The sequence below is a fragment of the Silene latifolia genome, chromosome 2, assembly GCF_048544455.1.
Source record: "Silene latifolia isolate original U9 population chromosome 2, ASM4854445v1, whole genome shotgun sequence".
NCBI lineage: Eukaryota > Viridiplantae > Streptophyta > Magnoliopsida > Caryophyllales > Caryophyllaceae > Silene > Silene latifolia.
The window spans coordinates 24,521,975-24,586,595 of NC_133527.1; the positions used below are offsets into that span (position 1 = coordinate 24,521,975).

Here is a 64,621-nt window from a genome sequence, read left to right on the forward strand (position 1 = left end):
GGAGTTGAGTCGATACTACTAGTGTCCTATTATGAGCCCGGGAGGGAGTTAATAGGCGAATTAGAGGCGTTTTCCCCTTGACTATTACCCTAACGATTAATTAACGGGATTTATGATGGTAGATGAGCATGTTAGTGGATAAATCGGACCCTAGGCTTTCCTTATTGCTTAAATATTTATTTCATTACTTGTTTATTTAGTTTAGTAGTCTTAATTAGTTTAATTTAGTTAATTAGTTTAATATTAATCAATTTCATGATTCACGTAACTAACTTATAGTCTAAGACAAAACTAATATTCAAACTTGATTTCCTTGTGGTTCGACCTCGACTACCCTTACTAGTTGAGTTAAATTGTTTGATCGGGTACGACGACCTCTACCCCGTTACCAAAATGGCGCCGTTGCCGAGGAGATCAACGGATTGATATTTGTTGAGTCTTAGATTTGTTAGACTACGTTTTTTGTTGTCATTTTCAAAATGTTGTTTTATCTTGGTTTTCCTCAATATGAAAATGAAGAATTTTGGGCTTATCTTGATAGACTTGTGCAATTTCTTGACTCACTAGATGAACATGATTTTAGTGAGGAAGAATTGCGTCTTACAATTGAAAAGGGCATGAATAGTCAAGTTAAATCTTTTCTTGATTCCTTATGTGATGGTGATTTATCTTCCAAATCGGATGATGAAGCATATAATCTTTTTGATTGGTTGAACCGTGAAAGCCGAAAGCCTAATTTTTCTTTGTCGAGTATTGAGGAGAATGCTATTGTGGATGTTGGTGAGGAGATTGTGGGTGTTAGTGAGGATGTTGTGGAGGTTGAGGAAAGTGAGGATGTCTTTGAGGAGAGACTTGAGATTGAGGAGGAGAGACCATTTGAGCAAGTTGAGGTTGAGACCCCCTTTTTTGAGGATGAGCCTCATACCCTTTTCGAGGATGTGCACACTACCTCCACCACTTTCTTAGCCACACCCACTGATGATGAGGATGCTCTCTTTGAGGATTATGATAACAAGAGTGATGAAGAGAGCATCATAGGTGAAGAGTTGGAGGTCAAATGGGATGATGAGCCTCTTGGTGAAGAAGTATTATTGGAAGAATGGGATTTTGAGGTTGATTTGATTGAGGATCCTATCTTTAAGAGATTTGATGCTCCCGTTCTTGTTATTGATGAACACCTTAAACCCGTTGATTTCATAGACCTCATTTCTCTTGACCCCTTGTTGGAGGTGATGTATGTTGAGGAGGAGAGTGTAAGCTTTGATAGTGAAGGGTATTGTGAGGTGTATCCTTTTGGTGAGCCTATTTATGAGAAATTTGAGGCACCTTTTTGCGGTGGGGATGAGTTCATTATGCCCTCCGATGACCTTGACCTCATTTCTTATGCCCCCTTACTTGAAATCGTGTATGTTGATGAGGAGTATGATGCTCCTTTATTTGATTATGCTTGCATGGGTGAGTCGGTTGAAACCCCCCTCCTTGATAAATTTGATGATTGTGATGTCTTCCTTCCTTCCATTTTTGAGAAATTCGTGTTTGAAATAGAAGGGTGGAAAGATGAAGTGGAGTGCAAGGAGGCTCATCAAGTCTCCTATATTGTTAATTTTCTCATGATTGTCCCTTTTGATCATCCTCCTCCTATAAAGGATGAAATGTTTTATATTGTTGAATTTGAGCTTGATGAGGAGAATGATCAAATTGGAGAAAAATGGAAGATTCTTAAAGATTTAAACTCTTTTGATAAAGTGAAGGTAATGAGTGGCCTTGGCCATAGATTGTGGGATCCCGGCTAGTTAATGGATCCACTTGAAGGTTTGGCGGTTTCCTTAAAACCGCGCTTCTTGGGAGGCAACCCAAGCTTTTTATGCATTCTTTTTCTTTTTGATATATTTTTCTAAAAATCCAAAAATATGTTCTTTTCTTTGAAAAAAAAAAAATTTGAAAAAAAAAACAAAAACATGTATTTTATTTCCGAATTTCCTCCACACATTTATTTCCATTGGAAATTACGTAAATAAATAAGTGTGGGGAGGAAATTCTATTATTTAAAAATACAAAAACATGTCTTCTATTTTTCCTATTTCTTCCCTACATTTCGTTCCATCGAGGACGATGTAAATTTTAAGTGTGGGGAGGAAAATATCCACCTTGTGTATATTTGTTTATATTTGTATATATTTACTTGTTAATTTGAGAAAATTACAAAAAAATGCCTAAAAATTGATAGATTTCAAAAATTTTAAATTTTTTGCATTGTTTATATTATATATATTGCATTTGTCCTAACCATTTTGATAGGCAACACATGAATCATCGGAGAAGACGCTTGGTAAAATTCTTCCAATTCTTTCTCCTTTATCCTTCATTTTCCTTTTGTATATATTTGCATGGAGGAGGACGGGATATGTGATGTGGATGTTCCCTTTGGGAACCGTTTTGGATATGCATGTGTTGTTGGTGTGTTGTTAGGACTAGAACTTGTATGCATTTAGATTAGACATGAATATATGTGTTCACTCTTGCATTCACGTAGTTTGTTCATATGTTTAGTTGCATTTCATACACTTTACATCGAGTTTGTAAATAGTTCCATAGAGGGTCTAAATGTGGAGGGTATATGTCGTCAATGATGATAACTGTTTTGCCCGTGTCATTCCCCTCTTGATAGCTTGTGCCTTTTGATGACACATGTTAGGGTTATTGCTTGCAAAAACCCGGAAGTCTAGCTTAACAACCAAGTTGCGACCACCTTGTGAGACCGTATTAGGCCCGAGACTTGACCTAGGCTCGACATAGCTACTAAAATGTGAGGATAGAGCCTCCATATGGCCGGTCCATCAAACCGGTCCCGTTAGGTATTTGTGAGTAGTTCTCCTTACGTGGTATGTTATGTCTAAACGCATAAGTATGGTGCTCGTTCCTTGATTCCGTAGAAGTGTCGATGTGCATGTTGAGACAATTTTGTTCAAATAAAGTAGCCTCTCATAGCCAAATAAGCTTATTTTTCACCCATTTGATCATCTTTCCCTTTTGTTTACCCAATTTGTGCCTAAGCCTTGTCATTTTATTTGCCAATAAAATAACTACATTCCATAAACATCCCACCTTTGTTGAGTAGTTCGTCTTTGTAGTTGTTTTGAGGAGTATAATTGGGAAGGAAATATGATTTTTGTTGAGGTGAACGGTCCGAAATATCACAAAAGTGAAATGAAGCTTGATGGTTGGCCAATTTTGCAATTGTTTAAGAGGCTTACAAAAAAAAAAAGAAGAAAAAAAAATGAAAATGAAGAAAAAAATCAAATAGAAAAAAAAAAGGTGAAAAACAAAAAGAAAAGAATGTCGTGTTTGTATCTAATAAAGGGTTGATGGGTTTGTAAATTGAGTTTGTTTTGAAGAGAATTGAATGATTTTTGGAAATGGCAATCTTGCCATATTTTGTGGAAGAATTCATTTGCATGGGTAGAGTTTAGTGGATTGGTTGGACGTGACGACTACTTAACCGATAGCCTCACATGTCTTAAAACGGTGCTTGCACCAACCCCTTTTCACCTAACCCAAGCCCCATTACAACCCGGTTGTCTCTCTTGCATGTGCATCAATTTGACATTTCTCTTGCGGATATTGGATGGAGTACCATATTAGAATGCGGGCATGCTTCGCAAGTCGAGTTAGGGGAGTGATTTTGGTTACTTTTTGTCACAAAAATCACCCGGTTCTTCATTTGAGTGACTAGTGAAACCCGTGAGAGTCGGACTTGGGTCTCCTTTGGTCAAGGGTTTGATATGGAGTCGAATCTTGTGTGTGTCGTGTCATTCTTGGGAGTATAGCGAAGTACTTCCCCTTTCCCGCCTAGAATTTGTTTTTTAGGCACTCTGTGTCGTCAATGTTGGCTACTTGAGCTAGAGCTAGGGGATAGACACCTTGGTAAGACTTTGAGACGACATCCTCCATTAAAGACTCTCTTTGTTCGGTTTTTGAAAGCAAAACGGCCGCTTGGATGAGGAAAGCGGTTTGACTTTTTGTGATGCATCTTACATGTTGATTTATGCTTAAATGTTAGATGTGTCAAAAAATTTCCGCAAGCCCCCACTTGCCTTGCAAGGGAGCACATACCTCATTGTGTTTCGTTGTGAGTTGAAGGGACGGAGGAGGCCCGTTAATTGCCTTTTATCGGATATTAATAGCCTAGATAGTCGTTTATATTAAGGGTCTTAGTTTATTTAATGAGCTTACTCGAGGACGAGTAAGAGATAAGTGTGGGGAGATTTGATAAGACGATATTTTACGTGTTTTTGACCCATATTTTATCTCTTATTCTATTAATTAATAACTTGAGTTAGCTTTATCGACTCATTTTTGTGGTAAATCATACATTAGTCGATTAGTTTTAAATAAAGTTATTTCATGTTATTTCTTGAGATCTTGGTACTACTCCTACTTATTTTGTCGTATAGGTACGGAGATACTTAATAACAAGTGATAAAGTGAATTAAGACGGGTCAACTAGCCAAAGAAACGAGAAGTGAAACTAAAGTCAACCATTTGTCAACTAATGGGAAGATATCATTTGGGCCGCCTATTTCCAGCACTTCCTTTGATGTTTACGTGTATTGGGCTGCGTCATTAGGCCTTACCTTGTTCTCATTATCTAATTTGTTGAGTCTACATTTTCTAAGAAGGTGCTGGAAACGGATGGGACCAAAGGACAAAACAAAAAGATGACTCACTTTTGTTGGGTTGGACAACTTTGGGACAACAGGCAGTAGGGTGAAAAACAAAAAGCAAAAGCCTTGGAATTAAGGGTTCTCAATTGGGGGATTCCGGGCAGAGAAGACGAGAAAGACGGGAGAGCACAAGCGATAGAATCTTAATAACACTCCATGGTATCGACATCTCCAACTGGAGACTCGACGGGTCTTTCTCGATTTAATTAAACGTGACGTTCATCATTGGACTTTCCTGTACCATCACCCCCATAAAGGGAACGGGCATCTCCGACTTGACCGACATCGTGCAAGACCGAGATGTGGGAATCATCTCAAGCTTGAGGGGTTTTGGTAGGCACCGAAGTTGGGGTAATTGGGGGTAGTAGATTGATATATGTGGATTCATGATTGGGAACATTCTCACTAATGGAGGTATTAGTCGTAAGAACCAGAGGCTCGATTTGATTGATTTTTTTTGGAATATTACTGAAAGTTGAATTCTTCTTAAGATATTTTATAGAATTTTTAGGAAGCTTATTATTGGCTCGATTTTGAATTCTATTTTGCATATTGTTATGGGTAGGATTAGGAAGGATATTTTTTATTATTGGTAAGGAAATTATTTGGAATAATAGGTTGATTGTTATTAGGAGTAGGAAAAATTTTTGAATGATTTTGTGTTACCGAATCAATTGTTGGAGTATCTTTATAAAGTGAAGAGAATCTCGAACCCAAAATATTAGTTTGATTCTTTCTAAAGTTGAAAATGCTCTTGTTAGAACCCGTCTGGACCATATTCGGACTTGGATTGTCCATTCTCGTGGCTGACTTCCTTCTCGGAGGTTTCTTATCAAGCATCCATTTTCCGCATGTAGCCTCTGCCTCTTTAAGAGAACTTGTATATAGGGCTAGGCACCGGTCCAAATCCGGACCGGAACCGGAAACAACAAAAATCATGGAGCAGAACCGGACCGGATTATAAGAATTCAGGTCCAGGATGGGACCTGAAAAATTCCGGTCCAAGACCGGACCAATTTGTCATTACATCCCTACTTTTTCAAATTTCGATCCATTGGACCGAATTGGGCCGGATTCAAAATATAAGTTTAAGAAAAAAAATGCAAATAACAATAATTTTTGGCATTCCGGTTCGAACCGGACCGAAAACCGGAATGTTAGAAAATAGTCGACCGGAAACCAGACCGAAATTTTTAATACCGGTTCCGGTCCACTAGATTTCTGTCTAGACCGATCCATTTTTCCGATCCGGACCGGATTATGCTCACCCCTACTTGTATCCCTCTAAATCTGATTTACATCATCTAAAGACTCCTTTTTCGAACTTTGTTCCTGTGAAATGGCCTCTTCTATAGGGTTATTAGCATTGTTACCTGGAAAATTTTCCTTCAGATGACCAAGTCGTCCGCACTCAAAGCATATCATTCTTAAACCCTCATATTGAATCTGATAAACCTTCTTCTTCAGCCGAAATTTTGAGAGTAACGGTTTGTCTATATTAACTTTGATGTTCATTCGAGTGAACTGACCACGCTCTGCCATCTCTGTATTTTTATCAATACGAATACCATTCCCTATTCTCTCCCCTATTTTCATAAGGAAATCTTTGTTGAAGTATACAACATGAAGGTTGGGAATACGTACGAACCCACGCCATTAATCGACTTGTTTTGTCTTCCGAAGGAACGAAATTTGGGACCCATTTTCTGATTGTAAGGTAGTGGTCTTTTATCATCCAAGGACCTTGAATTAATACATGCTCCAGATCCTCTCTAGCAGAAAAACAAGCCACATAATAGGAGTTCCCTAAATCGGTCAAAGTAGGTTTACTTCAAATTGAGCATTTCGCTTGAAGCTTTCTCATGAGTGATAAGTATGAACTAACTAACATAGTTAAGTTAGTTAGTTATAGTTGTTAGAAATTAGTTATACAGGTTGTTAGAGTTTGTTACAACAACCTTATGTATTTCTATATAAGTATCAAACTTTACAATGTAATGATCAGAATTTCAGAATATACAAAACTAATTCAATCATATTCTCTCTAAAATCTCTCTTCTTCTCTCTTCATTTTCGTCTTCTCTCATTTTGTTTGTACAACTTCATATCATCATGATGAAGTTTCATATGGTATCAATCGTCATGGATTAATCGATCTTGATTGATCTTCTTTTCGCTTCCGCACATAAACTTCTTCTTTTCTTCCTTTTCTTTTACATCAAATCTTTCTCAAATTTCTTGTCTTTCTCATCATTACAACATGCTTGATTCATCTGATACTTCTGATCAATACTCACCTTTTGATGATCCATTATTTCTTACATACCCAAAATGATCAGCCAAATCTCAAGCTTACAGATGTTTTGTTTGATGGTACGAACTTCTTACAATGGCAACGAGATGTTGTTCAAGTTATCCTATCCAAGAACAAGTCTGGTTTCATCACAGGAGAATGTTCAATGCCTGATAAAGCTGATAAAACTTATAATCAGTGGATTAGATGCGATCTTCTTGTTCTCAGATGGATTCTTCACTCTATTTCTCAACCTCTTCGTGAAAATCTACAATATGCTGCTTCTGCTAAAAATCTTTGGTCAGAGTTCGTTGAAAGATATGGTCAGTTGAATGTCTTGGAGCTATATGAGTTGAAGAAAGATCTCATTAATGCTAAACAAGATAATCAACCTCTAATTGATTACTATAGCAGAATGAAGAATCTCTGGGAGAGTATTGATCAAATAGATCCGGTTCCAGTTTGTGTTTGTGGGGCTATGTCAGCTTGTACTTGTCAGTTGTTGAAGAAGATCTTGGACAGAGAGACGCATTCAAAACTTATTCAGTTACTCATGGGTTTAAACTCCAGTTATAAGCAAGTTCAGACCACTGTATTGTCCATGGATCCTCTTCCTTCCATCAACAGAACTCTTGGATTACTTCAGAAGATTGAGAAGCAAAAGGTGTTGAATGATTCTGCTAATGAAGCTTCTGTTGCAACTGCTTCTTATGCTTCCAAGAAACGACCCAGTAATACCTCATTTTAAGGTCAAGATTCAAAGAAGTCAAAGGATTCTGATGGTACTGTTGAAGTATGTGATCACTGCAACAAACCAGGGCATGTTATTGTTGATTGCCACAGGCTCAAGACTTGCACTTATTGTAACATCAAAGGTCATATTGTTGAGAGATGTTACAAGTACAGAGCTTTTCTGGCTAAGAAAGGCAAGACTAAAGTTGCTGATTCTATTCAAACTGCTAACAATGTTGTCACTGCTAATCATGATCAAGATGAAGAATATATGTTGATGTCTCACCTTTGGACACTATTGTGCCTTTCAACCAGCATATTCATTATCCTGGTATGCCTGCTAATGTGTCTTCTGATATGGTTCAAGGAATCATTAATTCAGTCATGCAGCAAGTCTCCAAAGCATATTCTGATTCTTCTCCTTTGAGCTCCTCTGTTAACTTTGCAGGTATGATGCTTAATCCAATATCTTTTAACATTAATTCTGATTCCAATAATATAAATGATGCATCATGGATTGTGGATACTGGAGCATCTGAGCATATTATCTGTCATGAGCATTTATTACATAACATCAGAGATCTGAATAAACCAGTCTATGTTGCATTGCCTGATGGTACTCTGAAGAAAGTAAATAAAACTGGTCATGCTTATTTCACTAATCATATTATTCTCAAAAATGTTCTATATATTCCAGATTTTAGACAGAATTTATTATCTGTTGGTAAGTTAGTGACAGCTACTGGTTTAACTGTTTGTTTCTTGGAATCAAAATGCTTGTTTCAGGAACCTTCAAATAAATCAGTGGTTGTTGTTGCACAAAGATCTGGCAATTTATATAGAATTGCATTGAATAATGTAGCTTCTTTTTCTATACAACCTAGTTTAGTTCTTACTAGCAATGTATCTACTATTTTCCTTTCATCTAAATCAAGTTCAGCTGATACACATTGTAATTTGTCTTTAATTCATGCAAGGTTTAGGCATTCATCTTCAGAGAAACTACAACATGTACCTTGTATTGATCTTAAAGGAATAAAAACATTTTTTTGTGAGACTTGTTTACTTGCAAAGCATCATATCTTGCCTTTTAATAGAAGTTTGTCACATGCTCAGCAATGCTTTGACCTGATTCATGTTGATGTTTGGGGTCCCTACAGAATTCCATCTCATACAGGGGATAGATCATTTTTTACTATCCTAGATGATTTTTCTAGGAATACATGGGTTTTATTACTTCACAACAAAACTCAAGTACCTGGTCTTATAAAAGGCTTTGTTTCTTATGTTGAGACACAGTTTAAAGCTAACATTAAAGTGGTTAGATTAGATAATTGCACTGAAATTTTTCAAAATCAATGTAAAGATTTCTTCTCTTCTAAAGGCATTGTCCATCAGAGGAGTATAGCAGGTAGACCACAGCAGAATGGCCGTGTAGAAAGAAAGCATAGACACCTTCTTGATACAGCTAGGGCTTTAAAATTTCAGTCTCATTTACCAATAAAATTTTCGGGAGAATGCTTATTAACTGCTGTTTACTTGATAAATAATATGCCATCAAAAATACTCAACTGGAAGTCTCCATATGAGGTCTTATTTAATGAGCTTCCTAAATATGATGAATTAAGGGTGTTTGGCTCATTGTGTTTTACTGCAAACTCAACTTCTGATAAATTTCAACCAAGGCCAACTAAATGTGTTTTCCTTGGGTATCCATTTGATCAAAAAGGTTACAAGCTTTATGATCTAAATAAAAAGGTTTTGTTTACCAGTAGAGATGTTATCTTCAAAGAGGACTATTTTCCTTTTAAAGATGACCTAACTTTACCGAAAAATGATGAACTATCATTGCTAGATCAGCATTCTGATAGTTTAACAGATCCTTTTGTAACAAGGAACAACACAACTATCAGAATGACTACTGATCCAAATCAGCCTAATACTCAGATTCCTGACAATGATAGGAATATTTCAACAGATGTCAATATCAGTTCGAATACAGATTCTGTTATTGCACCTAGTACCACTAATGATAATACAGCGGAACAATCAAATCTTAATAGAGAGAACAATGCTGTCAAGAAGTCACGCAGATCTAGAATGATGTCTACAAGACTAAGAGGTTTTCACTATGTTCAGGTTCTTAATGACATCAATGGATATGACAAAGAGTATGTTCAATTCTTATGTAATGTCTTGGCTGAGTCTGAACCTACTTCTTATAAGCAAACCACAGCTGATCCTAGGTGGGTCTTGGCTATGGAGCAGGAGTTAAAAGCATTAGAGGATAATAAAACTTGGGAATTGGCTACTTTGCCACCTGATAAACAAGCTATAGGGAGTAAGTGGGTTTACAGAATTAAGTATAAACCTGATGGTACAGTTGAGAGATTCAAAGCTAGATTGGTTGTTAAAGGCTATAATCAGATAAAAGATAAAGATTATGAGCACACTTTTTCTCCTGTTGCTAAATTCACTACTGTTAGACATCTTCATGCAGTTGCATCTCACGGAACCTGGCCTCTACATCAATTAGACATTAATAATGCCTTTTTACATGGGTTTATTGATGAGGAGGTTTATATGAAACCACCTCAGGGATATAAAGCAAAAAAGGGTCAGGTTTGCAAGCTTATTAGATCTTTGTATGGCCTTAAACAAGCATCAAGACAGTGGAACCTAGAGCTTTGCAAATTTTTAATCAGCTTAGGTTTTATACAGTCTAAGTATGTGTAATACTACGTATTTATGAGTCTCTGGGTACTCTATCGAGTAGGCCTTACTCTGTCGAGTAAGGGCGAGTTGCAGATTAAAATAGTTTCTGACCTGTTGGGTACTCGATCGAGTAACGTGGGTACTCGATCGAGTAAGGGGGCACTCGATCGAGTACCTTAGCTACTCGATCGAGTAGCCGGTTTACGGGGAGTTATTTCTCGGGTTTTGTTAATGATGCGATTAGAGTATAAAATACTTCTGTCATTGTTCTTAAAACACTTTTCAAAACCTAATCACTGTCAAGAGAGAAAACAAAGTACGTTCTTCGCTTTAATCGCATTGTTGGCAAATCCCGGAGCTTGGAAGGTCGGATTTCACCGTTCTTTATACCGTTGTGATCCTTGCGTCGAGGGTAAGACCTATATACCGTTTTTATAATGTTTCTTTAAAGTTTTTTAAACCCTAATTTGGGGAATTGGGGGTTTTGTAGTATGTTATGCTTGGTAGTGATTATATGTTTGTATGTTAGGAGGAGGATTCGTAGAGGAAGCTTTTTGATATCAGCTGTGAGATCGTCTGATTGTTGTGCTTTCCAGGTAGGGTTTCCCTACTCAATATTAGTTACATAATGTGTGGTGATTATGATGTAATTAGAGATTGTTGATTGATTCAGACGGTTGTTGATGTTGTATTGTGATTGTGATTGCTTGTCTGTGGTTCTCGAGATGCGTTCTCGACTGAGTGGAGTCACTTGCGGGAGTGGCTTCACGCCCTAGTTTTGCCCTTCGTGGAACCCGCCACAGAAGGGGATGTGCACATTAATGGGACAGGGTTATCGCTCGGTATGATGAGCGGGGATTTGGTGGGTACGGCTGCGGTCCCCCACTGGCAGGGCTGGTCCAGTGGACAGTCGGAGACAGAGATTGATTGGAGTAGGTGATTGTGTGTGACTGTTTGAGCTATGTTGTTTACTGTATTGTTGATTATATAAATTGTGTAATTAGTACTGACCCCGGTTTATTGCTTTAAAACCTGCGGTGATCCATTCGGGGATGGTGAGCATGATGTATCACTTTCATATATACTTTTATAGCTCCTTTTATACCATTTTACGTACCGTTTTGTGCCTATTATACCTTTTATATGCTTTATTTCAATGAATTGTCGATACTGCCGCTATTTTGTGTTTTGATGCAGGAATGATGCATTTGAGGAGCAAAGGAATGAAATGAGCATCGCGGAGTGAGCATGAAGGGATACACGAAGCATGGCATGAGAATCCATAAGAATGAAGGAAGAGAAGTTAAGAAGAAAACACGAAGAAAAGAGCTTCTTATTACAAGTGCCTACTTTGAAGAGCCATATCTCTAGTTATACAACAGATTTTCAAGTGATTCCAATTGGAGGTGAAAGCTTATCCTCTTAGCTTTCCAACGCCGTGAAAATCGCTTGTTTCTGACAAGTAACAAAGAAATGGCGGCCGTTTGAAGTTCAGTGCGCGAAGCAGGAAATTGGTGCCTCGATCGAGTCAACCTTGGCTCGATCGAGGAACTTCATGCTCGATCAAGTCACTCTCGTCTCGATCGAGGAACCAACCAAATCAACTAAATTTCGCAATGTCGAGAGTTGGGTGTTCTTGAACTTTGGTGCCTCGATCGAGTCACTCTCGACTCGATCGAGGAACCTTCCAGTTTTATAATTCCCGCAACTTTCCTTAAGTCGGTTATGTATTGCTATAAATACCAAAACTCGTACCCTAAGTTATTTTATGCTTTATTTTACATAGGTTTAGTATAGCTACCTTAGAAAACTCTCTCAAATACTTAGTTTAGTTTATTTATTGTTCTTCCTTCCGGATCTAAGTATTCCTTTATTACGGTATCAATCTTTCTTTAATAATTATTCTATCATTATTGTTCATCTTTTATGTTCTTAATTATGATTTCTTATATCGTTATTATTGTTATTATAATTACTATGAGTAGCTAAATCTTCATCTAGGATGAAGGGGATCTAGGTTAATTAGAAAGGGGAAATTGATTAATTGCTAGTGAAATCGTTTAAGTTGCCGTTTGATTATTATTCTTATTCTAGTTAATTAACTTAGGCCTGAGTTGTTAATTAGTGTAGCGAATTAGTCCTTTCACCGACCGGGTTAGAATTAATATAGGCTGCAATAATCAAATAGATTGTATCTAATTATAGCGACCGCATGTTAGAATAGATCTTATGACCTTAGACAACTTGGTAGATTTAGCAATTGATTGATAATCCCCGACTGATTGACCTAGTGAACCGTAAATCCTAGACTTCTAATAATATCGTTAAAACCTCCATTTAATCACTTGCAATTAGTTTATTAGAATCAACACAAAACAAAACCCCCGAAATTGGTTACTTTAGACAGCTTAAATATTTACAGACTTAGCTTACACCGCCTCCCTGTGGATTCGATACCTGTCTTGCTGCTAGCTATTCTTGTTAGTCCTGAGATAGATTTACTTTGCTTTGGTGATACGACTTTAGCCACATCAAATTTGGCGCCGTTGTCGGGGAGGCAACAATTATTTAGTCTGTTTTTGTTTATTTTGTCTTTTTGTCTCAGGGAACCCAGTTCCTTGAGACCGTTCTCACACTTTTCTTGTTAGTTCCGTTTTTGCCCAGGTCTAACAGGTCTGAGATTATTCCTTTTGATCCTGAGCCGGGGAAGCACGCGAGGTACCGGTGTTGATAGTGCCCTGGCGGCACAGCTGGAGACTATTTCTGCCCAGATTGCTGAGATAAAGACTACCTAATCACTGGGTAGCAAAGAGAGAGTTCATGCTATGAGTCAGCAAGTAGAGGAGACTTGTGCTAGATGCGGTTTGGATGGTCACAGTGCAGCTGATTGTATGAGCACATTGGAGCAGGTTAATGCCTTTCAGGCTTACAGACAAGGTGCACAAGGTACACCTTTCTCCAACTTTTACAATGAAAGAACGAAGGAACATCCGTTCCTTCAATGGTCCAGCCAAAATGTGCAAAACCCGCAGCAGTCACAACCGCAAAAGAATACTTATATCCCTCCCAACAATCGCGGTAATCAACAACAAGGGGGATATCAAAGGCAAAATCAAGGAGGCCAGCAGTTTAACAATCAATATTAGCAGCCTCCTCAACAAATTCCTCAACAAGCTCCCAACAATGAGATGGCAGAGTTGCGCAATCTTTTGCAACAAACTTTGTCAATGCAGCAGAAGCAGACGGCTCAAATTTCTAAGCTGATTGCCCATAACAAGATGCTAGATAATCAAGTGGCTCAGATGGCACTTCAAAATCAATCAAAACAGGCCGTAGGTCTTCCTCCTCAAGGTAAACAAGCTCATGAGCAAGCTAATGTTATTCAGCTGAGGAGCGGTACTTCTTATACGAATCCCGACCTGCAAAGTCTTGAGAATGAAGTGCCCGTTACTGTTGATGTAGTCCCTTATATGCATCCCAAAGGATTGGGTAATTTGGAGCTTAGTGATGACGAGAAAGAACCTGACGAAGTTGAAACACGAGCTGACGATAAAAGTAAAAAAGACGAAGGAGCTGAACCTGCAAAGGTTCCTCGATCGAGTCATAGGCGACTCGATCGAGGATCCACCCAGCTCGATCGAGTCACCCCTGACTCGATCGAGGAACCAAAATCGACAGCTGACGGTGTTTCAAAAGTTGTTTCTAAGGATAAGCAAGCCGAGCCCATAACTATTTCACTACCTTTTCCTCATCGACAACAAAAATCCAAGCTTGATAAGCAGTTCGGTAAGTTTATGGAGGTCGTGAAGAATCTACAGGTAAGTGTCCCTTTTACTGAATTAATTACTCAAGTGTCGGCTTATGCGAAATTCATGAAGGAGATTTTGACAAGGAAGAGATCCTTTGACGCGGTGGAAACTATTGCTTACACTCAGAAGTGCAGTGCCATGTTGCCAATTAACTCACCACCGAAATTAAAGGATCCAGGAAGTTTTTCTATCCCTTGTCAAATTGGTCATCTTTCTATTAGTAAAGCTCTTTGTGAATTAGGAGCTAGTGTTAGCGTCATGCCGTATTCTATTTGTAAGAAATTAAATATGGGTCCGTTGACAGTTACTAATATGACACTGCAGATGGACGATAGAACTGTTAAACACCCATTGGGGGTGTTAGAGGACGTTCCCATTCGAATTGGGAAGTTTTTCATCCCCGTTGATTTTGTTGTCATGGACATGGCTGAAGACAACCAAATCCCTATCATCTTGGGCAGACCGTTCTTACATCTCATGGGGCGATTATAGATGTTAGGCAAGGGAGATTAACCTTAGTTGTGGGGGATGATATGATTGTTTTTAACTTGGAAAAAGCATTGAAAAACCCCATGATAGAAGAAACTTGTCATAGTATAGATGTTGTTGATTTTACTATTGATGAGTGTCTTCCTATGTGTTTGGACAGGGATCCTCTGGAGATTGCCCTTGTCACAGATCCACTGATCGACGAGTTCATGGAGTCCGAAGTTCATCGATTGAGAGGCTTCTAATCGGAGAGGAATGCCCACATCAGAAGGTATACAGTTTGGGTGTCACACCTAAGGTAACTGAGGTAAAGAAACCTGAATTAAAACCTCTTCCCTCTCATCTCAAATATGAATTTCTTGATGAATGTGAAATGAACCCCGTGATCGTCAATGCTAGCCTAATTGAAGGTCAACTATCTGCTTTGTTGACTGTTTTGAGAACTCGTAAAAAGGCAATTGGGTATAGCATTGACGATCTCAAAGGTATTAGTCCTGATTTTTGTATGCACCGAGTTCATTTGGAAGAAGGCCACAAGCCTAGTGCGCAGGGTCAGAGACGACTAAATCCTCCAATGCAGGAGGTGGTAAGAAAAGAGGTACAGAAATTACTTGATGCTGGTATTATTTTCTCTATTTCTGATTCTAAATGGGTCAGTCCTGTCCAAGTTGTGCCTAAGAAGGGAGGTACTACAGTAGTGAAAAATGATAAGAATGAATTGATTGCTACTAGACTTCTCACAGGATAGAGGATGTGCATTGACTATAGGAAGTTGAACACGGCCACTAAAAAGGACCATTTCCCACTTCCTTACATTGACCAAATGTTAGAGAGATTAGCGTGTCATAGTTATTTCTGTTACCTAGATGGCTACTCCGGTTTATTTCAAATACCCATTCATCCTGACGATCAGGAAAAGACCACTTTCACTTGTCCATATGGTGTATTTGCTTATAGGAGGATGCCCTTTGGTTTATGTAACGCTCCTGCTACCTTTCAGCGCTGATGATGGCCATATTTTCTGATTACATAGAGTCTATCATGGAAGTCTTTATGGATGATTTCAGTGTATATGGTACTGATTTTGATATTTGCTTGAGAAACTTGACTAAGGTTTTGCAGCGCTGTGAGGAGAGCAACCTTGTTCTCAACTGGGAGAAGTGCCACTTCATGGTTACTGAAGGGGTGGTACTCGGTCATTTGCTGTCAGGTAAGGGTATTCAAGTGGACAAGGCTAAGGTTGAGGTAATTGAGCAACTCCCGTACCCGGTTAATGTTAAAAGTGTGCGTAGTTTTCTTGGTCATGCAGGGTTCTATCGCCGCTTTATTAAGGATTTTTCTAAAATTGCTCAACCTCTAACTCAACTTCTTCATAAAGATACTCCTTTTGTGTTTACTGACAAGTGTATTCAAGCCTTTGACAGGATCAAACAAGCACTTATCTCAGCTCCCATAATCCGATCGCCGGATTGGAGCCTTCCTTTTGAGATTATGTGCGATGCCAGTGACTATGCAGTGGGAGCTGTTTTGGGGCAGCGAAAGGACAAGGTGTTACATGCCATTTACTATGCAAGCAAGACTCTCGATGATGCCCAAATCAACTATGCTACTACAGAGAAGGAGCTTCTTGCAGTTGTCTATTCTTTAGACAAATTTAGAGCTTATCTTGTTGGTTCTAAAGTTATTATTCACACTGACCATGCAGCTTTAAAGTATCTTTTAACCAAACAAGAGGCTAAACCTAGACTTATTAGGTGGATTTTATTGTTACAAGAATTTGATTTAGAAATCCGTGATAAGTCTGGTGCTGAAAATGTTGTTGCAGATCATTTGTCCAGATTGCGATTTTCAAGAAGAGAGATTTTGCCCGTTGATGACTCTTTTCCAGATGACCAGCTGTTAGCTGTAGCTGCAAATACTCCATGGTTTGCAGATTATGCCAATTATTTGGTAGGAGGTATGCTTCCTCCTGATCTTTCCTATCGAGAAGAAGAGGTTTTTGCATGACGTGAAGCAATATTTCCGGGACGACCCATATCTGTTCCGGAGTGCGCAGACGGTATCTACAGACGATGTATTCCAGAGGGTGAGGTACATGCCATCCTTTCTCATTGTCACTCTTCTTCTTATGGAGGTCATCATGGTCCTTCTAGGACATTTGCTAAGGTAATGCAATCGGGTTTTTATTGGCCTACTATCTTGAAGGATGCTACTACTTTTGTCCGTTCTTGTGATGCATGTCAAAGGACGGGCAATATCTCGCAAAGGAATGAGATGCCTCAAACTGGAATCTCCGAAGTAGAGATTTTTGACGTTTGGGGCATTGATTACCAAGGGTCGTTCCCTACATCTTTTGGGAACCAATACATATTAGTAGTTGTAGATTATGTTTCTAAATCGGTGGAGGCAATTGCCACCCCCACTTGTGATGCTAAATCTGTTGTTAAGCTGTTTCAGAAGACTATATTTCCACGGTTTGGAGTGCCTCGCGCAGTGATCAGTGATGGAGGCAAGCATTTCAATGAGCGTCATCTTAATTCTCTCTTGAAGAAATATGGCGTTACACACCGCAGAGGATTGGCTTATCATCCTCAAACCAGTGGACAAGTAGAGATTTCCAACAGAGAGCTGAAACAGATCTTGGAAAAGGTAGTAAGCAAGAACAAAAAGGATTGGAGTCGGAAGCTCGATGATACTTTTTGGGTTTACCGTACTGCATTCAAGACCCCGATTGGAACCTCACCTTACCGTCTCGTCTATGGCAAGTCCTGCCATTTACCTGTGGAGCTTGAGTACAAGGCTATGTGGGCCATAAAAGAGCTGAATATGGATCCCTCACTGGCGGGTGAGAAACGACTGATGCAGTTGAATGAGCTTGATGAATTCCGACTGCATGCCTATGATAGTGCTCAAGTTTACAAGGAGCGAACGAAGAAGTGGCATGACAAGCATATCTTGCAAAGAGAATTTCATGTTGGTGAGAAAGTTCTCTTATTTAACTCTCGTTTGCGCTTGTTTCCAGGTAAATTGAAGAGTAGATGGTCTGGACCGTTCATCATTCATCGATGTGAACAAATTTGGGTCAGTTACACTGCATTCTGACACAGGAAAGACCTTCAAAGTGAATGGACAACGCTTGAAAACATACTATGAAGGTGCTTTTGTGGGGGTAATAGAGACTCTTGACCTCTTCCCCATTGATTCTTCTTGCTGATGAAGAATTACGGTCGTGCGGGACCGCATAAACCAGCGCTACCGAGAGGCAGCTCGGATTTTGTAAATTATTAGTTTGTAATTAGGATTTCAGATTCAACTTTTTGTTATTGTTTTTATGTTTCCTTGCACTTTGAGAGATGAGGAGAGGGTACTTGATATGCTTTCTAGTATCTTTTGCAGGAATTTGGACGGGATTTGAAGCTATGAGTAACAAATGACGAAAAAAGAAGCCCATGCCTACTTCCTCGATCGAGCCAGGCGCGACTCGATCGAGGATCCAACTTGGACCGGGTTCCGCGTTTTTTCTTTCATCGGTTTTATACTTTAATTACTCTAATTTCTTTCACTTCCCTTCTTCTATTCGTGACTCATTCCTGCATTCTTCCTCCTCTATCACTCTTTCTCTCTATATTCATCATAAATCATCATCAAATCTCACTTACTACTTGTGCTTAATTGCTTATTACTTGTTTACATCACTTTCTTGTGCTTATTTTCGCGATTCCTTGCTCTTATTGCTCAGGTAAGTCACGAATTCGTCTCATTTGTCTCGCAAAATTCTGAAATTTCTTGCTTATAACTTGAGTTTATTGTATTAAATCTTCCATTGCTAGTATACAATTGCTATTTCCTTGCTTTCTAGCCCCTTAATTGTTGAAATTCATGCCTAATTTGCTAATTTGGGAATTAGGGTTCTTCAAAATCCGGGTAGAAATTATGCATTAAATTGGTTAGAATTGTGTTCTATTGCTTGGAATCTTTCATATTTGATACATACTCATGTTCCCCTAAGTTTTTGGATACTTTCATTGTGATTTGGAGTCTTAAAAATTGATTTTTTGACCCATTTATGCCAAAAACAGGGATTGCCATATGCTATGGTTGAAGTTTAATTTTCTACTTGCTTTTATGTAGATAATGTCGACTTCTAGGCAAGGAAATAAGAGGACTAGAGAAAGGAGAGCCCCGGTTCAGCAACCCGAGGTGATTCCCGAAGAGGTTGTGTCTTCGGAGGACGACTTGTCTCCTTTGGACGATTATCCATTTATCGAATTCCGTGACAAAGCACAAAAGGACAGGTTTGAGTATCTGTTAACTAAGTCTATGAGTGCCACTCGATGCGTTGATAGGAAAATTTTGCGAATATTGAAGATAGAACGACATTATGTTTGGCATGTTTAATGAGATCGGGTTGCAGGGTCTTTTCACACTACATGAATTATCTTACCCCGCTTTAACCCTTGAGTTTCTGAGCTCATTTACTTACTTTCCCAGTGATCATCTTATCAAATTTCGTTTGCTTAATGTTGAACGGTCCTTAGACTTTGACCGTCTGTCCCACATTCTGGGAATAGATAAGCATACAGACGGAGACTTGTATGGTGTTGGTGGGCTGTCCGCTATTCGATATTTTCCATTGTTTACCGGTTATGCGGATGCGGATGTCAGTGCTATGGCTTTGTTGGACGTCCAACACGTTTGTCTTCGTTTATTTTTGAGGTATTTGAGCTTTTTTGTTGTATGGTCGGCACGACAAGAGCAAGACCTCCACTATTGAGGTCTTAATCCTTGCTAGTTACTTGAATCCTTATCGGGACGAGACTTTCCAATTCTCTCCCTCTGCTCTTGTGTGCTCGGCTTTTGATAGGATGATTGGGAGGTATGGGAACCTTGACTGTGGTGCTCTTGTCACCAAGATTGCTAGGGCTGTTTGTGACTTTCAGGGTGATGACCCATATGAGCCCATGGCTGACTATGAGCCACTTGTTGATGATGATTACCTTCGTTATGACATTTCTTATCTCGACATCAAGAATGGGAAGGACCATTACTGGAGGGTCCGGGGTGAGTCTTATATGCTTCTACCTTGTGACCGTTTACCTGCTGTAGACCCCCTTGAGGAGAGTACGGCTGTGGTGCGACCCCCGCCCGTTACTTATCTGATTCCTGAGGACCTTCTTGTCACTTTTCCTGGGTCTAGTACTACTACCACCACCGGCGGGCGCCGGCGACGTCGTCCATCCACTACCCATCTGCCTGGCTCATTTCAGCCTGCTCCTCCTCCACCTCCTTCAGCCTATCCTACTTCAGGCTATGCTTCAGGTTACCATTTTGATCCAGTTGTTGAGCGAGAGGTGCGGATGCATACGGGCATCAACACTGCTTTAACAGAGAGGAGGATGTGGGAGCAGATGGAGGCCATGTCTCTTGCTTCAGGGAGCCAGTATCGGGGTGTGACACCTACCTACTACACCACCCCGGGTGATGACAGCCGTGTGTTCCATCTATATGGAGTGACCCCTACAGAGTTTGGACAGTTTAGTACTGCTTATGGTGCCTTGGGCCGTCCCTTTTACACTCCAGTGCGCCCCCCTCAGCCTACTTCTGTTTTTGCGGAGGACACCGGTGTTCCTTGCTCCCAGAGAGGACCGTTTGGTCAGTTTAGTGCTTCTACTTCCGCTGCTGCTGTTCCAGGAGGAGGTGGTCGTGGTAGAGGCCGTACTAGGAGACCCACCCGTGGTAGAGGTCGTGGTGCCCCAGTTCCTGATCCTGAGTCGATGTCCCTCTATGCCGAGATTGATGGTTTTAATGACACTGATGAAGCCCAATAGTGACAGCTGGTTACTACATCCCTCTCTTTCCAGCTGGTTTGGGGGAGGCTACTGCATTACAGCTGGTATTATCTTTCTTGTTTTGTTTTTATTGCATTTCCTTTTTTTACCCTCTTCCCTTTGTTAGTTGTGTCCCAAAGGTTGCTGGATTTCTGTGTGACTGCTATGTTGTAGGCGTCACAATGAGGACACTGTGACATTTAGGTTTGGGGGAGTGTGTTTATTTCTGTTGTGTGCTTTTATTTAATGTTGTGTGTGAAAAATTCAAAAAAAAATCAAAAAAAATTGAAAAATTATAAAATCCAAAAACATGTTTTTATTTATTTTTATTTATTTTGAGTCGAGTTCTTGGTGAATTGTATAGCAATGATAATCAAATTTGATAAGGCTAAAGTCGTATCACCTTAATCAAAATAAATCCTAGCTTAGTACTAACAAAATAGATAGCGGTAAGTCAGGGTCGAATCCACAGGGAGGCGGTGATTATCTAGTTTGTTGATATTTAAATCTGTCTTAAAGGTAACAATTTTATGGGGTTTGATTGAGTTTGATTTCTAAACAACTAATTGCGAGTAATAAAAAAAAAGGTTTAAACAATGCTATTAAAAGTCTAGGATTTCCGGTTCACTAGGTCAATTATATGGGGTCCATTAATCAATTGCTAGATCTACCAAGTTGTCTATGGTCATAAGATCGGTCGACTCTATTATGCCCTTTAGATCTATTCTAACATGCGGTCGCTATAATTAGATACAATCTATTTGATTATCGCAGCCTATATTAATTCTAACCCGGTCGGTGAAAGGACTAATTCGCTACACTAATTAACAACTCATGCCTAAGTTAATTAACTAGAATAAGAACAATAATCAAACGGCAACTTAAACGATTTCACTAGCAATTAATCAATTTCCCCTTTCTAATTAACCTAGATCCCCTTCATCCTAGATGAAGATTTAGCTACTCATAGTAATTATAATAACAACAATAACGATATAAGAAATCATAATTAAGAACATAAAAGATGAACAATAATGATAGAATAATTATTAAAGAAAGATTGATACCGTAATAAAGGAATACTTAGATCCGGAAGGAAGAACAATAAATAAACTAAACTAAGTATTTGAGAGAGTTTTCTAAGGTAGCTATACTAAACCTATGTAAAATAAAGCATAAAATAACTTAGGGTACGAGTTTTGGTATTTATAGCAATACATAACCGACTTAAGGAAAGTTGCGGGAATTATAAAACTGGAAGGTTCCTCGATCGAGTCGAGAGTGACTCGATCAAGGCACCAAAGTTCAAGAACACCCAAATCTCGACATTGCGAAATTTATTTGATTAGGTTGGTTCCTCGATCGAGTCGAGAGTGACTCGATCGAGCATGAAGTTCCTCGATCGAGCCAAGGTTGACTCGATCGAGGCACCAATTTCCTACTTCGCGCACTGAACTTCAAACGGCCGCCATTTCTTCGTTCCTTGTCAGAAACAAGCGATTTTTGCGGCGTTGGAAAGCTAAGAGGATAAGATTTCACCTCCAATTGGAATCACTTGAAAATATGTTGTAGAACTCTAGATATGGCTCTTCAAAGTAGGCACTTGTAATAAGAAGCTCTTTTCTTCGTGTTTTCTTCTTAACTTCTCTTCCTTCATTCTTATGGATTCTCGTGCCATGCTTCGTGTATCCCTTCATGCTCACTATGCGATGCTCATTTCATTCCTTTGCTCCTCAAATGCATCATTCCTGCATTAAACATCAAAAGGCGGAAGTATCGACATTCTAACTTAAAAGGCATGTAAATGCTATAAACTAGCACGAAAACCGTATCAAAAGCAATTAAGGGGAGGCATAAATATGTATATAATTATGACTCATCAAACTCCCCCAAACCATCTCTTTGCTTGTCCTCAAGCAAAACAACACACAATACAAAAGGCAATCATACAAATGGCGAATAAACGACTCAGAGCTAATGTTTAATGCACATACAAATCCCAAGCTATCCATATTTGTAACAAAGTAATGACTAAAGTGTACCAATAAAACAAATTCAAAGGTACGGGAAATAGAAAACATAGCTCAAGTCTCAAGTCACCATACTATAGACAAATGCCAAATACCTTTCGATCTTGCAAGACAAATTAGTTGGATTCTCGCGGATGTCACTCATGCACTCATAAGTATATAGGGTGAGTTATATGTGAAGATAGAAAGAAGTAGAAACACTCAGTCAACTTATGAAACATGCATGCAATCTAATGTGATAGGGATTTCCCCAACTAATATGCAATCATCATATGTAGACAAAAGTACATGTATCAAGGACAATAAGGGTGGCAAATGGGTTAAAGGAATAGAAGTGGTTTGTGCCTAAGCACATTATGGATATGTGGAGCTAAGACGGTAGTCGCAGCGCTAACCAAAACAAAAACCAAATCTTTGATAATAAATGAACCCAACTTAGAGAAATGATCTCAACTTTACAACATATGAGAGCTAATAAATTACTCTCCAATTATGCATTAGACTCTAACAACCATCCTTTTGATCTTTGACAAAAACCAAATGAAGCAATCCCTTTTCTTTTCTTTCCTCTTTTTCTATTTTTCGATTTTTTTTCTTTCTTTTTTTCTTTTTTTCTTTTGCTTCATATTTTTCTTTTCCAACACAAGGATACAACACAATTGCTAAATAATGATCTTGCTATAACCACATGACAAAAATAAGTCCCAACCCAACCATAATAGCAAAATAACCATGATAAACAAGCAACTGCGACTGTCCCGAAAAGGTAGGCAAATTCTTGGATTGTAGCTCATAGGATGTAATTTAAGATTGGCTACAAGGGTTCAAACGGGCTAACAAAAGGTAATGTAAGGCTTATTTGAACGGTAAGAACCGCCTATCCACATGTACTAAATCGAATGAAAGCAATAAAATTATCAAGAAATCAATGTCACACTTATGCAATTTGATATTACATACTCCACAAGGAGACCACACTCATCAGCCTAAATAACAATGAGACCGGTTTATTAATGTTCCCGGCCTAGGAAGCTCTAAAGACCTCAGAATTTAAGTAGTTTACCAACATAATTGTGTCAAATCTAATCAATATAAGGCATGTCAATACGGTAAAGACTTGAATTATGAGCTTTGTTTTCATGGCTAACGAGTCAAAACAATGTACATGGACAACTATATAAGATTCAAATGCAAAAACAATGCAATTTAACATCATTGTTATTAGTTGGAGAATCTCTTATCACATTAGATTGCATGCATATTTCATAAGTCGAGTGAGAGTCTTATTTCTTTCTATCTTACATATATCTCACCCATTATGATTGAAACCGCGAGAATCCAACAAAATTGTCTTGCAAGGTTGAAAAGTATTTGGCTGAGTCTCGGTATCATGTCACATCTTGAGTAAGAGCTGCGTCAGTCTATTACCCGTGCTTTTGAATTTGTTTTATTAGCACAACTTTGGTCGTTACTTTGTTATAGATATGGACAGCTGAGACTTGTATGTGCCTAGACATTTGCTCTGAGTTATTCATTCACCATATGTTTGCTGTTCTTTGTTTGGCCTGATTGCTTTGCTTGAGGACAAGCAAAGGTTTGGTTTGGGGGAGTTTGATGTATCACTTTCATATATACTTTTATAGCTCCTTTTATACCATTTTACGTACCGTTTCGTGCCTATTATACCTTTTATATGCTTTATTTCAATGAATTGTCGATACTGCCGCTATTTTGTGTTTTGATGCAGAAATGACTCGTTGTGAGTATGATCAAGCTAAGATTAGCATGGCGGAGACGGCATAGAAGAATACATGAAGCATGGCACGAGAAACGAGGAAGCACGAAGGCTAGAAGAGAAAGAAGAGAAGAAAAAGTCTGTGAAGATGGTTCCTCGATCGAGTCACCACTGGCTCGATCGAGCAGCTGTCCTCGATCGAGTCACCTCTGGCTCGATCGAGGATCCTCTCTGGCGGGCTTATTTCCGGATTTACCTAAAACGATTATCTTTTGTTATAAATTAAAAACTCGTGTTTTATTGTTAGACGACGTTATATTTTGCTTGGATACTGCTGGAAAACTCTCTAGAACCCTAATCTTTCCCTTGCATGGTACTAATCTTTCTTCATCAATTAATCATTGATTGTTTTATGTTCATTAATTATTGTTTTATGCTTTCAATCATGCTTTCATTCTTAATCATTGTTGTTGTTGTTATTATAATTATGAGTAGCTAATTCCCTTATCTAGGATGAAGGGGATCTAGGTTAATTAAAAGGGAAAATCGATTAATTGCTATTGATATCGTTTAAGTTGTTGTTTGATTATTGTACTTCTTCTAGTTAATCAACTTGAGGCCTGAGTTATTAATTAGTGTAGCAAATTGATCCTATCGCCGACCGGCTTAGAATTAATATAGGCTGCGATAATCAAATAGATTGTATCTAATTATAGCGACCGCATGTTAGAATCGATCTAAAAGGCATAATTGAGTCGACCGATCTTATGACCTTAAACAACTTGATAGATTTAGCAATTGATTGATAATCCCCGACTGATTGACCTAGTGAACCGTAAATCCTAGACTTTTAATAATATCGTTAAAACCTTCATTTAATCACTTGCAATTAGTTTATTAGAATCAACACAAAACAAAACCCACGAAATTGGTTACTTTAGACAGCTTAAATATTTACAGACTTAGCTTTCACCGCCTCCCTGTGAATTCGATACCTGTCTTGCTGCTAGCTATTCTTGTTAGTCCTGAGATAGATTTACTTTGGTTTGGTGATACGACTTTAGCCTTATCACCATACCCAACTCTTTTTCATATCATACTATATACAACCAATAGGACCATACCCATACCGACACTGGTAAGGAGCATCGGGAAACAAAACAACTGTGTATATGCCCTGACCGACACTAACAAGAAATAGCAGTAAACAAACAACGATCTATGATAACACGAAAATACTCGTATCACAACACGAATTACCGTGCACAGTGCACAAAACCACATCGATAGCCATCACAACTTTTAGAATCTCATAACACTGACTCAGCACAACTTCTTTGACCACAAGACTTTCTTAAAACTGCTCTACCAGATCACGACGCAGCACATTAGACGGGATCACAAATATCAACCTTATGAATATTATCCATACCATGACCCTTGAGGCTGGAACCTCACACCATTACTTACAGATATCATACATACACATATAAGTATAACATATGACGCGGAACACACATATAACGACTAGTAACTATCACGCCACACCATTACTCGTGAGGCCAGGACCTCACACAAAGTTTTACACACCTCATGGAGCCATAATCGAATCTAACTAGCCAATCCCGATCACGTAAGTTACCACTTGACAATGAATACCTCTCATCCGGACTTAACTCAGGTGCCTTTCATAACATATCCTCTCATACACACAATTATCACCCCTCCGGCAAATGTAGCCATAACATCAGTACTCAACTTCCAGCGAGCACCTCATATATCCACATCTTATACTCCCTCACAACCAAACATACTAATCACCTCCACAAAATCAACCTCATTAGAACAACTAACTTCCCTAAAGTAACAGCATCCTCAACCACTAGTGACAATACTATGATACCAACATCCTTCATGTGACTACTCTCTTACTATCACTTCTTAATATAACAATCTGTTTCCTCTCTTTGGTTATCATCCCAAATAACGAACATCCAATCCATCAACAAAATCTACCTCAACATTATTCCCAATTCTATCCTTTATCATATCGTTACCTAACTCTCCACCAAAATCTCAGATCGTGCAAACACTCTACTAGCTTCTTATTCCCTTAATACCTCGAAACTCACGGCTAACATGTCATCCTGCTCTCCTATATAACTATTAACTCACACCCTCTAGTGAGGCTATCGTACATTTCCATAATTTCTTACCTTCATGCTCCTTAACTTCAGTCAACGTTCTCTCAACTTACTTCCATCCCTCTTTCCCCCTTTTTACTCAATAATACCAATTAATAATTCATCTCCTTTCTCTTTCTACCTAACTCTTTAGTAATCCGATTACCTTCTTGTTACTCCACAACTCAAATTCCAGTAATTCATATCGATATCTTCTCTTTATTTCTTATCACTTATTTTCTCCCATCATACTATTCACTCGCACTTGTTACCATCAAGTCTACACACTAACGGTTACTCTTTAATAAGCCGTATCTCCCTGTCGTATCTCTAAGAAACCAAAAATTCATCTCATACCGTTAATTGCCCAAAGAATTACACACTGGGCTCACCTCTTGATATTCCAAATTCCCAAATCAACCACTATCTACTCATCGCGGCATAACTTGACCTCACTATACACTATTCATTTCCATCTCTCTATAGCGACCTTTTATCACATATATCCTTAAGCAACTCAATCCTAACCGTCTCCCTCCATAAATCCTTACACATCCCAATATGCCACTATTCGTATCCCTCGTCTCAATCTTTCATTCTCACGTTTCTTTACACTTACATCACCCTTGCCCATATACACTTACTTTTATATTACTCAACACACGATTATGTTACTCATCATATCTCACAAAACATGCTCTTTACCTCAATTAGCCCATCAATCTACTCTTTTCTTGTTCCACTATCGCTCACAACCACATATAACTCATGTCCTTTATATCCAACACCTATCCCTCATAAGCCGGCATTCTCCCTATCATAGCATTTGGTAACTTACGTATCAAGACCGTCACATATATAAAAGAATGCTTTAAGACCCAAAACATACATGTGCACATAGCCCACGACTCACAACAAATGTAAGAACATAGCCGCCGACTCATAACAAAAGTAAGAACATAGCCACCGATTAAAAATTAAGGTAAAATCATAGCCACCGACTCAAAATGGCCGCCCACTGAGGTACTCGGTCGAGTATATAGCATACTAGGCCGAGTACAGGGTACTCGGTCGAGTAATGAGACTACTCGGCCGAGTTCACGACTCCAGAAGCTGAACAGACTTATCACAGACAGATTACTCGGCCGAATATGGAATACTCGGTCGAGTATGAAAGATACTCGGTCGAGTATCGGCACAGTTCTCAGCACCGTCCAATTTTCGTAAAACAGTCATATCTCACTCGTTACTTGGTCGTTTTGGGCGTGTGACCTAACGTTAGAATCGTAAGAAGACAAGCTATCACCTACAATTGGAATCATAGCCATATCATTTCTATAACTCGACTTATGACAGTTTTAAGACAGCCCTTCCATAAACGATCTTCAGACAAATCAAATTTTCTAAACAAAACAACTTGAACATTAATAAAGCAAACAATAACAACTCAATACTTCTAAAAACCAGTACATAGGTGAACTTTCATCATATCCACAGGTGCATTAAACACGACATAAACTTACGATAACATATTTAAACTTGCATTTCTATATACTATGCATCGCTACCCAAAGTTAAGCATATTACGTCATAAATCTGAAAGCCACATAGTAAACACGTAACATGTCAATACTTATCATGCCAAAACCGTTTCAACTGATTTTACACATCAATTCCATCATGCCTTTCTACCACTTTCACAATGTCCTTCACAGATTTTCACACATTACACCTTCTACCACATGTTCCAAGCATTCAATTTCGACACACCACACGCATGAATCAAATAAACACATAACACAGTTCCCCCCCGTGACCGGCTTGAGTTTGTGAGGGCCATAGTGCGGCTCCGGGACGTCTCCCAAGTCCTTGCGGTAGCTCCAAATAACTCTCCCCGGGTTCATTTTATTTAGACTCCCTAAATTCATTGGGTTCATTTATTTTAGGTGCCGGAATCGTCGGCTCTGATACCACTTTGTAACACCCCCCTCATACCCGGGTACCTTACCAAGGACTACCCTAGCATGAGAGGCTGTTACCATCTCGGTTGCCCGAGGTTAGTATATCAAAAGCAACAATCCAAAACAACTTTATTAAAGTATAAAGAGTTTAACGATTACATAATCTCAGACCAACTCAAAATAAAAGTGTAAAGAACTCAATACAACTGAAATCAAAGACAGCTAAACTCGTAACAGTGGAAGCTAGACTCGAAGTGATGACTCCCCATGACTGTCCCATAGCTAAACATCTGCATTACCTGTCATAATCTGCTCATCATCCCCGAATGGATCACCGCAGGTTTTACAAAACAACAACACGGGGTCAGTTACTGCATAATTCAAATAAGACAAGTGCATAAAGCAACCAGGCTGATCATCCTCCAATTCCAGTCTCCCGATTTCACACAGTAACCGACTACACACTGAAGTGTGTAGCCCTGCCAGACTATCCATCGCAACAGGTAGCCCTCGCCGCCAGTGGGGGACCGCAGCCAATCCCCACCTAAATCCCGCTCATCAACGAGCGATAACCCTGTCCCTTAATGTGCACATCCCCTCCCGTGACGGGTTCCACGGAGGGCGAACTAGGGTGTGAAGCCACTCCCGCAAGTGACTCCACCACAATCATCACAACACCACAACATCACAATCGTCACCACATCACAACATCACAATCGTCACCACATCACAACATCACAACCACCACCACAACACCACCACTTCGATGATCAGCAGATAACAACAATTACCAAATAAACACATCTTAAATCAACCAACAGAGACTGAGTAGGGAAACCCTACCTTTTCGCAATCCGCTTACGCTGCAATCAACCATACAAATGTATAACAAATACCACATCGTCACCTACAACAACAATTACATAATTCCAATCACTAACTGCAAAACCCCATTTCCCCCAATTCACGATTAAAGGCAAACCCTAGAATTAATCATGAACAAACATGGGAATAAAGACTTACCGACGAAAGGGTGAAGGATTGAATGCAATTGCTGAGATTGGCCACACATACAAAGAGGAGAGATTGGGAGTGATTAGAGCGTTGTACGTTTGATTAGGTTTTGTAAAATGATGTTTAGAAACTGATTATCGAAATTATATAACATCTAAATACTTCCGAATCAAACCGCTGAAATATCACTCGCGGACCGGATACTCAGTCGAGTATAGAGTATACTCGGCCGAGTATCCTCTACTCAGTCGAGTATTCATCATACTCGGTCGAGTGTTCCTCGGCAGTAGCCAAACAGACTCCACGACACACACTACTCGACCGAGTAGGCCATACTCGATCGAGTACCAACCTATAAAATCCGTAGTATTACACTAACATAGTTAAGTTAGTAAGTTATAGTTGTTAGAAATTAGTTACACAGGTTGTTAGAGTTTGTTACAACAACCTTATGTATTTCTATATAAGTATCAAATCTTACAATGTAATGATCAGAATTTCATAATATACAAAACTAATTCAATCATATTCTCTCTAAAATCTCTCTTCTTCTCTCTTCATTTTCGTCTTCTCTCATTTTGTTTGTACAACTTCATATCATCATGATGAAGTTTCATGAACTAACTAACATAGTTAAGTTAGTTAGTTATAGTTGTTAGAAATTAGTTATACAGGTTGTTAGAGTTTGTTACAACAACCTTATGTATTTTTATATAAGTATCAAACCTTACAATGTAATGATCAGAATTTAAGAATACACAAAACTAATTCAATCATATTCTCTCTAAAATCTCTCTTCTTCTCTCTTCATTTTCGTCTTCTCTCATTTTGTTTGTACAACTTCATATCATCATGATGAAGTTTCATAGTAAGTAACCTATTTACTTATCAAACATTCTGATTATCAGGGACTTTCTCAAAGGCTTCTTAATATTTTATTTCTCATCCATCGAAAGTTTAATCGTAGGACAGGTAGAGTCCTCTTCTTCCATCTCAGGAAAATCCTCATTATCCGAGTCTATGGCCATGTCTTCTAGATTGTAGATATCATCTTTCTCCGTCTCAATAGCAATACTCTGAACCATACCACTATAGGAAAAACCAGATCTGGATGATATAGGAGGAGGGGTGCTCTGCTTATTAAGGGGATCAATGCTCATCTAAATAGTAGGCAAAACGACTGAATCTGAGGCATTAAACTCACTAATATGCACAGTCTTTCTCTTAGTGTTCTTGACATTTGGGTTATTTGAATCAGTCTCCGGAGGAGACCATTGGGTGAGAATTGCATTCAAAAAGAAATATCAAAGTATATATTAGAGAGAAAATTTTTGTATAGTCAGATCGAATTATAATAAACACATAAAAGAATAAAAAATGATCATTTGTTTTTAAGTTAGTGGGAAATCGTATGTGTAATACCACGGTTTTCTGATCCTAGTCTACTCGGTCGAGTAGGTTGTCGTGTGATTTATGGTCAGGCTACTGCCCAGGAGCACCTGTCCGAGTAGTGAGTTACTCGGCCGAGTACCCGGTCAGACGGGATTAATTTCCGCGGTTTGATTAAGATGATTAGAGGTTATAAATATTCGTTTAACGGCTACTAATCCTTTTTATCAAAACCTAAACTACGTATACCATGTCTCTAATGACCTTAATCATTCCTAAGGCGAGTGCGGTCGATCGTGAGTCTAGCTTCCGTCTTTTTGTCCCGATTTCGTTGGTAAGTTTCTAGTGTCTTGTTGATCATTAGTATTTTGTCTTTTAGGGTTTTGCCCTAATTGTTAGTTTGGACAAAAGGGGGGTTATTTGGTATGATTGTGACATAGAGTATGGTTGTGATTATTTCTAGGTGAAGGATTCGTATGTAGAGGAACACTTCTAACTTCCGCTGATTGCATGTGATTTCAAATTCATAATAAGGTAGGGTTTCCCTACTCAGTTGTCTGTATAATTGGATTAAGACGATAATGATTTATGTATTGGCATGATTAGTATTGTTATTGTGATTATGATTTTGGATGATTTGGCTTGGTTGTTTGATTGTCCGTGGTTCTCGAGGTGCGCCCTTGACTGAGTGGAGTCATTATCGGGAATGGCTTCACGCCCTTGATTCACCCCTTGTGGTTCCCGTCACAAGGTGGATGTGCATATTAATGGACATGTGTTATTTGCTCGTTGTGATGCGCGGGGCTTAGGTGGGCAAGGCTACGATCCTCCACTGGCGGTGGGGTTTCCCGTTGCGATGGGAACCTGGTAGGGCTACACACTTCGGTGTTTAGTCGATTACTAATTACTGGTAGAGTTTGGAGGAATGTGTATTGAGTGGCTTGGGTGTTGTTTTGTTATCTTTCTTATCTTGATTATTCAGTGAAATGGCCCCCATTTATGTTTTACAAAACCGTGATGATCCATTCGGGGATGGTGAGCAGATATTGACATGTGATGATCTTATGATAGCTGCGGGATCAAGGAAGGGAGTGTCATCACCTAGAGTCTTAGCTTTCGCTTTCACGAGTCTTTTGATACTTTTTGAGTTGTAGTCGGTTTACATTTCCTTACACTTTAGTTTGGGTTTTGAGACATGTAATAGTATTAACTTTACAATTTATTAATTGTTCTTTGATGGTCCCTATTGATATACTTACCTCGGGCAATCGTGATGGTAGCACTTTTATATGCTAGGGTGGTCCTTGGTGTATGGGGGTGTTACAGTATGTTTTTTTGGGTTTGAAAGTTAACCTAAATGACCCGACGCGAAGAACTTAACATATACCCGTTCCGACATCCGAACTCAAGACTCGAGCTTGACCTGGACCCAAATGTACCCGACCCAATACAACCCGACTCGAATGTTTATTGTTACATATTAATTATGGAGTATTATATATAAATAACTTAGATAATAGTTGACTCGGAAATAATCCAAACCCAAAATAACCTAACCTACCCCGAGTCGTACTTTTCAAGCCCAAAATCGACCCGACCCGAGCCCGAGTCCGAGTCCGAGTCCGACCTAATTAACTCATCTGCCAAGTCAACTTGATTCTTTACTAAGTAGTTGTTACCTGTCATTAAGCATTAAGGATACTATACTTCCTAGTCCTAGTCTAATTTCCCTATTCTATGATGATTACTTTATTCTATACGTTTTATTGTATAATTAGTCAATTACTAACTACTCCCTCCACAAACCTATTTTCACCCCATTTGCTTTATTGCGGTCTCCAAGACGACACTTTGACCGTGTTTTTCGAAGTCTATATGTTACTTTTTTTTCTTGAAATTTTTTTTCGTGAAAGATGTCATGAAAATAAGTGTAAATGTTTTTGTTTTATAATCTAATAATTTTTATTTCCCAACCTATTTACGGTCAAAGTTCGGAAACTTTGACCTCCCAAAAGCAAATGGGGTGAAAATAGGTTTGTGGAGGGAGTAGTACAAATCCCGTGCTAAAACACGATTTTTTTTAGGTTGTACTGTTCGAGAACTTAATTATTAAACAATTTGGTCGTTTTATCTTTAACATTTGTAATTGCTGACGTGTAGTATTATGAGTTAGGATAGATAAAATTAACAATCTTACCAGGAATGATACTTTAACTAAAACTATTTTTTTTTTTGAAGAAAAAAAGTTGTTAATGTAAGGCCATGTTCTTTTGAACTTAAAGTTGCTGAACTTAACTTAATTTTTCTGAACTTAACTTAATTTTGCTGAACTTAATTTTTGCTGAACTTTTCTGAACTTAATTTTTCTGAACTTAATTTTGCTGAAATTTTCTGAACTTAATTTTACTGAACTTAATTTTGCTGAACTTTGCTGAACTTAACTTTTAACTTATAATAGCTTAACTTTTCTAAATTAAAATAATCTTACTTAAATTAACTTAATTTAATTTCACTTAATACTACTACTACTACTAATAATAATAATAATAATAATAATAATAATAATAATAATAATAATAATAATTCCCTTCAAAAATAATAATAATAATAATATTTAATAATAATAATAATATTTAATAATAATAATAATAAAGAAATATAACTAAAAACACAAATAAAGATTATAAAATACTTTATTTATATAAGTTAATATTTTTGTACACATTACCTAATACATAAAAATAAAAAGTAAATCACATTACTTTTTTTTCTTTCTAATCATCTAGTTCCATATTATCATCTTCCTCGTCACTTTCTTCATCTTCATTTGAGCGCACCCCGTCAAATCCATTGCCTCGCCAAATGTTTTTGACTATGTTATTTCGCACCTTGTACATAGCTTTTTTCCGCTTCTTATCAAACATGCCTAAATCTTTTGTCCTTAGAACGTTCACATATTGTATAACAGGTATCCCATGAGTGTGCATCCGTATAAAATTATGAAGTGTGAAATTAGAAATAATAATGGACATTTGATACTTAGGTGACATTTGAGCCATAACTTTTAACACCTTCCACCTTTTTTTCAATTGACCAAATGCCATTTCAACTTTCATTCTCAATGACGAATGTCGGTAATTAAAATGCTCTAACATACCTTCGGGGGATAGGTAAGAATTCGGCTTTAAATAAATGTTTTTTTTTGAAAAAATTATATAGAATAATAATTAATCTCGGATTGTTTATACAACCGATTTGAACGGAAATTGTATCTATTTTTTAAAACTCGTCAATATTATGAAACTTATTATTCTGCTTAACTTTTCTGAACTTAATTTTGCTGAACTTTTCTGAACTTAATTTTTTGAACTTTTTCAACTTAATTTTGCTGAACTTAACTTAACTTAATTTTGCTGAACTTTTCTGAACTTAACTTAATTTTGCTGAACTTAACTTATAAAGAGTGACTTTAAGTCCAAAAGAACAGGGCCTAATTGAAACAACTTATTCTTTTTTATCCATATAAAATTTTTCATTGAATTATTGTAATTTTTATATAGTACAGAGTAACTAATATTAAAAAAAATGTAAGGAGTACACATTAATTCAACAGAATGACTAAATTTATATAATATATTTTAATATTATATAGTACTAATTAAGATAGATATACATGAGAAAAATGTGATATACGTAGATTAAAATGTATTAGGCTTAAATGCTCAATCATAAAACTCCAATGTTAGACCCAATATAAATCTGGATTAGCCCCCAACAAATTAGCCCGAACTTCTAGCTTGATACTTTTAGGCGGAAAATGGCGGAAAAATGTCTTAACTTTTTTATTCTCTTAGTATTACAGATATGGCTGGTCATTAGTGCGGGTCAGCCTTGCTAACCCGGCCCCAGCCCGTCTGTGACCCGTGGATGAAACCAGCCTGCCCGACCCGCCCTATATTCGGGCCGGTTCCGGGCCCCAAATGTCAAACCTGGACCCACCCATAAACCCGCCTCACAGGTCACTTTTGACTCGACCCGCCTCAACCCGCCCCGGATCCGGCCGACCCGCACTGATGACCACCCCTAATTACAGAGGAAGTATTATTGAGGATTCCTTAGGATTTGTATTATGTTTCCATATCTACGGTTATGTATTTGTATAAATAGTCTTCTTATTAATCAATCAATAATAAATCATCAATTATTAGTGAACAACGACTTGGGTAAGAAGTCACTGGTACTCTCACATAAGATATCGAAAATTCTTTGATCTGAAACTCTTTGTTTTATCACACCAAAGTTCAAATGGAGAAGATAGACATGAAGGCTCCTCATTCTATGGGAACCACCATTATTGGCGTCACCTACAATGGTGGCATTGTTCTTGGCGCTGATTCCAGGACTAGCACCGGTAACTCCTTTAATTCTCGACCCTCTTCTTATTATTATTCTCATTGACACTTTGTAAATTTAATTTAATTCTACCCTTGTAATTTTTGTAAAATTTTAAATGTTGGATTAATAGTGGGATTATAGAAATTGTAGGGCTTTAGAAGTAGAAAAGTTGAAATTCAAATTGAAATTTACTGAAATTGAAATTGTAGGGCACGTTAGAAAAATTTGATTTGTATGTCAGTTTAATTCAAGTTTGTAACATGTGCTAAAATTAGTGATTGAGATTCACAATGCTGGTATTTTATGTCTTGTTCATGTTGGTTATGTGTTTGTTGTATAGGTGTTTATGTTGCCAATCGTGCATCGGACAAGATTACCAAGCTTACTGATAATGTCTATATCTGTCGTTCTGGATCGGTAATCCCATATTTATGTACCCATTTGATTTAACTTTGGTTTATTTTTATTTCATGTGTTTAGCACTCTGTACATTTGTTTGGTTCCTGGTGCTGTAGGCTCTGGTTTCTATAGATAGGTCTGTAGTAATGTATAACACTATAACCAGGATCATTAGACAAAATTTGTTTGGTTCGTGGTGCTGTACGAGTAATTGTTTAATCATTAGACAAAATTTAGTAGGAGTCCTTGAGGCAATGCCGCACTGGGGTAATAATGCTCATTTAGTAGGAGATTATATTAGAGATACGGGTTACCTTGATTCATTAGAACCCGTCTGTTTTTTGTGTAAATGATTTCATCCCATGGTGCTGATGTTTCTTGATAGTCAAAGGGCTATGAGGAATAGATGGCATTACTTATATTTGGCCACACTGTCTGTACTTGCCCAATACATGCAATGCTGATAGAGTCCTTAGAGATGTTTTGGCAGCGTTAATTTTAGTGAACAGGTTTAACATTGGCACATTACAGGCAGCAGACTCTCAGGTGCTATCGGATTATGCGCGGTATTTTCTTCACCAACACACGTAAGATATTCTTCTCGTCATCCTTGTCTTCCTTTGCTTTAGATGAGATGAATGATTAATTCCTGTAGTATCTGGTATTCTTCCCTCTTGAGGGGGATATTCTACTAACAGCGTTGTTGTAGTAAAATTTGGCTGTGAGTCCTGTGACTAGCTATGAAGTAATTATTTTCCTGGGAAACAATGGGTTGTTTTTTCTTTATGTGCCCAACTGGATAGAACTTAATTTCTAAAAATATCCACTATAGTGTACTCTCAAGCATTCACGTCGGGTGGTGATGTGTCTTGTATGGTGACGTCTCTCCCTTAGACCTTAAGATGATCATCTGAAAAAGAAAATAGAACCATCAGTTGTGGCGTAATGAAGAAATCACAAAATCAAGCGAATGAGATATTTTTAGGTCATCTTTGTTTTTTGTTGTAAAGAGAGCCACAAGGGTGATTTTGATGCTGACGGGATTTGAACCCAAGTGAGCACCACCTCTCGTCCTCTCATGACTTTAGTTCATCTTTGTGACCAGGCAATTTTAATATTTCATTGACTGCATCTCAAGATTTTCAACTTCCATGCCAAGAGGGTTATTAGCCATTACGCCCATAGAAATTGCGCTAGTGCCATGGTAAATGTTGGCCAAAAGACAATGTTTTGGCTGTTAAGTAAAGGATTTTCAACTTGTTGCATGTATTTACCGTAAATTAGTCTTGAGACTTACTTTTTCTGCATTGACTTATTATATCCTCTCCCCTTTCTATCCTTCTTGTGCATTGCTATTTTGCTAACTCTCAATGCCTGATTATGTATTTCAGGATACAGTTGGACCAGCCTGCGCCAGTCAAAGTTGCCGCAAATCTTGCTAGGCTACTATCATATAATAATAAGGTGATTCTTTTTGGTACCATTGTGCTGTCTAATCTTTTCTATCCTACACCAGCTTTTCCTCCGTGTTATGTAATCTTCCGTTTTTAAATTATTACAGGACATGCTACAAACTGGCCTCATAGTTGGAGGTTGGAGTAAACACGAAGGAGGGAAAATTTTTGGTATTCCACTTGGAGGGACCATCATTGAGCAACCGTTTGCTATTGGAGGTATGTCTCCTTCACGGTTTTTTGACCACTTCAATTTCATATCAATTTATTCACGAGTTAGTTAATTGGACCAACATACTTCATATATGTGTCGCCAACATTATAGTGTAATTAAGGTTCTGAATGTATAAAGTTAACTGAATTCAGCTAAATGTTGGAGGTTAGTAAATCTAGAAAGAGCTGGTCATGAACACTGCTAGTTCTTCTGTTGCTGGTTCCGTCTGCATTTAATAAATGCAACTTAGATTATGCAGGCAATTGCCTTAAGCTTCCACATATCCTCTGATATTGCATGTTTTTTGCAGGATCTGGCTCGTCCTACTTGTACGGGTTTTTTGATCAAGCTTGGAAAGAGGGTATGACTAAAGAAGAAGCTGAGGTACTTACTTCTTTTGCAGACCCACAGTTTGTTTCCCAAATATTACATTTATGCCCCTCCCACGGCCAACCCCGCTAATAGTAAAGCGAGAAAAATAAAGGGATATATGATCTGTTGTTGGATACAGTTATGATTCAAGCAATATTTTTGAAGAAACAAGGGTGATATTAGATTATTAGGATTGATTATAGAATGATGATTTATTTGATTTTCAAAATGTTTTCTTGTTCGATCATTTGCAGGCATTAGTAGTCAAAGCAGTTTCGCTTGCTATTGCTCGTGATGGTGCTAGTGGTGGCGTTGTTCGAACCGTTACTGTAAGAACTCCCTTTTAAAATATCAACTGGCTGCTTTTTTTTTTTTGTTATAAGACTTACACGGAGATTGGGCAAAACTCCTGACCCAATTTGACTAATCTTGTACTCAAATAGGATAACATACTCGATATGACTAGACCAAACTGACCCATGGCCATTCCAAAAGACCCATGTTTCAGGGCAGTTTGTCATTAGTGAACTGAATGTACCAGCTAAGCTTTTGTTATGTATGAGTGGTGGTGACCCATATGCATCTAGTGATTCTAGTCACACTGCAAATAAAACTCGCGTTGTTTCAGATTGACAAAGACAGTCCAGAAAGGAAGTTCTACCCGGGTGACAAGCTCCAGTTATGGCACGAAGAAATGGAGCCACAAAACTCATTGTTAGACATTTGGGGCGGTGCTAATGCTCCCATGCGCGAATAGGCTGCTGCTCTCAATCCTGGTTCTACCTTTTGGAGCGTGTTTTTAGCTTGTGACCGTGTGATAATCTTAATCTGTTGTACATATAAGTGAACTTTTTGGTGGAAATTTTCATGTCTTGCAAATATGATGATGAAAAAAAAAAAAAAAAGAAAAAAAAAAAAAGAAAAGAAATTATCAAATATATTTCATGGACGAGAGTTACAGGAACATGCAAAAATAGCAGTGTAAACCCACAAAATTTGTAAATCACTTTCGAAAATAATGAATCAGCAAAAATATGAAAATGATTAAACTACGGGAGGAAAAAAAGTTGAAATTAAAGACGACTATATTATTAGAGGCAAATGTCATAATCAAATTAGCAATTGAAAAATACCAATATAGTCAGTCACTCCCTTTTCAAATCCAGTTTGGTTACTTGGTTTAAGAAAAAGAAAAGAAAAGAATTCTTATATCAGAACCAAACTTGTTTTCTAGCAAAACATGAATCGGAGCAGGATCCGGGTTTCTAAACCGATTTTAAACTTTTTGGCATGCTGCTTATTTTCTCTCTATTATGATCAATGACTAATTGACTACTATTGGGTCAACTAGTTAAGAAAACCAGTTCTGTTTTTGAATAACCAAAGCAAATTGCATTTTTACTAAACATATTTTAACCGAGTTGGAAAAAAAAAACAAATTTATGGTTTTCTATTTTAGGTTTCAATTCGGTTGAGAATTATAAAATCGGGTCTTTTTTTTTTGTTCTCGTCCCTAATTATGACTATAAATGACTAAATTAGACCTAACGGATAAAAACCACAATTAAAAACTAAATATACCCAGACATGATAAAAAATAGATAAAACAACAAGTCCACAACCGAAACAAATTCGAAACCCAAAAGAACTCATCCATCTATGTATAAATGGCAAAACTCATCTGGCTCGAATGTCCTAACTCGAGACTCGAACTAAGAAGCTGAACTTGACCCGCAATCCAACTTAATCCGATTTATTTGAATGTTTATTATTGAACACTGACCATTTTTTATTTTTTTTTTTTTTTTTTTTTGACAGCAAACACTGGCCATGTTAGTAGCTATATATTTTAGGAAATTGTACACACATTGGGACAAAATTGTCAAACATGAGCCCTCTTCTAGTGTTAGTGTGGTAAATGGTCTTGTATTTTGGTAAACAATATACCACCTGCCGTGAACAAGACCGATCACCTTCAATAATTTCTCGGGCTATGGTCTGATGCATGCGGTTCTCTATGGTTGCGTCGCAACACCCACTGCCCTCCTTAAATCGTGCTTATTCCAAATTGTTGCTCCAAAAATAAGTGTCGGGGTATTACAGTATGTAGCTTAAAGGGATCCTCCCCAAGTGACCTGATTTGAATTGTCCAACTTCCAAATTCCAAGGTGAGTAATGTGTACTAAAACTATCACACACTACCGAGAGCAAGCTTCATCCAATGTTATGTCCAGGACCATGATCTGATGTGAAATCCTTCGGCACCCTATGCAATCTCACAAGCTCGTACTGGTTAGCGGAAACAACCTCCTCTAAACTCAAGAGTTTCCTTCATTGGAAGGAAGTAAGCAACCTTGGACAATTGATCGAATACAACCCAAATCGCGTGCTCCGCGCTCCATATCTCAGCAGTATGATTACAAAATCCATACAGGAATCTCGAAAGGTTGTAAGCAATTATCTGGTCACCTATGCTAAAAGTTAAACTTCTGGTTAGCCGTTAGTGTAAAAGAGTTTAACGAAAAATTAATTTGATGATACGAGATTTTACAAATTAATCTGAATAACGATTCAACTTTATGCAATTGGCCATTTTACAAGTTTTTGTATGTGAAGCATTCGGGTAAAGCCATGCCGCAGCCTCCGTCTACCATGGTGGTTCAGATGACACAGAGCGTAATAATGAGAACTTAACAGGGACGCCCTATCAACACTTGGAGGTGGAAAATTCGCGCCACTTGCTGAATTGATCTCTCCTGAGCAATGGCCACAAAAAGGAAAGACAAAACCTCCAACAAATTAATTAGTCACTTAAGCCATCATCAAGAAAATCGAGAGCATGGTCGTCTGTAGTCGGAAAAGCATTAGGATGGACTTCCAAGGGTTCAGCTTCTGCTAGGGTCACCATCTCCAAACATCCCCTCCTTGAATCAGAGATGCCATTTTCATAGTCAAGTATGTCACAGTCGTATCCGTCTTCAGGGTCAAAGATATCCTGCTTATGAAATTTGCACATAATATTCCATAGGCCGTTAGTTAGTGTAAAAGATAATCCTCTCAAAACTTCTATCTACTATAGTAGGCTAAGAAATAATGTCAGGGAGCGAGCAATTACTTCATCCTACAGAATTCCAAAGGAGAAGTGCCCTTTAAATATCTTGTTTTGCCACTGAACACAAGCAGACAGTAGAGATGTACCAGGCACTCACAGCCAAAATCAGGAAAAAAGCAATGTTTATCACAAAAATGGGTTTGGAAGTTGCACAATATAAGCATAATATATGGTGTGATGGGAATACCAGCAACAATTTAAAAGGTAAGACTGTATGGAATGCTCTGGAGAATGGCAAGATGTAGGTCATGTAGCATGAGGTGGAGAGATATGATGAAATCAAAGATGGCTTTTTGAGCAAGAAAATGGTAATAGACGGGCAGAGGAACTGATGGCCAAATGGATATAAATTCTCTAATGCATATGGTCTGGACAGCATAACTCTTTCATTACTACTTTGGCAATCTCAGCTAAGACGAGGAATGTTTTGATGAATAGATGCAATTTATGCTGTCAGGCAGCAGAAACTTCATTGTGTTTATACTTGAATGCCAGATATCTGAAGAAGTATGGCAGGCAATAAAAGGCGGCAGCATATCAATGTTGGAGCTACTAGATTGGTCGTGGTTCTTAGATAGATGAAGCACTGCAATTAGAGGAAAACACCAACAGAAAAGGTAACAAAGATGCACTATGATGGCTGGTTGGCTACAAAGCCTACAATATACACCCTCCATTTTCTATTTTCTTCCCATTTGCTATTTTACAGTCTCCCAAGACCGGAACTTTGACCGTAATTTCTGACATGTAAATGTTACGGAGTACTTTCTTTTGTAGAAAATAATATTTTGTGAAAGATGGTTTGATAATAAATGTAAATATTTTAGTTTTATTTATTAATAATTTTTATTCTCCAATATATTTACGGTCAAAGTTTGGTAGCTCTGACCTCCAAAAAACACATGGGAAAAAATAGGAAAGTGGAGGGAGTATGAATTACGGAAAGAAAGAAACCACCGAATTTTTCAAGATGCAAAAAAGTATTGAATATGGATGCATATCCAAGTGCCGAACTAGCTGTAAATAGTTTTTTTTGAATAAAGGAGACTGTTCTAAAATGAAAATACTGGTATGTAGACACCTCTTCAAAAAAGAATTATATCAACTCATTTAAACTTGGAGGTATAGTTACAACGTATGAAATTTTTGAAAGTGAAATAGAGAGTATCTAGGATAAGGCTTAAAACCATTGAAAATCATGCTAAATAATTCAGACTAATTGTCTGTCTCTACTTTTGTCTTTGCTACTAGAAGAAGTATTGGATCTCCGGAATGGGCAGATACAGATTCCTATGTTATTCTCACTCGGCTGCAAGGGTCGGACACAACACAATGCTGGAGTGTTGGAGGTGATATTTTCCGCAAAGTTTTAAATTTTTTGGTCTAAATTGAAGTGTCGGAGTAACATAAAATTGGAGTCGACACCCATATCTTTGACTGTCATGTCAGACATGGGGAACGCTCTAAAAGTGAAGAGTTCAAGTAAAATCTGTTACGAGATATACCTCATCATCTAGCATAGTTGGCTTCTCGGCTTCCACAATCCAGTCATCGAATAAACCTTCAAGAAGAGCACTGTCAAATGATATCAACTCATTTGATGGCCTTATTTGGCGCTCCCTGAGTCTCAAGTTATAGTGAATGTATACAAGTTCATCTAACTTCTTTTGAGCTAGACCGTTTTGCCTTTGATGATGAATTTGATCATGAATACTCCAGTTATGTTCACATCCAACAGAGGAACAGGTCTGACTAAGAATGCGTAAAGCTATTTGCTGAAGCTCCAAACAATTTACACCATGCTGCTGCCACCATATCGCTGGCACAAAGAAACTGATTCAGCACAATGAACACAAGCAAAAATTCTTGCTCTAATACTAAATCTAATCTTCTAACCTGGATCAAGCTCTGTTCTTGTACTGATAGCCAATTCAGTACCAAAATCAGCTTTAGCAGATATGAAATCAGAAATCTGCAATAAAGAGAAGAAATCATTAATGTAAATTGATAGCGAAATTTAGTCATCTACCAGGTTAAAAATTAAAAAAGTATCTTGTTCACTAGTTTTTACAATAACCAATTAGTCTCTTGTGAGACTCATATTAATATAACGTGAGACCAACCCAATTCAACTAAGATCAACAACCCACTAAAATAAACTCCCTTTGTCCCGGTCATTTGTTGTCTTATTCCATTTTGGGGTGTCTAAGTCAATTGTTGTCCTTTCTATTCTAAGAATGCATTTGATGAGTAATTTGATCATTCACACACAATTTGATCCACTTGTCATCTAATAATTGACTCCCTCCTCTTTCCTTGGTCTTTGTGCCAAACCCAAAGGACAACAATTGAGTGGAACGGAGGGAGTAGAACCAACAACTACCATGTAATATGGGTTAGTCTCATGATAATGTTATATAAAGACCACTATATAAGAGAATTTGTGTACAGTAGTCACAGTTATTTACGAAATAACAATTGTGACTATTAAATTGTCCGTGGAGAGATTACCTGCATGGATGCAGAAACCCGTCTCCCACTGTCAGGTCCAAGTCGAACAATACATTCATTTAGTCCACGCGCTACTTCTGGGTTCTTCACAAGTAAAGAAAAAGATCAGCACGAGAAACGTAAGTATATATTCAAACAAAAAAGTTTCAGTGGAAGCATACCGATTGATAATCTGGTCGATATCTATAGGCGGGGTTTAAGCAGTAAGCAGCAAGATAAAAGGGATGACGAAAAAGTGAACTCCAGTGACTCTCAATCACATTCAAGAAAGGACCATACTTATGCATGTCATCCCCTTGAAGATTTTTTATTGCAAGCTTCACCTTGTACATGTCATGGTATATAAATGGCATTGCCATGTTACCATAACAATCAACTTTCTGAAGTATGAGCAAGATTGGCTCGACTACTTTCCAGATGTACAGCACTTTCTTCCAAAATGAAGTATTCAATACAATTTTCTCCACTTCTTTACCTTCATCTGACTTAGAACACTGACATAAAAGCCATTTGCTTGATTGGAACATCCGCCTAAGCTCTATCTTATAGTCCAACACACCTTGCAAGCAAAAGAAGCTGGCTGCATGCCTTGTAATACCAGGCCTCAGAAGGTCCTGCCCCCCTGTAAATTCCCTTTTCATTAGGTTCAGTAACCATCTACGGTTGTAGATGAACTTAGTTAGTTTTTGCGCTTTCTCCATGCACTCACCAACAAGCTTTATCTTTGTAAATTCTTCAAGAACTTTGTTGATGCAATAGACAGCACACGGTGTCCAAAACAATTTTTTTCTTTTGTCTTCTAGCATCTTACCAGCAGCCCTGTAACTGTGAGTATTCTGAGTAACTACCTACAAAGTAAATATATACGACACTATGTAAAACGGGACAGAAAAAAGGGCAAAATTATATCATAGAACGTATACACTAACAAAAAAATTCAATGACTGTCATGAAAGATGGTCTCATATGAATATAATGTGAGACCCAACTTCTAATTCAAAATCTTACCCATAAAGTCAAAAACCAATAAAATCGGAAGTCAAAGAATAAGTATTCGTTTACACTGGGTGGTCTCGTAACCCATTAAGAGTCTAAGACCATCTCATGGACGTCTGTAAAAACAATGAAGAAGATAGGCAAATACCTGGACAACATTCTCCTCGCCAATCTCGTCCACCACTCTGTCAAGCAGCTTGAACAAAGTTAAAGGATCATCTAATACATCAGTGGCATCAAATGAAGATACAAAGTACACGCCACGAGGACAGGAAGCTAAAAAATTAATAACTGTTCTGCCGTGCGAATTTCTCCAACTATCTGCCATAATGGAACAACCAGTAACCGCCCAACAGGTCCTATACTCAGCCAGATAACTTTTCACTGTGGACAATTCATCTTGTAGAAATCGACCAGAAATATGTCGGCTTGAAGGACCAACAACACCTGGTCCATAATGACCCACAAGATCCAGCATCTTCTGGAAGGACTGAGAGCTAGCGGCTTGCATAGGGACCCCAGCATAATAGAAAAACTCGCAAATGGCTGACACCACCTCTCTGCGATGCTTCTTATTTGGCCCAGGGCTGCCTTGCTGGTAAGTAAGTGGCATATGATGTATTGGTGTCTTTAGAAAGGTAGGATTTAGCCTTGACCTTTTGAGATAAATGTCAGAGCAACTTCCTGAAGTCCTTCCACTAACGCCCATTCTGAAATCCCTTGCCGATCTTTTACTACAAGTTACTACTTTATCCGTATCATACAGTGAATTTTCTTCTGCCTCATCATCTTCAGGATCACTATCTGAATACGTAAAGAAAGATGGTGTATCCGTGTCATCTGGTTTTCTGAGCTTTCTTCCAGTACGATGCCATTTCATGTTCTCTTTTATTTTCATGTAGACTTCATCAGGAGCATTTTTACAGGGAGCAACTTCTCCAGGAATTCTAGCCAGGTGTTGTTTAAATCGATTAATGCCACCACTAACTATCTTGCCACAATAGTTACACTTGACCTTCTTCTTCTTCTCATCTTGAGCAACACCATGTTCCCAACCAGGATCAACATATCCCAGTGAACGAAGAGGAGTTAAAACCTCAACCAAACCCTTGTCATTCACCACTCTCTTGCCCTTTCTACTATTGCCACCATTATCCATTGTGTCTGCCCGATCATCATTATCCTCAGCAGGAGTCTGATAATTTATATATTCTTGCTGATCATTCTCAGACAGTTTTGGCTTTTTATTAGAACGGCAACTCTCCAAATTCTCTCTCATTTTCATATATACATCTTCTGGAGCCTTGTCACAGTATGTAACTTCTCCAGAGACTCTAGCTAAGTGTTGTTTTAGTCTGTATATCCCACCACTAACTACCTTCCCACAATAGTTGCACTTAACTTTCTTCTTCTTTGCATCTTGGGCAGTCGCATGATCCCAACCAGGGTCCACATATCCAGTTGGACGGAGGGGAGCCAGTTCTCCCATTACCTCATATAAAGAGCCCAAGTTTCAAACTGTTACAATATTGATAAGTTAGCCTTCCCCCTTTAAAAGTCAACGAACACTTGGGACTTCTTGTTGAAAGAAGCATTAAAACAGTATAGAGAGTGTTCTTAAATACCCCCCCCCCCCCCACCACAAGTGTTAAAGTGGTAGCAAGTGGTGGTGACGGAGGTGGTGGAAGGTGGAAAAAGGTAGGGACGAGGGCACTGTATAGTGGTAATGCATTACCCTATGGGGAGGTTGGTAATGCATTCACCTAATATGAGAGTAATAGTTCCCCCACCACCACGTCTTTCAACCTTTCACCACCACCACTCCTCTAATTTAACACTAGTGTTGACCTCATTACTCTAGTAATAGTTCCTCCCATTTCAAGCAAGCCCTAAAGGGTAAAAGCAGTTACAGATAGCACATAGAGTTGTCCTAGGAACACATCACTCCAACCACAGCCGTAGCTGATGGTTCATGAAAACATATAACTTCTAAGATCTGGCAATGAATATGCAACAAGGAAAAGAAAAATATTAGCAACTCAAGTGCTATTGCAGTAGAACTCCCAACCTAGGAGCAGAACCAGTAAAAATTAAGATGGACAACCATTTGAAACATGTCGACTAAAATGCCAACCTCCTATGTCAAAAGACGAGAAATATTTGTTCATATGGTCAAATAAGTCAAGTTACTCACGTATGTATAAGAAAAATCTTACACGGCAATACCTTTCTATTTTCGTAAGATCTAAAACAATCGTTTGATTAGAACCACGTCCATAGCTAATCTGTTGGTTCATTATGGTCATGGAAATTGGAAGTATATGAGCTTACTCTCTACTTGTTCCGTGAGTTGGAAGGCTGAAGCGACCATACTGAAATTAGGGCTAAAGTGCTAGTTTTTCTCTTATGATATACTAAGTAACTCGAATTCTGAATTGCCATAGACACACGCCTACAAAAAAATTTACTCAAACAATCACAAAGTTTACTACTGTGCAGGAAGTAAAATAACAGGATTAATATAACACACAGCTCCACCTCTCATATGTAATCATTTCACAGAGTTACAAAACTGCAAAAGAACTTATCTGTTTTCACAGCCATTTCGGTGCGGTGATTAAACAGAGATTTCTTAGTATACTTGCATCCATTTCAAGTCCTCAACTTTTAAGTTTCAAAGGTAGATGCTGACACTAAAAGGATGAGAAAAACAGCCACTTATACAACAACAACATTACCCCAGTGCCTCAATGACTCCCGCAAATTGCGGGGTAAGGGGGGGTCGGATGTAGGTAGTCTTACCCTTATTTTAGCAACACAAAGAGGCAAACAGCCACTTATTCGCAGAAAAAAAAAAAAAAAAAAAAAAAAAAAATGGCTACATGATTGGCAGTTTTGCTATTTTGTTACATATAACAATTACTGCCTCAAAACAAGGACCGGCTAATTGCATTTCATTTACCAAATTATTAAACAAACTCCAACTAATACTTTTGGCTACTTTATTGATCTCAAGGGGTAAGATGACGACTAACACCCTAACAAGATAATCAAGGTCAAGGAACTCTCTTCCCATGACTCGTCCCTAAGACACCCGCAAAGACGCATCATTATCATTGCTAACATATAAGCATACTTTTACCTTATAACACATTTCCAGTTATATAGCTTTAGAGTTTGAATAACGAGTTCCATTCTACTGTTTCAGTGTTACATATACAGTTAAACATGCAAGACCGTCTCTTGTAGGAGTTTGAGTGGCACAAATATTTATATAATCCCTACTTGAAAAGGACTACATTCTGTAAACAGACTCCTGATATGAATAATGAGTTCCATTCTACCGTAACGTATACAATTGGACTTTCGAGACCGTCTCCTGCAGGAATTTGCATTGCAGAACTAATACATCCTCTAAACAGACGCCTAGCGGATGCACATGTCATAACTAACTAAAATAATCGACGTCTCATTTGACACTCTCTGTCCTAGTTCCACAAGTATACTACACAATGTCCTGCATTACCTTGCACAAAAAACTACATAGTTGAAGTAAAAAAGTGATATGTACCACAATTTACCAGAATCAACGAATCAAAGTGAAAAAAAAAATAACCTAAATAAGTGAAATAGATGCTCAATTCGCATAATCATAGCTCAAAAATATCTAAATTGCGCAAATGTCGAAAAAATGCAATAATACCTTAAAAATGTGATTTTACTGCATATTCTACGTCCTTACACCGCAAATTGCATAAGCAAATCGAATATTAGCGATTTTCTGAGAAGATACGAAGAAATCGGCGATGTTAGGGGCGGAATCGGAGGAGAATCGGAGAAGAACGATTTGAATCGAGCGAGTTAGGTGAGTCGAGATTAGCGAATCGTGTGACTCGGGTGTGAAATTAGGGTTTGGGTGTATGTGGATGGGATAACCGATCTGAGTTGACTCAATGATTTTTCCGATTGGATAACACGCGTCGCGACTGTTAAACAAGCGATTGAGTTGAATATTCCGAGTTGGGTCGGGCCCAAAGGTTGACGGTTCGAATCTGCCTAAATGCATATTAAACGTTTTCACTCTTCTTAATCAGTCGTCCCGTGTCCAACACCGTGTCGCACATCGACACTGGTCGGACACACGCCTAAATGTGTCGGACGCTTATAAGCCATCTCTAACCTTCTTCATTTATTTGGGCACGTGTCTGACTGTCCGACGCGTGTCCATGGTATTTGGGCACGTGTCCGACGCTTGTCCTTGGTATTTGGATATCATATGCGGCGAATAACTTAGACGAGAAATGAGTTGCCGAAAGAAATTGATTAGAACATGGGTTTGGGTGAGAAATTAAATGAATTATAGTAAAGGTCAAGTTTACCATCACTTATTTAAATTTAATATCAAATATTTTTATAAAAAAAAAATCGAACATTTATAATTACGGAGTATAAAATATTAATAGGCTTATCGCGTACCTATGCAAAGATAATATTTATACCCTAGCAAAACAAATGAATGCGAACCACAGAGAGACGGGAGTTGTTAATTACTCCCTCCGTACCACACCAAAGGTAATACTTACTATAAACGGACGTATCACACCAAAGGTAACATTCCTTATTTGGCCCACAACATTACCAAATTATCCTTATAACCATTTGATATTTACACAAAATGTCATTATATACTCCACCTACCAACTCACAATTAAATACCCAATTACACACCCCACCTATTTATTCCCTCTTTACCCTTACTTTTTCCACGTTTTCTTAAATACTCCATTTTTCCCTACGTTACCTTTGGTGTGGTACGGAGGGAGTAGTTGTTATGGATTGAACTTTTATCTCGGTAGGTTAACGATTGATTTGATTTGGTTGAAGTGATGTAATGATAAAACAATAATAAAGAAAATGTCTAGGGAGGTCGGGTCACACATGCTAATTATGTAAATGCTCATGTCAAATTAGGAAGTTGATTATACGATAAATATTTAGGCTTAAAGACACCCACCTTACGATATTAGTGTCAACCATAGACCGGATCCTAGAGAAACTCTCGTCCATGACTAGGTCTTCCTACTACACATAATTAGTCTAATTCAATTCCGTGCCTCTCGACTTTTAGAATAAATGAACAAACTTAACCAATGAATAAGGCCTTTAATCATAGATTAAACATTAAGGTGCAAACATGTGATAGAAACAATTATACAATATTAACTTATCCTTATTTTGACATTTACATATTACTTAATCATGCAAGGCTTCCTTTATTCCCTACACAAAGGTAAATTATTCTAACATTGTGAAAATATAAACTAAACTAATGCTAAATGAAATGATAAATAACATAATTAAAATAAAGATAGAATTACCTTGAATGGAAATAGAAGAATAATTGCAAATAGAAATAATTTGGAAATAACTTGGAATAAATCTTGAACTTGATAATAGAAATATTGTAATAAACTAATATAAGCTAAACTAAACTAAACTAAACTACTAATATTTAGAGAGAATTTTGGAATAGAAATATGTGTAAGAATGGTGTAAAAGATGTGTGAGATTAGCACCTCTTATATAGGAAATAAGGGAGTAAACTTTGTAGAGGAATCCCAAAATGGCATTCTAAACACACTCTTAATTTTCCTTCAATTCTTGAGTAATTGCCAAAAGGAATCCCATGCAAATTCTTAATGTCTCTTTAATCACATGGTTAAATGTGATATTAGCATCCAAAGCTTCTTAGCATCCAATATTTTCCACCATAATTTGGACTTTGAATTTGGGCTTGACTTGCATATTGACTTTGCTTGCATTTTCATTTTGATCCAACACTTTCTTCATGCAAAATCCATACACTTCCAACACTTAGTCCAATCTTGCTCTCATACTTAGTCTTGCTTCTAGTGTTGACACATTTTATAGCACTTTAGCTCATTTAGCTCATTTTCCTACAACACACACTTGAACACACAATTGCACTAGAAACACAATATTAGCTTAAAAACACTTTGATAAGTGCTAAATGATATGTAAAATCAAACTAATATAAGGGGTTAAAATGTATAAAATATGCACTTATCAAATATATATTTTATTAAATTTAATTAACGTGTCCCGTGTCCTAAATTTTATGGGATGTTGTGTTACGTCTCCATGTCCGTTTTGGTGCTACCTAGATAAGAACTACTTTCTTCGATTCTTTGGAATTTGATTAAAATAATCCTCACAAATCCTAAAAATTGGGACAATTCCAGAGAAACGAAAAGAGTAGTTTTTCTCATGCAAAGTGCAAACATGTCCATGTTAATAATAATGAGCTCATTGTAACCTCTTTCCCAGTCTATTTCTAGGCTCCTATTTCTAACCCCTTTAGCTATAGCCTAGAGCCATGAATTTAGCCGTCGTTAATGTACAAACCCAACGTGATATACGATTTAATAAAGGAACAAGAGTTAGCGTTAGTGGTAAGAGCTCTCTTATTTCAACCATAAAGTTGGGGGTTTGATTCTCTGTAACACCCCCATACTCCAAGTGCCTTACCAGGACCACTCAGGTATGAAGACATTACCATCTCGGTTACCCGAGGCAATGATAATCAAATAAACAATGAAGAAACAATATTTAAATATAAATACTTAGTGAAGAGTTACAATTCTCAAACCAAACCAAAATGCAATACACGTTCTCAACTGACTGTTCTAACTGAAATGTAAATGACTAATAAGCTACAGCGGAAGACTCCTATCATCATGTCGTGGCCACCCCAGCTATCCCAGTACTCATCTCAATACCTGCTCAATATCTGCTCACCATCCCCGAATGGATCACCGCAGGTTTACAAAACAACACCGGGGTCAGTACTAATCACACAATTCAAATTATAATAACAATAAGATAAACAGACAGCTTAACTGTCACACACACACAATCACGCCAAATCCAATCATCCCAATCACTGACTGTCCACTGGACCAGCCCTGCCAGTGGGGGACCGCAGCCGTACCCACCAAATCCTCGCTCCACATAGTGAGCGACAACCCTGTCCATTAATGTGCACATCCCTTCTGTGGCGGGTTTCACAGAAGGCGAAACTAGGGCGTGAAGCCACTCCCGCAAGTGACCCCACTCAGCCGAGGCCACGCCTCGCGAACCATCAACAACGATCACAACCACAATCACAATACAATTATTATATCAAACAACCAAATACAATACATCAACCAATACCCCATTATGGGACTAATACTGAGTAGGAAATCCTACCTGGTAAGCACACAATCAGACGGTCTCTACTGCTGAATCAAAAAGCCTCCTCTATGAACCCTCCTCCTATCATACAACACATAAAGGCTACCAAATCACATACTACACATAAACCCCCAAATCTCTAAATTAGGGTTTAACCAAATCAAAGGAAACACAATAAAAAGGGTACATAGATCTTACCCTCGACGCAAGGACCTCAACGGTATAATCAACGCTAAGAACTGACCTTCCAAACTCCGGGAATTGCTAAGAATGCGATTAAGAAGATGAACTTGTTTGCTTTCTCTCTTAAACAGTAATTTAGGTTTTGCAAAAGTGATTTAGAATAATGACGACAAAGCTTATATACCTTAATCGCATAATTAACAAAACCCGAGAAAACTTCCTCAGAAAAACCGCTACTCGATCGAGTACCCAAGGATACTCGATCGAGTACCCCTACTCGATCGAGAGTACCCCACTACTCGATCGAGTACCCAACAGTCGAAACTTTTCTAAAACGCAACTTACCCTTACTCGACAGAGTAAGGCCTACTCGATAGAGTACCCCAAGACTTATAAATACGGAGTATTACAGTCTTCCCTCCTTAAAAGGAACTTCGTCCCCGAAGTTCAAACCACTACCAAACAAAGGTACTTCCACAACATTCCCGACTCAACAATCAAACAAAATTCCACATAAAACATGATACGAACCCAACTCATCCCGACAAACATACCGACACAACATATAAAAGGGGTATAAAACTCTTAAAAACTATTCGCGATCATCTCCTACCCCCCTAAAAGAAACAAGGTTACGTCCCCGTAACCATACATACCTGGTCAAAAAGGAAAGGGTAACGCTCTTTCATAGCCTCCTCTGGCTCCCATGTAGCTTCCTCGGTCTCGTGGTTAGACCAAAGGATCTTAAGCAAAACTGTCTCACCGCTCCTAGTCTTTCCAACCTTTCGGTCTAGAATCTGCTTAGGCACCTCAAGATATGATAAGGATTCATCCAGCTCTAAGCTCTCTGCCTCTAACACATGTGACGGGTCACTCACATACTTCCGCAGCTGCGATACGTGAAACACATTATGTACTCTCTCTAACGCAGCAGGTAAAGCTAAACGATAAGCAACCTCTCCCACTCGCTCTAAGATCTCATAAAGACCGATGAACTTCTGACTCAGCTTGCCTTTCTTCCCAAATCTCATAACCCCACGCATAGGAGACACTTTCAGTAGAACCTTATCCCCAACCTGAAACTCTATATCCCGGCGATGTAGATCTGCATAACTCTTTTGTCGATCTTGAGCTGCTCTCATCCTTTCCCTGATCATTTTAATCTGTTCCACCATCTCATGCACCATCTCTGGTCCCAAAACCACTGCCTCAGCACTATCGTCCCAACAGATTGGACTCCTACATCTTCTCCCGTACAAAGCCTCAAACGGTGCTATACCAATACTAGTGTGATAGCTGTTATTGTAAGAAAATTCTATCAAGTCCAACCTCTGCTCCCAGCTACCACCAAAATCCATCACACAAGCTCGCAACATATCCTCAAGAGTCTTGATTGTTCTCTCGATCGCCGTCTGTCGCAGGATGAAATGTTGTACTCATCTTCAAGGTTGTTCCCAACGATTCCTGCAACTCCTTCCAAAACCTCGATATAAACCTCGCATCTCTGTCAGACATTATGTCCTTAGGGACTCCATGTAATTTAAGCACGTTCTTTCGATACGCCATAGCCAATTGTGCCTTAGTCCATGTATCTTTCATTGGAACAAAGTGAGCTGACTTGGTCAGTCGATCTACTATTACCCAAATCATGTTGTTACCTTGTTGACTCTTTGGTAAACCCACAATGAAATCCATGGAAATGGATTCCCACTTCCACTCAGGTACCTCTAAAGACTGAATCTTACCTTGTGGTCGTCGCTGTTCCCCTTTAACTCTCTGGCATGTCAAACAACGGACACAAACTCATTTGTCTCTTTCTTCATCCAGGCCCAAAACGTTTTCTTCAAATCCTTGTATAGCTTGTCTCCACTGGATGAATGAATATGGTGTGCAATGCGCCTCTGTCATGATAGTCTTTTTCAACTCCTCATCATTAGGAACACACCACCTACCATCAAACCGCAAACTACCATCTGTATGAATAGAAAAGTGGGACACTGTCCCTTTCTCTACTCCAGCTCTCCACTCAACTATCTTAGGATCCAAAGCCTGCTTACCTCGAATATCATCATAAAACTCAAGCTGTACTGTCATATCACTCATGGCATCTCCTTTCTGCATCATATGTATCCCAAAGCTCGCTACCTCATCCCTCAGCCTCATCAAGGATAAAGCTGTACACAGAGAATGTACACTCTTCCTACTCAAAGCATCAGCAACAACATTGGCCTTCCCTTCATGGTAGATTATTTCCATGTCATAATCGCCAATCAGCTCCATCCACCTCCTCTGTCTCATATTCAACTCCTTCTGCGTGAAGATGTACTTGAGACTCTTGTGATCAGAAAATACCTTAAAGATTGCTCCATAAAGGTAGTGTCTCCAAATCTTGAGAGCAAACACCACTGCACCCAACTCCAGATCATGAGTAGGGTAATTCTCCTCATAAGGCTTCAATTGCCTAGAAGCATAGGCAATCACTTTACCATTCTGCATCAACACACATCCCAACCCATTCTTTGAGGCATCTGTATAAACCTCAAAGTTCTCGCTCCCTTCAGGCAATGCTAAGACAGGAGCTGTGGTAAAACGCTCCTTTAATGTTTGGAACGTCGTCTCACAACTCTCATCCCAACGAAACCTGTTCTCTTTCCTCATCAACGCTGTCATAAGTCTAGCTATCTTGGAGAAATCCTTCACGAACCGTCTGTAGTATCCAGTTAAACCCAAGAAACTCCTAACCTCGGCAACATTCTTTGGTGCTTCCCACTTTGTCACTGCCTCTATCTTCGCCGGATCCACAGCTACCCCATCTTTAGAGATTACATGCCCCAGAAAAGCAACTTTCTCTAACCAGAACTCACACTTGGATAGCTTAGCATACAACTCATGATCCTTCAAAGTTTGCAACATGATCCTCAGATGCTCCTCATGCTCCTCCTTAGTCTTAGAGTAGACTAAGATGTCATCGATGAATACCACCACAAACTGGTCTAAAAACTGTCTGAAGATTCTGTTCATTAAATCCATAAACACTGCCGGTGCATTGGACAACCCAAACGGCATCACCACATACTCATAATGGCCATACCTTGACGTGAAAGTTGTCTTTGGTATGTCCACCTCTCTAATCTTCACCTGATGGTACCCCTACCTCAAATCAATCTTAGAAAAGACTGTTGCACCACTCAACTGATCAAATAGGTCATCTATCCTTGGCAAAGGATACTTGTTCTTTATCGTCACTCGGTTCAGCTCCCTGTAATCTATGCATAACCTCAAGCTCCCATCTTTCTTCTTCACGAAAAGAACTGGTGCTCCCCACGACGATACACTTGGTCTAATGTATCCCTTCTCTATCAAATCATCCAACTGCTTCCTAAGCTCCTCCATCTCCTTAGGACCCATACGGTACGGTGCCTTAGAGATCGGCCCCGTCCCTCGGCTTCAACTCAACGGTGAAATATATCTCCCTCTTCGGTGGCAACCCGGAATCTCCTCTCGGAAAACGTCCGCAAACTCTCCCACCACTGGTATCTCATCAACCGTCGGACTCTCTATCCGGTCATCTCTCACATGGCACAAGATCGAGGACATCCTTCCTCGATAAGACTTCAAGGTGACATTTGCAATCAACTTAACTTTGGGTTTGACTAGAAACCCACGATAAGACACACTAACACCCTTAGGACCTCTTAAAGACACTTTCTTTTTATGACAGTCTATCTTAGCTTTATACTTTCCTAACCAATCCATCCCAACTATCATCTCAAAACCGTCAAAAGGAAACTCTAGCAAGTCTACGGGTAGATCAACTTGCCCAACTATCATAGATACATCTCTAAACAATCTCCCACAAGATACTGACTCACCCGAAGGTATGAAAACTTGCTCACTAACAGACTCATATACTCTCAAACCCAACTGTTTAACATGACTCAAGACACAAACGACCGAGAAGCCCCGAATCAAACAAAACAAAGGTAGGAATACCATTAACAAGGAATGTACCGGTGATAACGTGCGCATCTTCCTCAATTTGTTTTCTTCTCCATCATGAATAACTTGCCATCGGTCTTCCGCCCACCTCCCGGACAAGATCTTGGTGATGTGATCGGCTTAGCACCCGACCCTTGATTGTTGTTGTTGTTGTTCGTTGGTGGTTTCTGATAAGAATTACCGCAGTTGCGGTTGCCTCCACTGTAACTCGACCTCCCGGTTTGGCCATGATCCACCGGTGCCGTTGCTCGCGAAGCTCGTGCGGAGTCTCTCGGAAAGATCCGGTGCACTTGTGCACTCATGTCTCTTGTGGCCTACACCACCACGGCTATAGCAGGTCACTCCCCAACTATTACTCACACTTCCACGGCCACGCCCAAAGGAAGCCCAAAGATCGAACCTAGACCCAGGAAGAAAATCCCTTAGATCGATTGTGGTTGCCTTTCTTGTGATTAGATTGGCCACCACCCTCGCTCTCAGACTTCCTCTTCTCACCACCTAACCTCTCCTGAGCCATCTCCACCAACCTCTCAGCTCTCCCAGCCCTCTCATAAGCTTCCTTCACATCAGTAAGGACTCCCACGGGTAACTTGTCCATAATCTTAGGGGTCAACCCCCTCTCAAACCTCAACGCCAGGTTCTCCTCACTCAAACCCATATCCTCAAAGATACCTAGACTTCTCATTGAACTGTCCGTAGTACTCGGCTACGAGACATCTCGTGATCATCTTAAAACTGTCAAACTCTTCCCTCAACTTACTCCTCACATGTTCCGGTACAAACTCCTTTCTCACAGCCCTACGAAACTCCTCCCAAGGTATAGCAGATAACCCTTGGTTTGTATATATCTCCTTGGCACTCACTTTCACTGTATCCCACCACTTGCCAGCTGCCTCCCTCAAATAGAACGCAGCCTGTTCCACTCTCATCTCATCAGGACAGTGAACCAAGTATAATATGTTCTCCATGTCTCTCAGCCAACTATCAAGAATATTAGGCTCCCCAACTCCCTTATATTCTTTAGGGTTAAACCTCGCTATATAGAGGCTGATTTTAGAGTGATCAACCTCCTTCTCCTTATCTTTATTCTTATCCTCATTCACTTTCTTTAGGGTCTCAGTAAGAGCATCCTGGTGCTCTAACATCTTAACGATGTCATCCATGGTCATAAGCTCAGCTCTCGCATACAAAGCAGTCTTCTTGGGCGGCATCTTGAAACTATACATATATAAGAAAGGGTAGATATGAACACACGTACTAAACTTCAAAACACGAAAACACGCCACCCAGGACCTACTCGATCGAGTGCCCAAACATACTCGATCGAGTAACGGGCTACTCGATCGAGTACCCAACATACTCGATCGAGTACCCAAACATCAGACCCTAAACAGACCTTCCGATCTCTAACATACTCGACCGAGTAGCTAGGCTACTCGATCGAGTGACCCCCTACTCGATCGAGTACCCCTAGTTACTCGATCGAGTGCCCCAAAACTCGATTCTGAACTCAAAATCGTCAAAAACCCACCCGATCGAGTCAGTCCCACTCGATCAAGTCATGCTAATTCAGAAACGCTACCCGCATGCTATATCATATGCTAACATGCTAAACTTTATAAAACAACATTATATCATAACTAAACATGTTACGCATCTTTTCATACGATCTACGGGATCATTTCATCATGTTATTAAACGCCACATTGTAAAACATCCAATCATGTTATCATTTCATCAACAAGTTCCCATATATCATCACTTTCCTTTCACATTCTCAACTTTCTACTTCAACACCGAACAATCACACACACTTCATCACATTCTTACACAAGTTAACCAAACACATATACGACTCGACAAATACTCCCCCCATGTGACCGGTTCAAAATTGTAGGGCGACTTCGCGACTTTAGGACGTCTCCCAAGCCTTTGCATTAGCTCCTACAACTTTTACCCCGGGTTCATTTTAGTTGACTCCCTATGTTCATTAGGTTCATTGGTTACAGGTTTCAGGATCGTCGCTCTGATACCATTTGTAACACCCCCATACTCCAAGTGCCTTACCAGGACCACTCAGGTATGAAGACATTACCATCTCGGTTACCCGAGGCAATGATAATCAAATAAACAATGAAGAAACAATATTTAAATATAAATACTTAGTGAAGAGTTACAATTCTCAAACCAAACCAAAATGCAATACACGTTCTCAACTGACTGTTCTAACTGAAATGTAAATGACTAATAAGCTACAGCGGAAGACTCCTATCATCATGTCGTGGCCACCCCAGCTATCCCAGTACTCATCTCAATACCTGCTCAATATCTGCTCACCATCCCCGAATGGATCACCGCAGGTTTACAAAACAACACCGGGTCGCATACTAATCACACAATTCAAATTATAATAACAATAAGATAAACAGACGACTTAATCGTCACACACACACAATCACGCCAAATCCAATCATCCCAATCATCGATCGTCCACTTTGGACCAGCCACCGCGATGGGGGACCGCAGCCGTACCCACCAAATCCCCGCTCCACATAGTGAGCGGCAACCCCGTCCATTAATGTGCACATCCCTTCGTGGCGGGTTCCACGTAAGGCGAAACTAGGGCGTGAAGCCACTCCCGCAAGTGACCCCACTCAGCCGAGGCCACGCCTCGCGAACCATCAACAACGATCACAACCACAATCACAATACAATTACTATATCAAACAACCAAATACAATACATCAACCAATACCCCATTATGGGACTAATACTGTGTAGGAAATCCTACCTGGTAAGCACACAATCAGACGGTCTCTACTGCTGAATCAAAAAGCCTCCTCTATGAACCCTCCTCCTATCATACAACACATAAAGGCTACCAAATCACATACTACACATAAACCCCCAAATCTCTAAATTAGGGTTTAACCAAATCAAAGGAAACACAATAAAAGGGTACATAGATCTTACCCTCGACGCAAGGACCTCAACGGTATAATCAACGCTAAGAACTGACCTTCCAAACTTCGGGAATTGCTAAGAATGCGATTAAGAAGATGAACTTGTTTGCTTTCTCTCTTAAACAGTAATTTAGGTTTTGCAAAAGTGATTTAGAATAATGACGACAAAGCTTATATACCTTAATCGCATAATTAACAAAACCCGAGAAAACTTCCCGTAAAACCGACTACTCGATCGAGTACCCTAGGATACTCGATCGAGTACCCAACTACTCGATCGAGTACCCAACAGGTCAGAAACTTTTCCAAAACGCAACTTACCCTTACTCGACAGAGTAAGGCCTACTCGATAGAGTACCCCAAGACTTATAAATACGGAGTATTACATTCTCACCCGCGACATAAGTGTGCTTATTTGAACCAAAAAAAATATATACGATTCAACAATATTAGGAATGCATATCGTATAATATCGTAATATTATCTTATATCATAATATTAGGCTATGTTTATTAAGGAGATATTCTCTATGATTTGGTCATCCTTATTATTAGGATTCATGTACCTATTTAAGCTGAGATTTCTAATGAAAAGGCAACATAGATTTCACAAACGTAACATGGTATCGAGCCAGTCAAAATTTTCTCTCAAAACCTAACGCCGTCTCTCCAATTCTAGCCATGGCAGGCAACGAAGTTGTGCAACCAAATACTGATACAATCACAACAAACATCGATCCCCCACAAAAAATCGACCCTCTTTCTCCATTTTTTCTCGGATCTGGTGATTTACCGAGTTTAAAAATTTCCCAAGTACAATTAACGAGTCCTAACTATGACGATTGGAGTCGTTCTATGTGAATGTCTCTTAAATCTCATCGCAAATTTGGTTTTTGTGACGGTTCTATTCCACACCCAAAACCTACTGACAAATTCATGCTTGAACAATGGGAGGTCGTCCATTGCACCATTGTTCAATGGCTCCGTAATACGATTGACCCCTCTGTGCTTGAAAGCGTTCCGTATGTAGAAGATGTTGCCATTTTGTGGAAGGATTTGGAAGAGCGTTTTGCCGTGGTTGATGGTACGTCGATCCATTCCCTCAAAACTGAACTTGCCGAATGCAAACAACTCAAAGGTATGTCCGTTACCTCGTATTATGGGAAGATTAAGTCGTTGTGGGACGCTCTTGCGATTTACGAACCCCCTTTTGCTTGTAAATGTGGCCGCTGTACTTGTGACATCGCTTCTCAAGCGGTTAAACGCCTTGATAATGAACGCCTTCACCAATTTTTCATGGGTCTTGATAGTACTCTATATGGTAATCTTCGTAATCAACAATTTCAACTCGACCCTCTCCCCACCCTTAATCGCGGCTATCATGCCGCTTTACAAGCTGAACGACTTTTATTAGGGTCGGCCTCGGCATAACCCGATACACCGGACGTTGTTGTTTTTGCTGTCCCCGGTGCGTCACGCACCCCTGCTGATTGGAAGGCTATTCGTGAAGCTGAAAAGCTTGAACGACGGAAACTCTACTGTAGTCACTGTACCGTCTATAGCCAAGACTTTACCTCCTGTTTCCTTAAGCAAAATAAATTCCCTGATTGGTGGGGGTCTCGGCCTCGCACTCTCGCTGAGTTACATCGTAAAAGAGGGGTCGGGTCAGTCCCTAGTGGGTCAGCCTGTAATACTCCGTATTTATAAGTCTTTAGGTACTCTATCGAGTAGGCCTTACTCTGTCGAGTAAGGGTGAGTTGCGTTTTAAAATAGTTTCTGACCTGTTGGGTACTCGATCGAGTAGCTGGGGTACTCGATCGAGTAGGGGGGTACTCGATCGAGTACCTTGGGTACTCGATCGAGTAGCGGTTTCTGAGGATATTTTGTCGGGTTTTGTTAAATGATGCGAGATAAGTATAAAAGGTTGTCCGTCACTTTTCTTAGTTTCTTTTATATGTTCTAAAACCTAAGTGAGGAGAAAAGGAGTTACGTAGTTTGTCTGTCATCGCATCGTTAGCAAATTCCGGAGCTAGAGGTGTCGGATTTCATTGTTCTTTGCATCATAGTGTTCCTTGCGTCAAGGGTAAGTCCTACATACCAATTTTATAGCGTTTGGTTGACTTTGTTTAAACCCTAATTTTGGGATTGGGGGTTTTTATGATTTGTTGTGTTGGTAGTGATTATGTGATTATGTGTATAGGAGAAGGGTTCGTAGAGGAAAGGTTTTGAGACAATTTTGCTAGATCGTCCGATGTTTGTGTTGCATTCGGTAGGATTTCTACTCGTATTAGTCCCATAATGGGATGATTGTTGATGTGTTGAGATTGATTGTTTGATATAGTAATTGTATTGTGACTATTGTGATTGTGATTGTACATCGTTGATAAATTGGACGGTTGTTGATATTGTGATTGTGATTGGTTGCCTATGGTTCTCGAGATGCGTTCTCTACCGAGTGGAGTCACTTGCGGGAGTGGCTTCACGCCCTAGTTTCGCCCTTCGTGGAACCCGCCACGGAAGGGGATGTGCACATTAATGGACGGGGTTATCGCTCACTATGTGGAGCGGGGATTTGGTGGGTACGGTGCGGTCCCCCCTGGCGGGGTGGTCCAGTGGACGATCGGTGATTGAGATGATTGGAGTTGGTTGGTTTGTGTATGTGTGACATGATTAAGTTTGTCTGTTTATCTTATTGTGACATGTATATTAATTGTGTGATTAGTCCGACCCCGTTTAAATGTTTTAAAAATCGTGGTGATCCATTCGGGGTGGTGAGCGGTTGCTTAGCGGTATATCTTGGATACGCGTGGGATCTAGTGGGGATGGAGTCATCACATATCGAGTCTTTAGTCTTCATTTGTGTTTGTTAAGACAGTTCCTTTCGGTTGGTTTATAGTTTGAGAACAGTTGTATTTTGCTTACAGTTGGTTTTGTTATGTAATCGCTAAAACTTATTTAATAAAGTATGTTTCTTCATTGTCTTATGATTATCATGCCTCGGGTAACCGAGATGGTAGCATCCTTATACCTGAGTGGTCCTGGTAAGGCACTTGGAGTATGGGGGGTGTTACAAATGGTATCAGAGCGACGATCCTGAAACCTGTAACCAATAAATCCAATGAATATAGGGAGTCAATTAAAATGAACCCGGGGTAAAGGTTGTAGGAGCTAATGCAAAGACTTGGGAGACGTCCTAAAGTCGCGAACTCGCCCTACAATTTTGAACCGGTCACCATGGGATATGTGTCGGGATCGTTATGTGCATATTGTGTGCTGTGTGTATCTATGGAGTAGTATGTTGCATGAATTGATGATGATGACGTGAATTGTATGTTGGTTGATTGTAAAGCATGAAAGTATAATGATTGATACATGTAATTTGGCATGTTATAATTATGTAAGGAAAAGTGTTTTGTCCATATATATATATATATAAAGCGATGTGTAAGTATACATGTTGTTGTTGTCGTGTTGAGTAAAAGTACAGAAGGTTGGGAGTGTGAATTGAACATGTGCTGGGTGAATATGTTGAACGAATATGGTGGGTAAATATGTGGTATGATGGATGAATTAGTGGAAAAAGATGAATCATCGTGGTATGATAACATGGTTCCGGATTAAGCATGTTATATAATGGAAGTTATTTTATAGTGTTGTTATGTTAGTAACATGGAATAGGATTTGTAATGTATGAGTATGATTTGTCTTACGAAAGGCTATAGAATAAAAGCATGTGGGTAGTGCATGATGAATGTTGTTGCTTTGTTTTCGAAAATAATAATATGTGATTGGGGCTACTGGTTTCATGAGTATTGGGTTGTTTTCGTTTAACTTGGTTGTTGTTTAAGTTGTTTGGAAGTAAAAATCAAATAATTATGTCGTCTGATTACAGCAAAGTTGTTTTTAAACTGTTATAACTTGAGATGCGTAAATGATTTTAATGTGATTCCAATTGGAGGTGATAGCTTGTTCTTTTACGATTCTAACGATAGGTCACACGCCCAAAACGACCAAGAAATGAGTGAGTTATGGCTGTTTTACGAAAACTGGACAAAGGTCTTTGAGAAATGCGTAGGTACTCGATCGAGTAGCCTTGGTACTCGATCGAGTAGGGGTAACTCGATCGAGTACGTCAGTTACTCGATCGAGTGTCCCTGGTAATTTGTTTTACGTGATTCTGATCTTCACCTACTCGATCGAGTAAGTCCCTTACTCGATCGAGTGGCCTGTACTCGATCTAGTGACCCCTATTTTGGGTCATATGCTTATCTTTTGACTTCGTTGCATATTATGTTTAATTCAAAGGCGTTATTTTGCTTCTTTATGCATTGTTTTACATGTATGTTGGTCTTGACGCGTAAGTTACCCAATTTTTTGGTGTAAAGAGTGGCACTTATGATGAGTATGAGTTCGGTGGGGAGGACATGATTTATATGTGTTGGGATTGGTAAGACTTAATTGAGGCATAGAGCATGTTGTGTGAGACGAGATGAGTGACATGATTGTATGTTGAGTAATGAAAATGTAAGTGAATGTGGGCAAGGCATGATGTAAGTTTAAGGAACGTGAGAATGAAAAGATTGAAAGAAAGGATGTGGATAATAGCAACCTGAGATGTATAATAAATTATGGAGGGAGATGGCTAGAAATAGTGTTGAGTGAGAACATATGTAATGAAAGGTCGTTTGGAAATAGTGGTATATAGCGAACTTAATGGGACATGTCGCGACGTGGATTTGCAGGTAGTGACTGAGTTTGGAAATTTGTGTTATCGAGAGACGAAACTACTGTGTGATTTCCTTGGGTAATTAACGGTATTAAATGAATTCTGATTTCTAGAGATGTAAAAAGGGAGATGCAATTGTTTGAACATTAAACGTTGATTCTATGGATAGATTAGTGGCAAGTGTGAGTGATAGCATAATAAGAGAAGATCCATGGTAAGAAAGAGTGAGATGATATCGGTAGAAAATAATGGAATTTGAGTTTTGGAGCAACGAAGGGGTAACTAGATTTCTAAAGAGTTAGCTAGAAGGAATAAGGAGTTGAACTATTAATTGGTATTATTGAGTGTAAAGAGAAAAGAAGGATAAAAGTAAGCTGAGGAAAATATTCACCGGAGTTATGTGATATAAAGGTAAGGAATCATTGAAATGTGTGATAGCGTCACGAGGATGTTAGCTAAAGGTTATATAGGAGTTTTAGGACAACATGATTGATAATGAGTTTCGAGGAATTAAGGGAGCAAGAAGTTGGTGGAGTATTGGCACGATACGAGGTATTTGGTGGAGAGTTGGATGACAACACAAATAAGATAGTATTGGGAATAATGTTGAGGTAATTTTGTGGATGGGTTTGATGTTCGTTATTTGGAATGATAACCAAAGATAGGAGAAAAACCGTGTTATTTTGATATGAGTGTAAGAGGTTTGATATACGAGCAGTGGTGGTATTGTGGTGTTGTCACTAGTGGTTAAGAGTAATGGTATATTAGAAAGGTAGCAATTCTAAAGAGGTTGATTTGGTAGGGACCTGATTGTTGTGTATGATTGTGAGAGGGTATAAGATGTGGTTAGATGAGGCGGATGCTAATAGTTGAATAGTAAAGGTATGGTTATATTTGGCAGGAAGTGATGGTTGTGCGAATGGGGGAATATGTTATGAGGGGCATATGAGTTAAACTCGGGTGACAGGTAACCTTTATCGAGTGGTAACTTACGTGGTCAGGATTGACTAGTTGGTTGTGATTACGGGTCTATGATATGTGTAAATGTTTGTGTGAGGTTCTGACCTCACAAGAAGTGGTATGGTGTGATAATTATAAAGTTGTTTTATGAATGTTCTGTAATATATATGTTGGACACG

The 64,621-nt window shown here is 38.9% G+C and overlaps 3 protein-coding genes across 3 annotated transcripts; 2 read left to right on the plus strand and 1 right to left on the minus strand.

Moving 5' to 3' along the window:
* Positions 1 to 35,019: 35,019 nt before the first annotated feature.
* On the plus strand, positions 35,020 to 38,598 carry LOC141642462 (proteasome subunit beta type-6-like). The gene is made up of 8 exons (XM_074451271.1): positions 35,020 to 35,313; positions 35,638 to 35,714; positions 36,228 to 36,283; positions 37,088 to 37,160; positions 37,258 to 37,369; positions 37,675 to 37,748; positions 37,991 to 38,065; positions 38,365 to 38,598. The coding sequence occupies exons 1-8, from the start codon at positions 35,208 to 35,210 to the stop codon at positions 38,491 to 38,493; spliced, it is 702 nt and encodes a 233-aa protein (XP_074307372.1). The 5' UTR covers positions 35,020 to 35,207; the 3' UTR covers positions 38,494 to 38,598.
* A 1,648-nt stretch (positions 38,599 to 40,246) lies between these two features.
* LOC141642463 (uncharacterized) lies at positions 40,247 to 48,377 on the minus strand. Its single transcript, XM_074451272.1, has 7 exons — positions 48,059 to 48,377; positions 44,504 to 45,873; positions 43,521 to 44,207; positions 43,360 to 43,443; positions 42,745 to 42,820; positions 42,354 to 42,667; positions 40,247 to 40,731 (listed from the first exon to the last, which is right to left on the minus strand). Exons 2-7 carry the CDS (start codon positions 45,842 to 45,844, stop codon positions 40,540 to 40,542), a joined length of 2,694 nt encoding a protein of 897 aa, XP_074307373.1. The 5' UTR covers positions 45,845 to 45,873; positions 48,059 to 48,377; the 3' UTR covers positions 40,247 to 40,539.
* An 11,240-nt stretch (positions 48,378 to 59,617) lies between these two features.
* LOC141637440 (uncharacterized) lies at positions 59,618 to 60,187 on the plus strand. The gene has a single exon (XM_074446919.1). The coding sequence runs from the start codon at positions 59,618 to 59,620 to the stop codon at positions 60,185 to 60,187; it is 570 nt and encodes a 189-aa protein (XP_074303020.1).
* The last annotated feature ends 4,434 nt before the right edge of the window (positions 60,188 to 64,621 follow it).

What these genes read in the sequence shown, in the direction of transcription:
- LOC141642463 (XM_074451272.1), bottom strand. Translation starts at nt 45,844, where the DNA reads ATGGGAGAACTGGCTCCCCTCCGTCCAACTGGATATGTGGACCCTGGT. An exon ending in GGGTTTCTGCATCCATGCAG is followed by an intron (nt 42,821 to 43,359) that starts GTAATCTCTCCA and finishes TCTTTATTGCAG; the next exon opens with ATTTCTGATTTCATATCTGC. An exon ending in AAGAACAGAGCTTGATCCAG is followed by an intron (nt 42,668 to 42,744) that starts GTTAGAAGATTA and finishes TCTTTGTGCCAG; the next exon opens with CGATATGGTGGCAGCAGCAT.
- LOC141642462 (XM_074451271.1), top strand. Translation starts at nt 35,208, where the DNA reads ATGGAGAAGATAGACATGAAGGCTCCTCATTCTATGGGAACCACCATT. An exon ending in TGATTCCAGGACTAGCACCG is followed by an intron (nt 35,314 to 35,637) that starts GTAACTCCTTTA and finishes TTTGTTGTATAG; the next exon opens with GTGTTTATGTTGCCAATCGT. An exon ending in TACTATCATATAATAATAAG is followed by an intron (nt 37,161 to 37,257) that starts GTGATTCTTTTT and finishes AAATTATTACAG; the next exon opens with GACATGCTACAAACTGGCCT.
- LOC141637440 (XM_074446919.1), top strand. Translation starts at nt 59,618, where the DNA reads ATGTCTCTTAAATCTCATCGCAAATTTGGTTTTTGTGACGGTTCTATT.